At 39.4% G+C, this 71,727-nt stretch overlaps 6 protein-coding genes across 7 annotated transcripts in view; all 6 read left to right on the top strand.

The window, feature by feature from the left end:
* Positions 1 to 3,820, top strand: part of LOC131331403 (pyridoxine/pyridoxamine 5'-phosphate oxidase 1, chloroplastic) — a 15,155-nt gene extending 11,335 nt beyond the window's left edge. For both annotated transcript variants that reach the window (XM_058365324.1, XM_058365325.1), the window contains 4 exons: positions 1,208 to 1,312; positions 1,399 to 1,469; positions 1,587 to 1,682; positions 3,549 to 3,820. In XM_058365324.1, the coding sequence (XP_058221307.1) occupies positions 1,208 to 1,312; positions 1,399 to 1,469; positions 1,587 to 1,682; positions 3,549 to 3,615 (339 nt within the window). In that variant the 3' untranslated portion in view covers positions 3,616 to 3,820. The remainder of the gene's footprint in view (positions 1 to 1,207; positions 1,313 to 1,398; positions 1,470 to 1,586; positions 1,683 to 3,548) is intronic.
* A 5,289-nt stretch (positions 3,821 to 9,109) lies between these two features.
* On the top strand, positions 9,110 to 10,723 carry LOC131328387 (uncharacterized). Its single transcript, XM_058361335.1, has one exon. It carries the CDS (start codon positions 9,110 to 9,112, stop codon positions 10,721 to 10,723), a length of 1,614 nt encoding a protein of 537 aa, XP_058217318.1.
* A 15-nt stretch (positions 10,724 to 10,738) lies between these two features.
* On the top strand, positions 10,739 to 11,862 carry LOC131328386 (uncharacterized). The gene is made up of 3 exons (XM_058361334.1): positions 10,739 to 10,756; positions 10,854 to 11,804; positions 11,854 to 11,862. The coding sequence occupies exons 1-3, from the start codon at positions 10,739 to 10,741 to the stop codon at positions 11,860 to 11,862; spliced, it is 978 nt and encodes a 325-aa protein (XP_058217317.1).
* Positions 11,863 to 33,466: 21,604 nt separating this feature from the next.
* LOC131331402 (protein FLX-like 4) lies at positions 33,467 to 37,572 on the top strand. The gene is made up of 3 exons (XM_058365323.1): positions 33,467 to 34,724; positions 36,881 to 37,020; positions 37,105 to 37,572. Exons 1-3 carry the CDS (start codon positions 34,111 to 34,113, stop codon positions 37,341 to 37,343), a joined length of 993 nt encoding a protein of 330 aa, XP_058221306.1. The 5' UTR covers positions 33,467 to 34,110; the 3' UTR covers positions 37,344 to 37,572.
* A 5,938-nt stretch (positions 37,573 to 43,510) lies between these two features.
* On the top strand, positions 43,511 to 52,448 carry LOC131331401 (GEM-like protein 1). Its single transcript, XM_058365322.1, has 4 exons — positions 43,511 to 44,128; positions 44,280 to 44,381; positions 48,147 to 48,418; positions 51,972 to 52,448. Exons 1-4 carry the CDS (start codon positions 43,816 to 43,818, stop codon positions 52,137 to 52,139), a joined length of 855 nt encoding a protein of 284 aa, XP_058221305.1. The 5' UTR covers positions 43,511 to 43,815; the 3' UTR covers positions 52,140 to 52,448.
* Positions 52,449 to 68,314: 15,866 nt separating this feature from the next.
* LOC131331400 (zinc-finger homeodomain protein 2) lies at positions 68,315 to 70,124 on the top strand. The gene has a single exon (XM_058365321.1). It carries the CDS (start codon positions 68,902 to 68,904, stop codon positions 69,649 to 69,651), a length of 750 nt encoding a protein of 249 aa, XP_058221304.1. The 5' UTR covers positions 68,315 to 68,901; the 3' UTR covers positions 69,652 to 70,124.
* Positions 70,125 to 71,727: the final 1,603 nt, after the last annotated feature.

Here is a 71,727-nt window from a genome sequence, read left to right as displayed (position 1 = left end):
GAAGGAGTCACCTCCTCATTAATAATCCTACCTCATTACCAATCTCAATCCTAATCCCACCTCATTACGAATCCTCTCAAAATGAAACCTGCAATCAAACATGCCCAAAAGTAACAGACACAGAAAAGTGGTGCTTTGTTTGCATATCCATTTAATTTTTGTTAGATATTATGAAAAGGAGCCTTGCAGTAGCCATTGGCTGATCAAATTAGAAATGCTGCCCTAGCTGGGGCATTGAACAAATCAAATATTCTTCGACTACCTGCTTGAAAAAGTTCAAATAGAACCTAAACTCGATATTAGAACCATGATTCCATTATCCACGACATCTTCACGGAGAGTTTAAAATGAAAAGACTATTTGGTCTAGTCAATGTTGGAAACACCATGGACGAGTATGAACGTTTGATTTTTTTTTTCTTTTTAAAAAAATGCTCCCAATGATAACAATACATAAAAGTGCATACCTCTTCTGAAGTTGCAAGAAGTATGGAGTCAATGTTTTAGAAGCTACAGATCAAATTGGCTCTTCAGTCCTGAATGAATGGAATGGGCTTCGTCATCGAGTTTGATAGCATAATTATACTCCAAAGGAACATTTTTCCTGTTTATTTGCCATACCATTTGTAGTTATCAGTCCTTGAGTGATAGAAGAACTACTTATCTTCTCTTAGATAGTTGATTGGTTGGCATCTATGGTCAATCAGTAGGCCTTCCCTCCAGACAACTTGAATGATAGAACTATTTATCTTCTCTTAGATAATCAATCGGTTGGCATCTATGGTCAACCAATAGGCGTTCCCTCCAGACAACTTGCCTCAGTGAAGGATCATTGTCCCCATAAACTAAGGTTGGAACCACTTGAAGAAAGCAAGTATAGTGTTACGCATCTTCTTTTTTTTTTTTTTCTGGAATAAGAAAGTCCACAAGTACATGGACATTCAGAAGAGAGGGACTATCTCCACTAGGACCAAGATAGACCTTTGACTTGTTCAGTCTCGTCTCACTTTCACGCCTCATGGATGAGTATGAACCCTGAAGGAATCATAGAGAAGTGGCTCCGTCCAGTAACAACCACCTTACCATGGATGATTTTGAACCTTTCATTTTCAAAATGCTTTATTATTTGACAATTTACTGATGATGATAATGCATAAAAGTGCATACCTCTTCTGATGACAATTGAAGGATAATATGGTGATTTCTAGGTAAGAGTGGAAGGACTTGTGGAGAAAGTTTCTGAAGAAGAATCTGACCAGTACTTCCACAGTCGTCCTCGTGGAAGTCAAATTGGAGCAATAGTTAGCAAGCAGGTTTCTTTTCGCCCCCACTTCCTCTTTCAAAGAACAGTAAATAAAGTCTGCGAAATCTACTAAATTTCTCTGATCACTCTATCCAGAGCACTGTAATTCCCAGACGCAATATTCTCCACCAAGAGTACAAAGAATTGGAGGCCAAATTCTCTGACAGGTCCCAATCATATGTTTATTTTTTTTTCTTTCTTGTGAATATTATGCCATTTTTCTCATTTTGAACTGTCTCCCAGCACTATGTCAACAATTTCAATACTATAACTTGAATCTGCAGAAATTTGATCCCAAAACCCAAACACTGGGGAGGATACAGGCTTAAGCCAGAGCATTTTGAATTTTGGCAAGGACAGCAATCACGCTTACATGACAGGTACTTTTTCCCTTCTCCCATACTACCATTTTATATGTGTGATCTATAGACCGATATGTAACCATAGGATCCAAGAAGAATTCAGTATGGATGCATTATCAGTTGGGTGAAATCATCCCTTTGGTTTTTGCGTACCAACAGGTTTTGTTATGGTTTGATAGTGGCCCAACATAAGCCCAAGTCCCTTATCAAAGCTAGAACCCAACATTATGCATAGAACGTACAGATGTGGATCATTGGTGAGATCCTAGCATGGACGATTGAGTTGGCCCCAAGGCATCTGGGTTCTGAAATTTTGTTCCCTTCTGATGTCCTTAATGATTTGAAATGGTGCAGTGGATCCAGATTGGGATCAAAATTGTGAGACTAATTCCAAATGCCAATTGGAGTGTTGGAAGAATACCCAATGTTTCAAATACTCGAGAGTGACTTGAATACCTATAGGAAATAATTTTTGCAGAAATAATACAGGCACATACATAAAATCTGTACAGCACGTACAAACGCCTTTTTGGGCCTGTGTTGGGTCATAAAAAAATGATCGGAGTCGCTCATTTTGTTTGAAATATTTTTTTTTTGGTTCTTGCAAAAAAATGAACTCAATCCGGTATCGGTAAGGGCATTTACAAAAACATCTAACTTTGCTTTAGAATTTAGGCTTGAATTCTGTGACAAAGTTGGATGTTTTGTAAACGCTCTTACCGATACCAGATTGAGCATATTTTTTGCAAGGACCATAAACAAAGTACTTTAAACAAAATGAGCGGCTCCGATCATTTTTTTGAGAACTAAAACAGGCCAAAATAGGCATTTGTACGCGCTGGTACAGATTTAAAATCTGTACTAGTAGCACCACTCGGAAAAGAAACTAAACTCGAGCCTTCAATAGAAGCGCCTCGCTGATAAGATTACTCAAAAGAGCTTCCTTGTTGTGTGTAATAGAATTCTGGTGTGTAAATGTTTCACATTAGAAAATCTGGTCTCTTTTGAAGATTTCCAAGTGTTCAATATTTCGGTTCGTAGTCATTTGTGAAAAGTCTAAATTTAGGGGTGAGCTTGGTCCAGATTGGTTCAGTTTTATAGTAAACTAAGAACCAAACCAATACCTACAGATTATGAATTTGGAGAACCAAACCAACCCACAAAAAGCATAGAACCAAACCATTTAAATATGGTTTGGTTTCGGTTTCGGTTTTAAACCATGGTTTGTTTTGAACTAAGCTATGATCTTCAAAATATATTTTAAGTACTTAAAATTATGAAAATAAAATTAAAAGAAAACTTATAAAAAATTTAGAAATTTAGGAATTGGGTCGTGGAAATTGACTGAACTGGTGATCCCATGTGCTTTCTTTGTATAATAAATAAATAATCATAGGAAATTAGGAATAATTTTGATATATAGAAGTTTAGTCTAAATTATCTTGGCAGGGAAGAAAAACTAAATGTTGCGGTGAATTTAATAGGATCAATAAATTAGGAAAGTAGTTGACTAAAGGCTCCCATATTCATTTGGTGAATCGTAATTATTATATGGTTCGGATCGGTTTGGAACCAAAACCGTAAATGTGAATTCACAAACCAAACCATATAACGCGGTTTTTAATTTTTTTAAACCATGATCAAACCATACTACTAAAAAACCGAATCAAACCTTTTGGTTTGCATGGATTTGGACTAGATTTGTAGTTTGATGGATTTTTTGCTCACCCCTAAGTCCAATGGCAAGACAGTACAAGTTAGACAATTACAAGATCTATTTTGTAATAAAATGGATTTGTACCTGGGAAAGGACCTCAAGTAACGTTTGTTTCTTCATATGACTGGATTTCCCTTGTAATGTCTCTTTACTTCCCCGTTTGACAGGATACGATACTCTCCTGAAGTGATTGATGGAAAGAGAGTATGGAAAATTGACCGATTGGCCCCATGACTAGTATTAGCAAATTCGTCATTGTAAGGCTCATCATCGGTATCTATTATGTAAGTAGTGAGACTCATGCATTGCATTCTTTTATGATTGAGTGACATGATTAGAGGGTTACATATCTTTTTTACCTTATTTTGCAGACGAATCAACTTATTGTCTACACAGAATCTGTAACTTGCAATAATAAGCCAAATGTTTGAGTATGAAATCTCCCTATTGAACAAGGAAACGGTGAAATGACAGAGTGGTGTTATCTTGATCAGTGTTTTGGTCAATTAACATCTCAACATGGTGGGTAGCCCCAACATGCGTGGCTGTAGCAGCTTCTTCTTTTTGCCTATAGAAGGTCATAATGCAGATTGTAGAACATTAGTGGAAGAAACATGCCTATAGATTTTGCATTTTCGAAACTTTCATAACATTGGGGTTCGACCAAAAGTTAATCTGCATGGCCGACGGAAATTAAAAGCATTTCAAGAATGCGTGGACTACCAAAAAAAAAAAAAAAAACTGTACAAATTGATGATTAACTGTTTTTCCATTCTGCTCGTCGACAAGGGAAGGGCCCTGAACATGGTGTTTGCAATTTTGGAAGTCTCTTTTAGCCGGTGTTTGAATTGTGGATTTGTGCTTCTGGTAGTGAATGTGAATGCTTCCTGTAGCTCCTGGGGCGGTCCCGGCAACTGCTTAGGGATCCTATTTTTTTGCCCAAAATTTGTACTAACATAAATGAAAATTAGTTAAGATTTATTTTTCTTACTTTAATCTTGTCTCAATACAAGTTCTCTACCCTTCATATGCTAGGTTGCGAGCTCAATTTTAGCGTAGTGCTTTTACATTTCACATTTAAATGGTTCAAACAATAATTTCTCTAGCTTCAGAATTTCGAACCCAGGCTCTGAAAGCAAATCAAACTATTTTAATTACATGGACTAAGGTTCAACAAATTCGTCGTCCTACATTGGATGAACAAATAAATTTTATTAATCTTTGAAATTGTTATAAAGATTAATAGGAACAAGGAATGATGACATCAAATTCCTAATTCGAGACTCATCAAAGTTATAACGTTAGAGAATAATTCTATGTTCATCTAAGACTCAAACCCAAGTTTAGCAAGAAACCAAATAAGGGTGCACCCATTGGGGCAAAGCCTACTCCTGATGGTCTTCAAGCCCAGATAAAAGAGACAAAGCCCATACAAATAAGAACAGACACCTATGAGGCCTAAAGCCCAGTGGGACAAGCCCAGCCCGATAAAGCCCAACACCCAAACACAAACCCTTGCTACAAGCACAACCATGTCTAGGGCTGCTAAACGAACCAAACAACTCGAGCTCAGCTCGAATTTTGGTTTGTTCAAACTTGTTTATAAAAAATATAAGTCAAGCTCAATCATGTTTTTTTGTTTGTTTATGAATTCAAGCCAAACTTGAGGATACGGGTGTTTAGCTCGATAGGCTCATGAACAATGAGTCATCCTGTAAATAATAAACATATAAGGTTACATTATATTTATTCCAAAATATGATATATGAATTACCTTCAATATAGATATTTCACAAGTTTTATATAGTACTATTGCATAAAAAGGAAACCTCATAGGTGAGATATAGAAATATATGGCTACATTAAATCATATATAATTCTTTCATGGAGCAATTCAAAGGATTTCTTGAATAAATTTGGGGCTGCTATCAGCCCCGTTCCGCTTTCTTTTTAAACTTTTTAAAAAAAAAAAAAAGTAATTTCAAACTCAAATATAACGAAAATGAAAAATAATATTTCCACCATTTAAAATATCTCAATGAGATCTATCAAACAAGATCCATATTGGTAGGAAAATTATTTTTCGTAAACACATGATTTTTGAGCTTAAAATTATATTCCTTTTCTAAAAGTTACTTTTTTCAGAAACCGGAACGGGGCCTCACATTCTTCATCTTCCCTTCTTCCATTTAAACTCTACGTAGCTTGCTTTTTCTAGATAATTGTTCTTTCTGAAAGCTCGAAAATTCATGAGCCTAAGCTCATGCTTGGAAGCTCGAGATTGGCTTACATATTTCACAAACCAAGTCAAGCTTCTCACGAACACAAAACATCATGCAAGCCAAACTTGAACAATTAGTCCCAAAGAGTTCTCAAGCTCAAGCCAAGCTTGAACACTTGTAACAAGAAGTCAAGCCAAGCCTGAACAATGTTGTGTTTAGCTTGTTTGGCTCGATTAGCACCTCTAACCGTGCCGCCGTCAAACACCAACATCCACCACAACTCAGCCGGCCACCCACCACCACCAGAAACCCATCTAACATAGCCGCACCACCACGGAACGACAGACACCACCACATCCACCACCGGACACACCAACGTTTAACCCGGATGAGCAGCCAACGAAAGCCGGCCGCGAACTCCACGAAACCGTTAGGCCAAAGATTGAATCAACGCAGGAGAATAAGACGGTGGGAGACACACGAAACCTCGCCGCCGCCGCCGCCTGCCGGGAACAACCTAGCTGTTAAGCGAAACCAGCTACGCTCAAGAGAGAAGCCGGCGGTTGATTGAGAGCGAAACACGGCAGACAAAGCCTGAGAAGGCGAACACGGTAGAGAGGACGACGGTAAGAAGTCAGCTGGAAGCTAAGGAGAGGGCAGCACCACCAGATCATGATGAAGGGCATAACAACTGGAGGAGGATATTATGATGATGATAATGATGTTAGTTAGTTTTACTTTACCGAATTGGATAGTCACATAAATAAATAAACCACAACCAATTACTACATGAATACAATTGATCCTCATAGTCACATTGGCAGCTTCAGAAATTTTTATCATGACTTTCTTTTTTTTTTTGAAGAGAGTCATGGTTGTCATTTATTTATTTATTTTTGTTGTATAGTATATGAATGTAAGAAAATTTTCATAAAATATCAACTTTACATTGTATAAGAAATTAAGTCAACAACAATCTAAATAACAGATACTACCTCCACTATTTTAGCATGTAATTAAATATCTATCATAATAATAGATACTTTCCAATTTCATTTGGGTGTTCATCCAAATGTAATATATCTTCTCCAATTTGTACTACATTTTTCTCTTCATTAGGAATCTTGTTCAAATCAAAATAATTGTTTCTTTTTTATTGGGTGAACTCACTGTGCAAAAATTCTTCATCCATTGCCTATAATTTGAAACACTATTGCCAAATAGAAAAAAAAAAATTCTCAAATAAAATGTACATGAAAAACGGCGAAAAATTCATTCCAGGCAATTGGAAAAGAAACGTGACGACAAATTGGAAAAGGAAAGATGAAGTGGATATTAGTCCCAAATAAACGAAATTACTTCTATGGCCTAGATCAGACCAATATGGCATGAATTGGCATTGGACATATAAGCATAAGGGGTATGCCATAGAAATACTACTCATTGATCAATGTTTCCTTATTCGTTTGTGCGTATTTCATATTTATTGCATCTTATCTTGTGTCTCAGGAGCATTGATTAGCATTTTCGAGCATAAATCATTAGAACCTTAGTTTGGATGGTAGGAATCTCGAGGAGGAATGAGAATGTGACACCATACTTTCATGATTCCAACATTTGGAAGGAATATAAATAGGAATGTGATGCCACACTCTCAGGATTCCCATGTTTGGGAGAAATATGAATAGGATTGTGATTCACGATGACACATCCGACGTAAATCACATTACCAGATTGAATGGAAATTTGATCCCACCATGGGAATCTTAGATTCCTGGCCCAATCAATAAAAAAATAAACTATTGACTTTGATAAATTTCCAAAATAATAGATTCTTGCATAAGATTACTGAATTAATCCAAACACTTGAATGAAATTACTTTTTTTTTTTTTCATTCGTTAAACCTAATACGGAGTATTGACTTTGGTCAAATGAAATTACTTCAAACTTAGCCTAAGGGTACAAAGTTCGGGGATAAAAAATACCCCTTCGGTCTTCCAACATTTGGACCAAAATACAAAACGGAATCACTCTATCTGTTTTTCACTTTTTTTCTCTACATATCTCATTTGCACAGTAGTTTGATTAACAATAAGCCAAATACATATAGAGCTCGGGCAGTTTAGTTCGTGTGGTTACTGTATCAAAGATGCTGCACTATGAATTGGCTTAATTGCAAAAAGACCCCCTAAACTATCACTTTTTTGCAACTTCACCCCCTTAAGTTTAAATTCGTGCAACTTCACCCCCTCCCCCATTTTCCGTCCAGAAAATGGATGGAACAAAAGTAAAAAGACCAGCATACCCCCCTTTTTTTTTTAAACAATATACTAGAACACTAGTAAAACGACCAACATTTCCCATCTCATCTCCATCTCTCATCTGGAAAAAAAAACGACATTTCCCATCTCTCCCTCTCTCTATCTCGCTGTCGCCCTCTTCCAACCAATCTCTTCCGACCAAAACACCAGAACCCATCCAACCCATCTCCCACCTCACATCCAAACGACATGAATAGCAAAAACCAGCAAACAAAAAAAACCCCTGGGTTCTAGGGTTCATTACGAATCGACAAACTTCGTTCATCATTTTGAAGTCATTTTCTCAAGTACAAGTTCTACATGTTTGTAAGTTCTTTATAGCCTTCTTTATATGATTTCGTACGAGGTTTTTACGACTAAAAAATCTGGGAAATCTGGGGGTTTGGGGGTTTTCGTATTTTTTAAATTGTTTATCCTAAAAATCCGAACCCATGGCTTAAAAATTACGGGGGTTTAGGGATCTTTGAATTATGTTACATTTTTTCAAGTCCTAGATCCGAGATTAGGGTTTTAAAATTTGAAAATTTGGGGTTTTCGTTTTTTTTAAATTGTTTACCCTAAAAATCCGACATTAGGGCTTAAAAATTAGGGGGTTTTAGGGATCTTCAAATTATGTAATTTTTTTGCAAGTCCAAGATTAGGTTTTAAAATTTGGGGATTTTTTAACTTTTTATATATTTAACCCTAAAGTATGAGATGGGGATTATAAAATTGAGATTATGGCTTAAAGAAATTGGGTATTACATTGGGGTTAAAAAATTAGACTGAAACCCTAAAAAGTTGGGAAATTTTGATTTATTTAATTAACCTAGGGTATAAAATACTTGTTGATTGATTTGGTTGTGCATTAATTAAGTTAGGGTATAAAATTATGGCAGTAAAATATTGGGGATTAGGGATTACGACTGGTGCTTAAAAAATTATGGTTTAGGCCTTAGAATATTATTGTTAATATAGTAAAGAAAGGCTTCATAAAGTTCAGGGAATAAATAATTCTTGTCTTTGGATTAGGGATTACGGCTGGTGCTTAAAAAATTATGGTTTAGGCCTTAGAATATTATTGTTAATATAGTAAAGTAAGGCTTCATAAAGTTTAGGGAATAAAAAAATCTTGTCTTTTAATAGTAGAGTAAAATATTGTTCTTCTCCCGTTATTAATATAAGTTATTTGTCGCACAGAAATCATGGTGGACCTCAGGTGTACATTGCTCATGCGTGTAGGTGGTAGACTTGTCAGGGGTTTGCAGTCAGAATACTTGAATGGGGTTATTGCCGAAACAAAGGTAGACCCAGATTCCTTCAGCTTTTATGAGTTGATCGATATAATTAGGCAAATGGGGTACGGACTAACAGATAGTAATGGAGTAACGGAACAAGTAACTGTGTATTATAAACTTCCAATGCATAACATGAATGATGGATTAGTTAACTTGACATCTTATTATGACATCCTTGAAATGTTTGCAGTGCATTCTTCTGGTAAGAAGTATATGGTTATTGATCTATATGTTGATTGTCCCAATGTGGTAGAGTCTGACGAGGATCGTGAGCCAAAGGTGGAGGTGATAGGTAGAGATAGAAATACTAATGCAGACCCTAGCTCCATAACTGAATTAGGAGGTGGTTTAGAAATAGGAAATGGTCAGGGGGGTGGTGAATTACAAGGAATTGAACACGTAGAAGAACCAGTTGTTGATGAAGAGGGGGAGGGAGTAGGTAATGAATGTGTGACTGCAGATGAAGACGGAGAAAGAGTAGGTGCTCAAATGGATGAGGATAGTGAGTCAGACTGTGAGTGGCAGCCTAATGATGATAGTGAAACTTCTTGTGACTCTTTTAGTGGGGTAGAGGAGTCTTCGGATGAAGAGGAAGAGGAGAACATAGCCTTGGTTGGTCTAGGTACCTATAACCTTCAAACAGAATGTGGTGAGAGGGATTCTGATAGTGATGAAAACGAGTTGGTTGAGGAAGGTGAAGATGGAAAGCTTGCTTTTTGTGAGTTTAAAGACTCTTGCATGAAGAACCCCCAATTAATAGAAGGGATGAAGTTTCCTAATGTGAGGGTGTTTAGGAAATTGTTGAGGGAATATCATATAAAGGAGGGGTACAAATTTAAATTCGTGAAGAATGAATCTACGAGGGTGACTGTCAAATGTGCATTTGATTGTGGATTTAGACTTCATGCCTCTCCCATGTATGATGAGAAATCATTCCAGATAAAAAATATTTGGCAACAACATACTTGTACTATAAACTACACAAATAATAATGCAACTTCTTCTTGGCTTTCCAATAAGTACTTAGCCAAACTAAATGATGCACCGGAGACTAAGGTCAAATCAATGAAGAATATTGTGAGGAGGGAGTGGCTCATTAATGTTTCAGAGTATAAGGTGTATAGGGCAAAGAGAAAGACACTTGAAAAGATTCGGGGAGATCATACTGAACAATACAAAAGGTTGTGGGACTGTTGTGAGATGGTGAGAAGGCGAAACCCAGGTCGCATGGCTAAAATTAAGGTGGACAGACCTTGTGATGGACAAGTTCCATGTTTTCAGAGGATGTTCATAAGTTATGATGCGCAGGTGAAGGGTTTCCTAGCAGGTTGCAGACCAATCATTGGATTGGATGCTTGTTTTCTGAAAAGTCCATTTGGGGGTCAACTTATGCATGCAGTGGCAAGAGATGGCAACAATCAGAGCTTCCCTTTGGCCTTTGCTGTTGTGGAGTCAGAAACCAAAGATGCTTGGAATTGGTTCAAGGGATTATTGGAGGACTTAATTGGGAATCCAGAGTAATTGGGCTGGTGCTTCATGTCTGACAGGCAAAAGGTATTATTAATTGCTTTGTTGAATTCCATATTTACCTATACTTGTTGGTTTACGTAAATGTTTGTCATCTAAATTAACTTCATGATTTTCTTATTAGGGGTTGACTCAAACATTTGCAGCAAAGTACCCTACTGTAGAACATAGGTACTGCATTAGGCACATGTATTCAAACTTCAACAAGTTGTACAAGGGGAAGGAGTGGAAAGACCTCATGTGGCAGGCTGCATCAGTTTACACAATCCAAGAGTTTGAGGCGAAGATGAGAGAAATTAAAGAGATTGATGAGACTGCCTATGAGTGGTTGATGAAGGAAGAGCCAAGAACATGGGCTAGGTGCATGTACAGTGGAAGGGCTAAGTGCAATAGAATGGATAATAACACAAGTGAAGCTTTCAATCGAGCTATCAAAGATGCAAGAGACCAACCAATCCTTACCATGGCAGCAACTATTAGGAGATACTTAATGACAAGGTTACAACATAGACGTGACCTGTGCAAGGGGTGGAATGGTAAGCTATGTCCGAGGATTGCGAAGAAGGTCAAAAAAACATGTGATAACATGGGGGATTGTGAGGTAATTTATAGTGGGGGCACAACTTTTGAAATCTTGACTGTACTTAGGGGTTTTGTTGTGGACATAGGAGAGAGAACATGCACTTGTGGCAAGTGGGATGTGTGTGGGATACCATGTTCACATGGAATGGCTGCAATTATAACCGACAAAAGTAAGCCTGAAGACTTTGTTCATGAATGCTTCCATGTGGCAACTTTTGCGAAAACATACGAGCCCATGATTAAACCAATTCCAGATGCTTCTATGTGGGTTCATACGGACTTTAGTCCTCTCATTCCTCCTCCTTTTAGGGCAAGAAGTGGGAGACCAACAAAGGAAAGGAGAAGAGGGCATGATGAGGAACCAAAAAAGAGAGGAGGAGTGAGGAGGCAATACACAACCATTAAATGTAGAATATGCAAGCAGCCTGGACACAATGCAAGGACATGTGCTCAAAAGTCAATAGACACTACAGTAGAACAACAAGTTGAAAAGGTAAGGACTTTACTTTTTTTAAAAACCTTTAACTACTTGTTCTTTGAAGCATATGTGAAATGATATTTTTTTCCTTATAGGATTTGGAAGTGGCAATGCAAGTGGCAATGGAAGTGGTTAGTGGTAGAGGGAGTGGATGTGGACGTAAGTCAACAAACACTACAGTAGAACAACAAGTTCAACAAGTAAGGAGTTTACTTTTTTAAAAACCATTAAGTACTTTATTCTTTCAAGCATGTGTGAAATGATAAATCTTTCTTCCATACAAGATATGAAAGTGGCAATGGAAGTGGTTGGTGGTAAAGGGAGTGGACGTGGACGTGGTCGAGGAGGAAGAGGAGGGAAGAGTGGTAGAGGAGGGAAGAGTGGTAGAGATGGAAAATGTGTTGCACCATACACAAGTAAAACAAGGGGTGATAAAACAAAAGTGGTGGGAGGCACAGGAAGAGGTGGTGACCCAACCTCAAAGCATGTCAATCCCAATGTTTGAGGTAGAGGAAGAGGAAGAGGTGGAAACATTCCTACACTTCCTGGTATAGTCATTAGAGAGGGAGATGCAAACAATCAGGACAATGGTGGAGGGCAAAGACCTGCAACCAATGAGAAGGGTAAAGAAGCGGTTGTTGGTAAAACAAAAGGGAAACAACCAATCGTACGGTTTGGAGGTACAGGTCAGAGTCAACCAGTCACAGCAAGTATAGCCCGAATGATTGGTTCGCCATTACCACAGGTATGAATGGGTGGAATAGTTTAGACATTTGTCCACAGTATTATGAATCAAATTTTCAAAAGGTAATGAATGTGTGAAAATGTAGGGATGGAGGAGATCGACAAGGATAGGGGATGCTATTTTTTGGAGTCAACCAGCAGGGTCTTTTGCAGCATCTTGTGGCAGTGGTAGTACCACTGGTAGTGCAACAATGCCAACCACTAGCCCCAATCAGTTATCCCAAGGAGAATCATCTACCCCAGGCAGAACACAGAAGTCTAACACGTGAAAACCAACTGTAGTAGTATTTGTTAACCTTATTGACAAATAGTAGTATTTGTTAACCTTAATTAATGGGTAATGTGTATTGCCTATGTGTGGGTATCTTTTGTTCACAATATGTTATGTTTTGGAATGAATGAGAAAGTGTCGTTCATTATTTTTGGCTGGCCTTATGCCCATTTTGGACTCAATGTGTAATCTGGAAATACTTTTGTGTAATATGCATGCTTTGAAGCTTAAAAATAGCAGTTTATTTTTTTGTAGCTTTAGAAGCTAGATTAATTATGTCTCTGCGGGCCTGTTCGGACGGGGTATTGTAAAAGAGTGTTGTTCAGGTTCAGTGTAGGATTCGGGATGTTATTTGGTCTCTGTTATTGTTCTGCAGGTTCAAAATGCAGGTTTTGGTTTTCTAAATCTGAGGCACATTTGTGTCCAAAGTAGATACACCTGGTGGGGGTGTGTGAGCAAAAACTGGTGCAAAAAATGCAAGTTTTTGGAAATTCTTGATGTATGTAGCTGTTTTGGTTTGTGTAGCTGCTGCATTGTTTTGTGCAGTATTGCTGCGTTTTGTGGTTCTGATGCATTGTTTGCTTGGCTTCTTGACTGTTAATGCAAGTCATTTGCAGTTCCAAAATCTGAGCAGTCCCATTTTTTTTGTTTTTTTGTTTTTGGCTAAGATGATACGTACACACATCTCAAGGCTAGCACTAAACTTGGTAGGACACTTGTGAGGGTCAACGGGTTAACGACCATTTGGCAACAAAGGTCCATCCAAGTGGTGCATTGTGTGCCAATGGAACAAATATCTCTGCCCCAAATAAGTTTTTTAACTCCGCCTGTGCAATTCTTAGTACACAGCCCGTCCCAAGCCCGGAGAAAAAGAGGAGGGTTGATTAGGTAAAAAACTTGTTGATTTTCACCATATTTTATATTTTTCATTAGGCTTCGTTGGGCAATTGAATCCAGAAATGTGTATGTGAAAATATCTATTAAGAGATCTACCCAGTCGGTACCCGTAGTACCAAAATATTGCTACCCGAAGCCACAGACCAGAAGCTGTGCAATTTTGCAAATTTAGGGTCGCTACCCGTAGCATAAAAAATGCCTTACCCGTATCCACAGATCCGAATCTGTGCAAATTTGAACAATTTGGACATGTACCCGTAGCCTTAAAAATTCTCTACCCGTAGCTGCTGAGAAATTTTTAATTTTTTTGTTTAAAAAAAACCCCCACGATGAAACCCACTATATAAACCCCAAACCCCTTATTTGTACTTTCCTTTCTCACCCAAAACGATCTCCTTTCAGTCTTTCATCCTCCAAATCCTCCAAATCAAGAACTTCCAACCATTGATTGTTCGGATTCGAGCTTGGTAAACTTCAAATCACTCCGAAATTCTCTGTCTCTCTCCCAACCAGGTAGGTGTTCGAACCCCTTTCTCTCTCTCCATGGGCAAGAAACGTGGGTATCACAAGAGTTACCCAAGCGATGGCAGCCGGCCAACGATTCTCAAGCCATCAACGGGTGAGATTGTGGAGCGGGAGGAACGGGTGGCCGAGCAAAGGAAGAAGCAGAAACTGGATGAAGCCGAAAGGGCTAAGCACGATTGGGTGAAATCAGTGAAGAAGAAAGGGGTGACTTGTTGGAGGTGGGTTCGGAAGGCCAATTTCACTGGCGACCCATTCATTGAGGTAATTAAAGCTCAAGGCCTTCTCTCTTTCTTCAAACCTATAGCTGGCTTTCGTGATGGTGTAGTCCGAAATTTTTACTCAAATATGGAGGTCAATAGAACAACAAGGCAGATTACCTCTGCTATTGGTTCAAAAAAATTGGTTGTGAACCTTGTTTCAATAGCCACTTATCTGGACAAGTACCAACGCCCACCCGCCGAAGTTGTCACATTTCCAAGTCCGGCATGGTCTCACCCTCCTGATGAAATTAGGGATGCCCTTACTAATAAGCCCAATTCCTACAAAAATGACAAGTTTGTCTCGGGAAAATTGAGACTTACATTTCGCTTAATTAACAAGCTCGTGCACTACAACCTCAACCCTCACAGCTCGGAATCAACTCCCTCGCTCAATGATGGAACTTTATTGTTTGTCTTTAGCCGGTCACAGGAGAAAGTAGATTGGGCTGCTCGGATTTGGGATGCCATGGCAGATTTTAAGGACAAGGGACTGTCAAATGCTAATATTCCGTTCCCAGCTATGATAACTAAGATGTGTGAGGAAGCCGGAGTGAAAGGGGAAAAGGGGGACAATCTGGGTCATCACGGGTGTTATAAAGCCATTGCCAAGGTCACAGAGAGAAAAAGTTCCAAAATGTCACATCTTTCTCAGGAAGCTGGACCATCTCGACCCAAGGCAAGGAAGGGCATTGCGCGGAAAGAGGAATGGAATGAAATAATAGCAACCAATTGTGAGGCGATTCATGCAGCCCAAATTAGGATTGAGACAGCTCTTCGGCGGGGGAAAAGGAAAATGGAGAAAAACATGAGGTATCTCAAGTACTGTGCTGAAAAGATTGGGGTGTTCACCAACGAGCCATATGTCCCCACCGTGGAGGATGAGCAGCCAACCACTTCGGAGGAGGATGAAGAAGATGAAGAGAGTGAGTGAGTAAATGAGGGGGAGGTGGTAGTCGTAGTAATAATATTAGGACTCAACTTAATAGTTTGTATTTCTTTCTTTGTAGCTCTGTCGTTTGTGTGTTTGTTGAGCCGGCATGTGGCCAGGACTATGGTTTTTGGTAGGGATGGTGATAGATAAGGGTAGTTCAAACCAAGCTTTGTCGTTACTTGTTTTCATGGGTTCTCTTGTTCTAGAGCTATATTTCAGTTTGTGAATGGATAAAAACTCTGAACTCTTATTTTCGATCAAAACTTGTAGTTGTTAATTTCCTTTTTCTTCAGCAGATTTTTTTCCTTCAAAACTTCAGGGCATTGTGGTTCACAACTATAGTTCTTGGATAGTTTTTGAAGCTTCAAAGGCTATACTTAAAGAACATATTACACTGCATTTATGGACTCTTTATTACAATGGCTATAATGCTAGTAATCTCATGCATTTTATAACATAGCTTCAGGGCAAATACAAAGTTTTTTTACCGTGGGTGTGCTTTACACTTGACAGTAGCACACAAACCACAAACACAATGACTACTACTAGTACTACAAGTGTTGTCATTTTTGTTGTCTTCCTTGGCCCAATCTGTGCTGCTAACTTCACATTAATCTCAGTCAACTCTATTATCTTCACGAACAATGCATCATTTTCTTCTTCCAATTTTTGTTTTCTTCTTCCCAACTCTTTATTCATCATCTTCAACTCTTCAATTTGTCTCTCTAGTTCTTCCTTCTTCCCTTGCATGATCTTAGCATATTCCAACCCTCTTTCGCATGTTGGTGGATCTACCCATATGAAGAAATTGCAGCCATCGCTTTTCTAAATAATTGGAAGGAACTTATCGGTACATATACAAAACAATAGCATTTAGAATTTTTATTAGGAAGAATTGCAAACAATATACAAAACAATTACATTTAGAATCAAGCTGGATGATATGGATGATATCTTCGTTAGACTTTGTCATTTGTCTTGGATGTTTTGCATCGTAATCTGTTGTCATAATACCAGTAGCTTTGTCACCATTTTTTGTAGCCTTAGGCATATCTCATCATCATCGTTATCGTTATTAACTTAACTGTTGATTGATTCATGTACCACATTATGTTGCATAGCATTATATTTACAGCGACTCCCATGGAATTGGTCATTTAGCCATTAAAAGGCCCCAGTACAGCATGCTAATTACTTAAGTATTTTTTTTTCCATCAGCTAGTATAGCTTGCCAATGTACAAAGTTAAAGCAATGTTTTTTCCTATTCTACAATGCAAAACAATAGTATTTAGGCTTTTTATTAGAAAATGAAAAATTATACAGACAAGAAAACATTTAACTAATTTAATTACCTTGTACTTTAGACAACCAAGAAACCTTCTACCTGGATTTTTCACAGTTAATGAGGGTTTCATCACTGCTTTCCGTCCACAATCGCATCTTTCATCTCCATTGTGCTACAAGTAGTTGTTGGTGTAATTAGAGCTGCTACTCATTTTTGGGTTGGGGATTTAAAAGGGGATTATTTGTGTTTTACAGGAGATAATCTGTTTTTTTTTTTTGTATTCTGGTTTTGGGCCTTGAAGAGGAAATGGAGGATGGGAGAGGAAATGGAGGAGGGTGAGGAGGAGGACAAATTAATTAGTTCCAATAGAAGAGGAGGGGTAATCGGGTGGTGTACCTGGAGGGAGGAGGAGAACGAGGTTGTTAAGATCTCCTCGAGGTAGTGAGTGGAGGTCGTGTTGGTGGTGTGAGAGGTGAGAGGGGGTGATGGGTAGGGTTGGAGAAGGAGTACAAATGGGTTTTAGGTTTAGGGTTTTTTGTGTTACAGATGATGGAGGTGCGGAGGAGAGAGAGAGAGAGAGAGAGAGAGAGAGAGAGAGAGAGAGAGAGAGAGAGAGAGAGAAAGAGAGAGTTATCTAGTGTAGAGGTGTTTAAAAAGGGTGTTAAGAAGGGCATTTTTGTACATTGATTTCCTTTTCCATCCATTTTTGAAATTTTCTATCTAAATTTATAACAGAATTGGACGGAAAATGGGGGAGGGGGTGAAGTTGCTCAAAATTGGTAGTTAAGGGGGTGAAGTTGCTCAAATTTAAACTTGAGGGGGTGAAGTTGCCAAAAAGTGATAGTTTAGGGGGTCTTTTTGCAATTAAGCCCTATGAATTTTTTTGTTGAAACAAGAAAGTACTATTTAGTTACCCTCTAAATGGTTTACCTTCGCAGAAAATTTCAAACTGAACGTGTTTCTACTTCAGAGACTTGAAACTGATCATCTTTATTGAAAGGCGCATTTAGAGAATGCAACTAAATATATGACATGGTGCTCCACCTGTTACCCAAATCTGGCAGCAGCTTTGGCTTTACTAATTCTGACACATCATCAAGGCCAATAAATGTGCATTGGATAATGAGATCGATGGATGTAACCTAATGATTTGAATTTGATATTAAGCCAATATGACATCATAACCGGTCCAATCATAGCCATAAATGACTTTGACAAATCTGGCAGCAGCTTTGGCTTTACTAATTCTGACACATCATCAAGGCCAATAAATATGCATTGGATAATGAGATCGATGGATGTAACCTAATGATTTGAATTTGATATTAAGCCAATATGACATCATAACCGGTGCAATGCACTTGCTCTAAGTCTCTACCTAAAGACAGAGTATCAAGACTAATCGAGTCGGTCCAAGTAGGGCTGCAAACAAACCGAAGGGCTGCAAATGAATCGAGCCGCTCGCGAGCGGCTCGCAGCTCGGCTCGGAAGTTAAATGAACAAGCTCGAGCCTATTTTTTCAGCTCGTTTTGTAAACGAGCCGAGCTCGAGCTAGGATCAGCTCGGCTCGCGAGCCAGGGTATATACACTTAAGTTTAGGATTTTTATTATTATTTCATAATTTTTTCTTTTCGTTTTTAGTTTCCAGTCAACTAAGGGAGGCGAGAGCACACGCACACCAATACACCCCCGCTCCATAAGAAAATGAAAGATATATACCTTCAATCAAAATATTTTTGGTTGTATTAGGCCAATGTGAGGATATATATATATTTTTCGTTTGTCCGTTGAGGCTCGTGAACAAGCTCGAGCTCGAGTCAAGCCAAGGCCCGCTCGGCTCGAGCTCGACTCGTTAAGTTTTCATTGAGCTCGAGCTCGAGCTCGTGTTCGTTAAAAACTTAATAAACAAGCTTGAACACAGTAAAATTTGGCTCGGCTCGGCTTGTTTGAAGCCCTTGGTCCAAATACTAAGCCCCTCTATAAATGGAACTTATGATACTGTAGCTAATGTGAAGTTTTCTGCAATTCCATGGATTCCACACCTTCTCAAATGAGGAGAAAATTCAAATCACAGAGTGGTGGTTGAACAGAAAGGATATTGCCATCTTGATGTCATTGCTCATCTAGAATAGGAGAGTTTTCAGTGCCGAGCGGGTATATCCCACGTAGTACTCACTTGGCGCATTCGAGCTATCTGATACACTTTTGGACGGTTCAAATTGAAATTCTCTCTCCTCTCTCACCCCAACACTTTCTCTCTCCAAATCTAAGCCGTTCAAAAATGAAATAGACTGCTCAAATGCGCGAGCAGGCACCACATGGTACCCGCTCGGCACTGAATTTTTTTTCCTAGAATAGCCTTTGAAGCTAGGTGATAGTGTGATACTAGTCACTAGAGATAGGGTCACAGGAGCTATAAGCACCTGAGACAATTTGTAGGGGGCCAAAATATCCGAAGGATAGATTAACGCGTCACCGAGCGTCGCGTGCCTCCGCCGAACGAGGATGCGTTCAAGTTCCCCTTCCACTTTCCTGAAGCTCGGGATTTCCTCTTGTTCGGACATGTTGTTCTTCGGAAATAATCTCCGAAGCTCAGGAAGTTATTATGTGTCAAATGAGGGTTCACCGAGTACAGATGATTATGGAACTTTCCTGGAATATCTTGTGATACGTGAGCTGTCGTATCAGATATTCGAAGTGACGGCTCTGAACGATGTGACCTTTCTAACATCGGCCCATGTGGCTCTGTAAGACTTGGGAAAGGGTGTTCATTAAATGATCCGGCTGGAGGGCGCCATCCGAGCAGAATGCGACACGTGGAAAGTAGAGCAAACTTGCTCAGCACATTACCCCTTTGCCTATAAATAGAGAAGCGATACCACTGAGAGGGGGATCCCTAATCTGGTCTTGAACAGCACTTCTCTCTTTCCAACATATTGTTCTTACTAAACTTTTCCCTCTCTCCACCTACTGATTTATTCATTGGAGCTTCTTCCCGGAGGAACAGCCCCCTCCGGTTCTGCAGGTACATCAAGGCCGGCGTTAGCATTCACGGTCCCACATTCGGAGGTAGCCGCACCAGAAGGATCACGAAGAAATCACGCCCCCACAATTGGCGACTCTGCTGGGGATTAGAAAACAACTTTCGGGGTGTTCTTGGTGTTCTTCGCGTTCAAAATCAGTTGAGGGCCTGTGTTCATCTCAGATCCTGTTTGTTCTTCGTATTTACACGGAACAAATGGCTCAACATCTCTCACCTCCGAGCCCAGAGAACTTTACCCTTGGGTTGGAGGGCTACGGATCTATCAACCTTGAGCCCCGTCAAACGGCTAGGGCGGTTCCACACGTAGCCCGCCAACTTTCTTTTCCACCGACCGAGTTGGATATCGCCTTGGCCGAACAAAAACGTCAGGCAGCGGTTATTACCATGCTGCAACAACGGCTAGAAGAGCGAGACGGAGGGGTGACTGCAACCCCTGCGCACGAGCATCGAGCCGAGCCTAGCCGACCGAAGAGATCCCACAAACGAAGTAGACCGTCTCGCCCAGCCCAAACGGCCGAAGTCGCCGTTACCGAACGACGAACTGTCTTTGAGCGCCTTGATCAGGGGGTTTCACGACCTCGGTTGACGAGCATCATTCGTGCCGAGAGTACTCGATCCTCGGCAACGGGCTCCACAGCGGGAACCAATAGGGGAGGCGAGTCTCTCCGAACACAACACCGTTCCGAACGACGAATGAGTCAGAAAAGTGGGAAGAGGCCCGTGGACTTAAATGATCCACCTCGGCGACCCCACACCAGTAGCAACCGGGAATATTCATTTCAATCGCGACATGATTCCGAACGTCACGATGGGCGACACTCCGCCAACTCTGGCAGTCGACACCGAACAGAAAGCAGAGGAAACCGTTCGGAGCACGATAATACGATTATCCTGTACGATCAATTCACAGGCTTGCCAACCGTGTATCAACCCATCGACCCGGCTCTTCAGCCTCGGAACGCTCCATCGACGAGCTTGAGGGAGGCACCTGCGCCCTTAATGTTAGCTGCTCGACCACCAAGGGAAAAAGAGGAGCACCGTCGGCACCATCGGCGGGAAAAAAGAAAGACTCCAGAGCGGCGTACTGATGTTCCTCCCCCTGTTGTCCCGCAGGTCACAGCCGAAGACAATTCGAAGCTCGGGAAGGCAAAGGCTTCCCCCTTCGTGGATGCTATTCAACAAGAGCGGCCGCCAGACAGATTTGTCATGCTGAAGCTGAAGCGTTATGAGGCAAAAGAAGACGCAGTCGCGTTCGTTTGTCGTTTCAGGCAAACCATGAGCCTCCATAACTTTTCTGACGCCCTTATGTGTAAAATCTTCCCGCTCACTCTCAGTGAACCGATCATGTTATGGTACAATCAGTTGAAGCCCAAATCCATTTCTTGCTTCAACGAGCTAGAATTGGAGTTTAGCAAACGCTTCGTTACCAGCAACATTCAACCGAGGACATTATCGATGCTGGTGAACATGCGAAGAGCGGCGGGAGAAACACTGCGACTTTATACCGAGCGTTACTGGGAAGTCTATAACCTTATTCCTGACTGCGATCAAGGTGTAGCAGCCGAGTCTTTCATGAATGGGTTGGATCCAACCTCGGCAATGTTTCGTGACCTCTCACGAAATCCACCTAAGACGATGGGAGAGCTCATGACAATAATCGAGAAGGATTGCGTTCACGAAGAAGCAATGGCCGAGCGACACACGTCAAAGACTGAACCTGCCAAGACGATAGGACCAAAGAAGCAGGTATCGAACGTTCGCCAAGGGCAAGGAAGCCAGGGTAGCTCGGGCCAGGCATCGAATAAGTCGAACAACAAGGGCCGACCCCCGCAGCACCCTCAGCCACAATCCTGGACACAAACGAAAAGAGAACCCCGACCGGACGAGTATGTCGCCGAGCGTACAGTATTCACTGAACCTATCTATAAACTTCTTGACATCATTGGCAAATTGCCGCTCTTTGTTTGGCCAACGGTACTCTTAGGCACAGTCGGAAGCGGACCAGGGATATGCACATATCATAAGGAACGTGGCCACTACACCACGCAATGCCTACCTTTCAAAAGGTATCTAGAAGAGCTAGCAGCCGCCGGTCAACTCAATCAGTGGATTGACGTTCGGCAAAATCCACTTCCTCCACCTCCCCCTCTTGTTGGCAATCTCGTAAGCGTAATACAAGGGCTAGTTTCCGAAGGAAGGGCGGCCGAGCTTCGTTCAGAAATTAACAGGGCTGTCACCTCTCTGTCAGTCTGCAACGTGGGCGCTTCGGAAAAGCGAAAGTGGGAAGATCCGAGCTTCGGCGGCACCATAACTTTTTCTTCCCACGACTTAAAAGGAGTGCAACTTCCACATGCAGATGCCCTCGTTGTCACTGTTGTTATTGAAAAATCAACCGTACAACGGGTATTGATAGATCAGGGAAGCTCGGCCGATGTCATGTTTTTCTCCACTTATCAGAGCCTCGGACTATCTCCTGCTCAACTTCGGACGGCGTCAACTCCCCTTGTCAGTTTTACGGGAGCCCCGGTGTGGCCAGTCGGCCTGATTACCCTCCCTGTACGAGCTGGATCACGCGTCCTGGAGATCGAATTTGTGGTGGTCGCTTCGCCAAGTCCGTACAACGTCATTCTTGGCCGAACCTGGCTACATGAAATGCAAGCGGTTGCTTCAACCTACCACCAGGTGGTAAAATTCGTCGGATGGAACGGACGACAGGAAAGCCTTCGAGGCGATCAAATCCAATCCAAGAAATGCTACATCAGCACTGTAACGAACAAACAGAGCTGCATGGAAGTACAATGCGTGGCTGCCGCTCCTACCCCAGTGATTGAGGATGTTGGTATACCTGCCGAACAAAGGTCAACCGAGGAGCTAATACGTTTTTCCATTCCTGGGGAAGGCGGAAGATATTTTTTGATCGGGAGTTCATTAAGCATGGACGAACGTGAGGAGATGTATCAATTCTTGATGAGAAACATAGAGGTCTTTGCTTGGACTCCACAAGACATGCCGGGCGTGGACCCTTCGTTCGCTATGCACTCATTGAATGTAGATCCGAATAGGCGACCGGTTGTGCAAAAAGTCCGACGCTCGTCGGCCGCACATACCGAAGCTGTGATAGCAGAGGTGAATCAACTGTTGGAAGTTGGCGTCATTCGGGAAGTGCTATACCCCACCTGGCTTGTCAACCCAGTGGTTGTCCCGAAGAAAAATGGGAAACTAAGGGTTTGTGTCGATTACACGAACCTCAATGAAGCCTGCCCTATGGATCGATTTCCACTTCCTCGGATTGAGCAGATGGTAGATGCAACGGCAGGATGTGAGCGCTTGAGCTTCATGGACGCGTATCGGGGCTACCATCAAATAGCTTTGGATCCGGAAGATCAGGAAAAAACGGCTTTCATCTCGCCTCGGGGAACCTTCTGCTACAAGGTTGTCCCGTTCGGCCTGAAGAATGCAGGCGCCACCTTCCAACGCTCCATCACGAAGATGTTTCCTGGCATGCTCGGCGTAAAAGTAGAAGCTTATATTGACGATTTGGTTTGCAGAAGCATATTCGCTCGGGATCACCTTCGAGATCTGGGAGAGGTCTTTGCTGTCCTAAAACATAGGAAGCTACGTCTCAATGCCGAGAAGTGTGCGTTCGGAGTTAGCTCGGGGAAATTCCTAGGGTAAACGGTGAGTCGCCGAGGAATCGAAGCTGACCCTACCCAAATTTTGGTTGTGCAGAGGCTCCGAGCTCCGACGACAATTAAAGAGGTACAGCGGCTCACGGGGATGGTTGCTGCCTTGAACCGTTTCATTCGAAGTTCGAGCGATCTCTGCCGCCCATTCTTCCGAGCAATCACAACAAGCCGACGCAGATTTGTATGGACAGAGGAGTGCGAGCAGGCTCTGCAGTCTTTAAAGCAATACCTATCTCACGCTCCTTTGCTCGTCAAACCCCTACCCGATGAAGATCTATATCTTTACCTTGCTGTTTTCGACCATGCAACTAGCGCGGTTCTTGTTCGGAGAGAGGGGATGGACCATCAACCGATCTTCTATTTCAGTAAAACGATGACGGATTCTCAGACGAGGTATCTGCCTATGGAAAAGATGCTAAAACGAGCCTCTTGCCCTACTTTCAATCCCATAGGATTGTGGTCCTCATTGAGTTTCCTCTCAAAGCTGTTCTTCGGAAAACGGACACGTCAAACCGGATTTTGAAGTTCTCTCAAGACTTGGCCAACTTCGACATCCAATTCGAGCCTCGGACAGCTATCAAAGGGCAAGTCCTGGCCGACTTCTTTGCCGAACTCACTCCCGGCTTACAAGATGAGGCCAATGCCCTGGCAACTGCCGCTGAAGAAGCTCGGATTCAAGAAGAAGAGGTTTTGGAAGGGCCGTCCAGCTGTCGTACCGAACCATTACGTGCTCGGTATTCCCTCGGGCGTAAGAAACCCAAACGACAATGGAAGCTCTTCTCCGGCGACGCTTGGCGACTGACCGTCGATGGAGCTTTTAATGTTCATGGAGCTGGTGCAGGCATCGTCCTTGTGTCACCCAGCGGGACTGTTCATGAAAGCGTGGTTTCGATTGGGTACACGGCGACGAACAACGAGGCGGAATATGAAGCTCTAATTGCAGGTCTCCAACTTGCTCTTCGGCTGGATGCAGATTCAGTTCATGTCTTTTGTGACTCTCAGCTCATTGTGGGGCATTTAAACGATGATTATCAAGCTAAGGATCAATGTATGAATGCTTACGTGAGCCACGTCTTAGCTTTGTTCGGAAGATTTGGACGCGTAGAAGTGGAGTGGATCGCTCAGGAGCATAACGCCCATGCTGACGCCCTTGCAAGTCTTGCTTCAGTCTACAAGACCTCGGGCAGTCGCACCATCACCTTTGACGAGGTCCCCAAACCAAGCTTCGAAAAGCCGTGTGAACAGGTTATGGCCATCACCCTCGGCCCAAGCCAGCTGGATTCTGTGGTTGCTTACCTAAAGAAGCAAGTGCTACCGACAAACAAGCGCGAAGCGTACAAAATCCGTTGCCGAGCCGCCAATTTTTTCCTGGGACCGAACGACAATCTCTACCGACGAACTTTCACTGGCCCCGATCTGCGTGTCGTCCACGACGACCTTGTGCCAGCCGTTCTGGAGGAACTTCATTCGGGTAGCTGTGGGGCTCACTCAGGAGGACGGTCCCTGGCACTGTGTGCCCTGACACAAGGCTATTGGTGGCCGAAGATGGTCAAACAATCCGAAGAATACGTGAAGCTCTGTGTTCAGTGCCAAAAGCAAGCATCTCTCATCCACCAACCTGCATTTCCCCTTAAAATGATCACCAGTCCGTGGCCGTTCGTGGTTTGGGCTTTTGATATAGTTGGCAAGATGCCGAAGGCGCCTGGAGGATTTGAGTACATGCTCACTGCCACAGATTTGTTCACCAAGTGGGTAGAAGCTTCCCCCATGATCAAGACCACCGACGGGGACGTGGAACGCTTTATTTGGAAGCACATCATCTCCAGGTTCGGCGTACCGTACGCCATCCTTTCTGATAATGGCTCCCAATTTGTTGCCTCCGCTCTCAAAGCTTTTTATGCGAAACGTCACATTACCATCCAAAATTCCTCGGTGGCATATCCTCAAGGTAATGGACAAGCCGAAGCATCGAACAAGACAATCACTCGGGGGCTGAAGCGCCGTCTGGATCGGAAGCTCGGTAAGTGGGTGGAAGAGCTTCCACACGTCTTGTGGGCCTATCGAACCACACCTCGGCGGTCCACCGGCCGTACTCCGTTTGCTATGGCCTACGGTATGGAGGCTGTCCTCCCTTTATCTACTATGATCCCTACAGCCCGGACGGCAAATTTTAACCCTGTAGACAACAATGCTCTTGTGGGTACCGAGTTAGATTTAGCCGAAGAACTACGTGACAATGCTAACCTTCGGCACGCCGCGTACCAACAAGAAGTTGCAAGGGGCTACAACTGCAATGTTCGTGCTCGACCATTCAACGTCGGGGACTTAGTCATTCGGATGGTTACCGAAGCGACAAGGTTGACCAAGCTGAAGGATCCCTATGAAGGCCCTTACCGAGTGATGGAAAAGATCGGGCATGGTGTCTACAAGCTCGCTGAGATGGATGGAACGCCAATCGCCAATCCATGGAATGCTCAAAAACTAAGAAAATTCCATGGCTAGTGTTGGCATTCCCCATTTGACCTCTTCTGCTTTATTTTTATTCTTGTACATGGGGTATTTCATCTAGCCCCGGTAACATCTTTTGTTCGGGTGAAATTCTCGAAGCCCATGATAATTTGTGTGTTCGGGTGAAATTCTCGAAGCCCATGCTAATTCGATTGTTCGATTTAAATTCTCGAAGCCCATGATAATTTATTTGTTCGGGTGAAATTCTCGAAGCCATTTGTTTGTTCGGGGGAAATTCTCGCAACCCATGATCACTTTTTCGGTTCAGTTTTCCCATCCTACTGCCTTATTTTATTCCTCCAATAATACAATAGGGCAAGGGGCTACTATATGGGTAAACCTGAGTTCATCTCTTAGTGACTTCAAAATCACATAAACAGTCGTTCCGAATGAAAAGACTTAGAAAATTTCTGAGTTATGATGTACATACCGAATAAAAAGACTTGGCAAATATTTATATACTTGGAAACAACATCCATACCGAACGAATAGACGATTGTCATTCATAAAGAAATTCTCCAACATGTTTTAGTTACATCCAATGGTTGGCAGGGTTCCCATTGTTCGGAGCCAACCATATTCAAAAATATTCCAAAAAAAAAAAAAAAACAAAAACTAAACTAGAACAAATTTAATCTGCTGCAGCGTCGGCAGGGGCTGGTAGGGTTGGAGCGTCGGCAGGGGCAAGTAGGGTGGTCGAGTCGGCAGCGTCAGCTGTTGTCTCTTCTGCTGCAACTTCGGCAAGGGCGAAGGGCTGTATTTCCACCAGACTCCTCCTCTCGTCGTCAGCCTCAGCGCCTGCGTCGTCAAGACCCCTATTGTAGCCGAGCATAAAGCTCTTTTTGTGCTGGCCCTCCTTGATCTCATCCTGCACTTCAAGGATTTGATCGGTCACATCTTCTTCGGCCTGGGCATATCCTTTCTCGTACTGCCCCAGCATCTCTTTCTCCATCTCCTTCTTCATTTCTTCTCTTCCCAAGGCTCTCCCCTCAGCCAGCCCCTCATCTTTGCCTTCGGCTCTGGTTTGCTCGGCAGACTCCTGCAACCCCTTGATGAGGTCGTCTTGATTAGCAACCTGGACCTCGAGGCTTTGCCTCACGAGCTCGGATTGCTCCAAGCCCTTCTTGTACTCCTCGGCCAGGGCCTTGTTGTATTCCACCGACTACTTTTGCAGTTTTGACTTCTTGTCATACTCGGTGAGATGAAGTTGGGCACTCATTATGGACTGGGTGGCCTGTAAACAAAGCAAAATGAAAGTCATTCCGACGAAATAAGGCATATGTGCAAAAAAAAAAAAAAACCATTGCAAGTATGAAAGAATTTACTTACCCTTCCAACGTGATAGTAGTATTCACTCAGGGCTGCTTTCAGAGAAGGGGGACTCTGTACATCCCTCGGCAAAGCTAGCCCCGAGTGGAGAGTGAAAGCCAGAGAGGGGTCCTCCCTCAGGCTGTCCGATTTGAGAACATGTTTCTTGCCAGGTGTGATGAAGTTTGGCACCCATGGGGTGTCAAGGTCCAAGGCAGTCACCCTCCCTTCTCCTTTTGCGGGGGCTTCCTTCGGGTGCTCCACTTCTTGGCCCTTTCCCTTCGAGGCCGCCCTCATCTTCTTGCTCGCAGGTGGTTCCTTCGGGGAAAGAGGGGCGCTCAGTGGTCGTTTTTTGGAGGGTGGGGGAGGTGGGGCTTTCTTGCTCGGCGCCGAGCCCGAAGCGGCTGCGGTTCCAGCCTTCAGTAGTTGGGCCTTCTCCCTCTCTTTTTCTTCTAGCTTCTTCTGGAGAACTTCCTTGATATTTCTCGGAGGCATAACTTCTTGTTCAAGGAAAGGTTCTTCTTCGGTCGGAAGTCGGATTGACCCTTGGAGTGGTTTGTCGGCGCTCGGTTGGAGTTCTTGGGGGATGTCCTCGGACTGCTCAGGCTGGTCAGTTACCTTTCGTCGGATCCGACCGCCGTATGTAGCTTTATATTTGAGGATTGTTGGGGCGTCTCTCTCCTCCGCTGGGATAGTGAGCAGGGAGTCGGCAAGACCGCAACCTTTGGCCACCCTTAACAGTACCTTGTTAAGCTTGGTGGTATCTGCCGAAGAAAATCATGAAATCGTCAGTTAAAATTGACAAGTGAAATCAGAGCAACAGAAGGGATAAACATCTGAAATAACGGACAAGTGCTCTTACTCGGCGTTCCCCTTCGTGTGGCTATTTCGAATTGGCCATACTCTTGTTCGGGGAACTGGAAGTTGCCCCGAACCTCGACGTAATCGGAGGCCCACTTCTCCGAGTCGTACATGCCCTCGGGAATGATCTTTTGCATCTTCCTCCGGGAGCAGAGGTAGTACCGAGAGTACCTAACGTTTCTCGACACCATATAATTTTCAAAAAAGTGAAAGGCTTCTAGTCGAAACATCTTCACCTCGGCAAGGACGATTACCGAGTGAATGATGCGGTAGGAGTTGACGCTCAGCTGGCACGGAGTGAGATTGAAACGATGAAGTATCTCTCTCAAAACTCTGTGCATCGGGAACCGAAGGCCCCCTTCTGTGATTGCCATCAAGGGGACGGTGACGTGTTCGTCACTGTATCTTATTCGGTTCCCTCGGACGGGTGTAATGATAACGTCGTCGGGGATATCGTAAACGGCTCGGAAGGTGTCCAGGCTCTTCTTATCTTGGAAGCATTCCAAGTAAGGGCAGGGGTCCTTCCCCGTTCGGTCAGGAATCACATCGGGATCCATTGGGACGATCTTCCTCTTCGCCTTCGGCGGATGCGACGTGGATTCGCCGACAAATCCTGCTCCTTCACCTGTTCGGCTTGACGAAACGAGTGGAGTCCCTGGTCCCGACTCGGCTTCGTTGGCTCCTTCGGCCTCTTCTTCCTCTTCCATTTCGTCATGAGGACTTTCGGATGACGACTCGCCTATATCTATAATATCGGGGTCCGGCCCCACTGTTCGGAGAGGAGCCACCATGGCGGGGTAGTCGATTCCTTCTACACCCTCGGGGATCCTTCCGCTTGACCCCGTTCGGTAGTTCCGGGCGAAATCTCTTATAGCTTCGGCTAACCCTGGATCGGATCTACCAAAATTCGAATCTTCGGAATCCACCGACCGATAAGATTCGCCCGAAGAAGTTGACTTTGCAGACTCCATACCTAGAAATAAATAAGTGCATGGGATAAGACCGTTAGCGATTTGCATGGCCAGGAATCTAAGTGCCTACGTTCGGTGTTCTGTGTCGATTAGGGGAGGTCCCAACTCTGCTCGGTATCCCTTCGGAAGAAATTCCGAAGGAAGGACTTATACTGCTCGGGGAAACGATGGGGAAACCTACGCGTTTCCAATGGGGAAACAGAGATTGAGAAGCTTAACAGGGCTTGCAAAGCTTCTTAAAGACTACCCCTTTGGAAAAACCTCACATCTGAAGGTGTTCGCGTGTTCGGAAGAACACGATTTGAAGGTGTTCACATGTTCGAAAGAACACATGAACACCTGGGTTATCAGGCGGTCGTTTCAGTCCAAACAAAAAAGAAAAAGCCAACAAAAGGGGCAAAAGCACTCAAAAAACACACAAATCATACCAACGGATGAAAGAACCTGAGAAATACCTTAGAAATCAAGAGAAATCTGTGATCAAAACCTTCAAATCTGCAGATTTCTGGCGGTTTTTTGTCTGAAACGGTGTTTGAACAGAGACACAATCGAGAATGAGAGAGAAAGTGATTTTCTCTCTCCTCCCCTTGCCCCTTTTATACTGAGTACAGAATTCAAAGCGGTTTCTCACCCTGACCGTTGGATTTGGGCGGGAGACTGATGTCCCGCTCGATGAATGACACGTGGCGGGTCTGAAGCGTGCCGTATCACTACCCAGTGAAATCGTGACACCTGGCATCATTTCAAATCGACGGTTACAGAAGCATTTAATGAAAGGCTGCGCGCACATCTCGAAGCGTTTCAAATAGTTTCTGTCCGTTCAACTTTGACGGTTCGTCTAGTCGTTCATTCTTCGGAGCTACATTCTTGTTCGGCTTAACTTCTGTTCAACTCCTCCTTTTCATCCGAGCAAGAAAAGCAAGAGTTGAGGGGCTATTGTAGGGGGCCGAAATATCCGAAGGATAGATTAACGCGTCACCGAGCGTCGCGTGCCTCCGCCGAACGAGGATGCGTTCAAGTTCCCCTTCCACTTTCCTGACGCTCGGGATTTCCTCTTGTTCGGACACGTTGTTCTTCGGAAATAATCTCCGAAGCTCGGGAAGTTATTATGTGTCAGATGAGGGTTCACCGAGTATAGATGATTATGGAACTTTCCTGGAATATCTTGTGATACGTGAGCTGTCGTATCAGATATTCGAAGTGACGGCTCTGAACGATGTGACCTTTCTGACATCGGCCCATATGGCTCTGTAAGACTTGGGAAAGGGTGTTCATTAAATGATCCGGCTGGAGGGCGCCATCCGAGCAGAATGCGACACGTGGAAAGTAGAGCCAACTTGCTCAGCACATTACCCCTTTGCCTATAAATAGAGAAGCGATACCACTGAGAGGGGGATCCCTAATCTGGTCTTGAACAGCACTTCTCTCTTTCCAACATATTGTTCTTACTAAACTTTTCCCTGTCTCCACCTACTGATTTATTCATCGGAGCTTCTTCCTGGAGGAACAGCCCCCTCCGGTTCTGCAGGTACATCAAGGCCGGCGTTAGCATTCACGGTCCCACATTCGGAGGTAGCCGCACCAAAAGGATCACGAAGAAATCACGCCCCCACACAATTGGATGACAGAATAAATGTTGATGACATAAGTGGAGGTAACTAATAAAAGTTACAGAAGAGGGGAAAACTTTCCCAAACTCAAATACAGCTCTGCAAAAAGTCAAGTTAGTTGGATATTGATAATCGCATGATCCATGCACATTTGTTTTGACATTAAAGTTCATTTTCAAAGACATACTCGTTTTCTATTTTGTTGAAGACAAATTTGATTAAAAAATATACAGTTACAATGTTTGTTTAATTTAAACTTTCGCAAGGATATTTTACTTGACGAGTCTTATAATATGAACACTTTGGATTACATGTTTGTGGTTCGAAAAGGTGCTATTATAGTGGTACAACAAAGCTTTTGTACTTTATGGGCACTACAACTTCCCCATCTATGTATTGTAAATCAGAAACTGAAAAAGGAATCAGACAGATGGATCACCATTCCGGTAAATCGGACTTGAACGTGAAGTCATAAGTTTTAGGTCGATAATACATGATGTTAGTGGTAAATTGTGTACATACATAATTTCAATGCAATTTTCCACCCGGAATAAGTATCAATGGAGATATACCTACCATATTTCTGGACAAAGGTATTTTCAAAGTTGAATTTTTTTAGCAACCATGTTATTCCTTTTTGTTTTAATTTTCTATGAGATCTTCTTGTTGCCAAAAAAAGAAAAGAAAAGAAAAGAAATTGAATTCTCTCAAGTTTGAATACTTTAAAAGTATATAAGCCCAGTTTATATTAATTAAAAAAATCACTCAACATCCGGTCTATTTTGGCCTAATAAGCCAAATTAAATGACGCATTTTTTTGTCCTTATTCAAAAAAAAAATCGCATTTGTTAATTTTTTGTCTTTTATTTTTTATTTTTATGGATTATTGCTTTGTTATGATGGGAGAAATCTAAAAAATAAAAAATTATGACCAAAACCCAATATTTTTGAATAAAGACAAAAAATTGGCTTATTTTTGTCTTTATTCAAAATAATTCGGGTTCGATCATAGTTTTTTACTTTTTAGATTTTTCTCGTCAAAATTAACAAATGCAATTTTTTTTAATAAAGACAAAAATACTCCATCCATCCCAATTTGTTTGTCCTATCTCAAAAATCCAACTTTTTTAGGAAATTCAATAATTACACTTGAAAAGATACAACTTTTCACATTTACCCTTCAACTTCTGTTTAAAAGTTACTTTATTCCTCTAAAGGAGGGGAAAAAATGAAAAATTGATTCAATTAGAAGTTAAATGGAAAAATATTCTGGGATACGTAAAAGCCTAAAAGTAGACAAACACATCGGAACGGAGGGAGGCAGTTGGCTTATTAGGCCAAAATAGGCCTAACATTCACACTCTTTTAGAAAAATCAATTTATTTAAAAATAAAAATAAAACATTCACTCTCTTTTGGAAAAATTATTTAAGGTCAAAATCGACCCCTTTTTTTATTTTTATTTTTTGAAAGGAACAGACCCTTTAAATGCTAGGCGTTCGTTCTTTCGTGTGCCAAGGGGGAAAAACATAGAGAGCTCTTTCATGTGCCCTAAATAGACAAATTTCCGAAACGGGTCAAATTTGCTTCTAACTTCATCACCAGTGATCATCGATTCCCGCAAAGACTTCCATTCCGGTTGCTTCAGAGTTTGATACAAGCATATACCAGATTACAATTACGAAAGGCATGCCATCTCTCATATCTCGATCTCCAATTTGTTTAATTGTATAATTAATGGCTTGATATTGGAGAAAATGTTTTTTTTTTTTTTTTGGGTACAGGATGTAGTTTATGGTTGACTTTTGGTATTCTGCAGTTTATTTTGTGAATTTGTGCCCTTGTTTGTGTCTATTTACGTACTTATATACAGAGATTGTGTGTAATTTGTGTATCTGTTGGTATGTAGAGTGAACTTAGAAGTTACATGGAGAACTTGAGCCCTAGACTATCCTCTTCCGCTCCGTGCCTGAAGTCAGAATTGTTTGGTATATGGATATGGGAATGGCATGGAAAAGGGAAATGTGAAACGGGGTTTGAATTTTTTTCATAATACCTATAAGAGTTATTTCGGATATTGTTGGGAAATAATTTTGGTAGCATGAAAAATGTGGGGGTGTTGGTCCAGTTTCTTCTCCGGACCACCTTCAAGTGAATTAGCTCCAATGTGAGCTTGTTTCTCCTACTTGATCAAAGCCTGCAAAAGCAACCACCAATAGTCCCTAACCGGCCGGAGGGGACTCCGATGTCTAAGTCAGTCTCAAATCGACGGAGAAGAAGTACAGAGCATTAAGTAAACTAGTAACCACATACCTGTGTAGGGTTTATCATGTACCTTTTGTAGAGAGAAGTTAGTTGTGTGAAGCGGGAGCGGAAGCGGTGGCGGGAGCGGGGGAATATAGAAACTCGCAAGGTTGGGAGAGTGTACATATATTAGAAAAATAATGCAACATAGAGTATTCACATTAAAAGTTCAATCATTTTAGGAAGTAAAAATATGGGCCAAGTCTACCATAACTGTAAAATGGGCTAGTGTTACAATATATGGGTTTTGTTTCAAGATAACATGACTTGGGTTAGATATACAAGTTCATCAAAAACCAATAATAGCGCCAAGTGATAAATCCCTTTTTTTCAATACAATAATCATACAAAAGCTTCCATCTTCGTAGGGAGCAGGCTCCCATACTGCTTTAGGAGCTCCCTGCCGTTAAGAGAAAGACTGTACTTGGTTTCAAGTAAGCTCGTGCTGAGCTCATGACGTCCCCCGTAACTGTTTTTCCAAATGACGTCATGTGTGACGATTTTTGACAAGTGAGTGGATGCCACATGGCTGAGCCGTGCCACTCTGTGCCATCATGGCTCCATCTTGCCCCACTTGTGCGCCGGACTGAACCCGGCCCCACATCTCATCATTTTGCCCGCCATTTCATGCGCCACATGTATCCGGTCGGGCTCTTTGACCTGCGCCGGTGGGCAGGCCCACAGAAGTCCATCTTTGGGCTTCTAGGCTTCTCTTCACAGGGCTCAATCCACTAGGCTTGGGCCGAACAATGTTGAATATTCGACCCTTGCAAAAAAAAATTGCAGAAATTGTGAGAAGCATGTTTCTAGGGACTTCCGAAACATTTTTCAAGAGATTTTGACATGTATCTTTCAATCATTCTAGAGTTTTTGATACGTCTTAGGAACATTTTCCAGAAGTTATTTGATGGGGCTTCTCATTGTTGATTGCCACCAAGGCACCACTTCAATTCTAGTTCATCACATTATCTTATTCTAGCCCTGGATGTAGTGGGCTTTGAATACTGGCAACCAGCGAGGGTTCCTATTCTAGCACACTTTCTCCTATTACTATATTTGTGATGGGAGTATTTTATTTTCATAGTTCCAATGCTCATAAGTAGACATACATGTGACCATGGCAGCCTACTTCTGCTATAATTACTTGGAATGCTCTAATTTGAGTGACTTACCGGACAAAATGGCTGGAAGAGGTCAAATACCATTGCAATATGAAGGACGATCTGTCCAAGCTCCAGGAATGATGCGGCATGGTCCATTCCCAGGGTCAAGTCCTGCTGGTCACCGCGCCATGGAGCCACTTCCTCCTCCTGAGCGTATGGAGGCCAAAATTGCTGTCCAGGTGGCAGAAATAGAGCGACTTGCTGGGGATAACCATAGACTGGCTGCCACTCATGGGGCCTTGAGGCAGGATCTTGCTGCTGCTCAGCAGGAAATACAACGACTTAGAGCACACATAAAAAGCGTCCAAACAGAGGGCGATATACAGATTCGTGTGTTGCTGGAGAAGATTGCAAAAATGGAATTTGATATCAGAGCTGGGGAGAGTGTTAAGAAGGAGCTACAGCAGGCACACATGGAGGCTCAGGGTTTGGTGGCAGCTAGGCAAGAGCTGACTGCCCAAATTCGACAGGCCACTGCGGAATTGGACCAAGCCCGTGCTGATCTTAAAAAGCTACCAGAGATGCATGCTGAACTTGATTCTTTAAGGCAAGAACATCAGAGATTACGGTGAGTGAATAACTAACGTTTTCTGCTTGCACTTCTTCTCCCTAATTGTTAGGATAGTGCTGATAAGGAAAGTTGGGTATGGATACATGGACAGACCATGAACATTAAAAGATATTACATGTATTGACATAACATTGTGCAAATTATTAAAAGCTGAATCAATGGTGTTTAAAGTACTACGGTTTACCATCTGCGATCCATGTAAAAGGATGAAATTTTAGTTTAGTATTGCATGTGATCTTTGTTTGCAAACAGCGTAAAAATGTTTGGAGGACCCATGCCCTTAACGGTTGTCATATGCGGTGCACAACGGGCACACTTATGCAAACAACGAAAAAATAGGAAGTCCATGCAACCCTGGATGTGATCCTAAGTTTGGATACTGTAGCAATGTTCAACGTTCTGATTTCCCCTGTACTGTAATCTTTATAATCACAAGATACCAACAACCTGCTTCAACCCAACCTACCATGCCACCAATGAAAAGTTAGCGTTCACCTAAAACTGTTGGACCAGTGAGTTATGCAGACACCAATATCATCCTCACTCATTCTACGGGTGCATTTCACAGTCCTTCCAATGTATCTGTCACTACTCAAAGATTTAGAAATTGTTGTGCTTTTCTTTAATCTAGCACTAGAGGCTGGGTACACACATATAATATAGCACTAGAGGCTGGGCAGTGAGCACACGCAATGCTTGTGCAAGTCAAGTCATACTACAATATGAAGATACCTTCCCCCCTTCATTCATAATCTTTGTTAGTGTTTGTCAAAAGTTTACAAGTCAATGACTAATTGTTCAATCGTAAATATAAAGTTTCAAAAAAAATGGCAGTGCGGAGGTTTGGAAATGCCATCGTGCATTTAACACAAGACAAACGTAGGATGGAGTTAGATAGAATAGAATTGTAGAAATGAAGAAAGACATGCATATGTAAGTAACAAAAAAAATTTCAATTACTGGATGCCAATTCATGAGCACTGGATTATGAATTGTAAATTCTACATATAAAAACATGATTTTTGAAGAGAAGTCGAATAAAAAAATAGGAAACGAATTCCTTTTGAAGCTAATGCACTAGGGTGATATTTTTCACTCTTTCAACACCCGATGTTAGTTTACCATGCGATGGTAAGTAATTTAATATGAAACTACTGAGTCTTTTTTCTATAACCACTTTTTTTAAGCAAACATTAACTTTTCTCATCTTTAATTATGCTTTGAATTCTAGGTAATGTTAAGAAATTTGAAGGGCTTAAACAAAAGAAAATAGGATTGGAAGGAATTACATGTGAAGTTAAAAAGAAAACAGAAAATACCTAAAACATATAAAGAAAGAAGAGAAAAGGGAATGACCTCGTGGAAGACTTATGTGGCACACTGGACAATTTCGTCTTCTTATTGGAATTTGGAAGTCACATTTCTTTCCTTCTTTGTCTTTCTTCTCGTCTCGCTTTAAATGTTGTATTCAGTATTCACAGACTAAGCCATTAACTCACAAAAGAGGAGAAAATGTTAGGAAAGTAAAGTCGCACAATACTTGACTTGTCACCATCAATGCAAAATGTTGACTCTTAAAGGAACTCTCTACTATAACAGGATGAAGAAGGCCGAAGCGTAAAAGAACACAAATACAGAGAAACGCAAGACTACCACAGAATAACAAACAAAACTTACAGAGTAGGAATGATCTCTGACAAATATGGAAGGAAAAGTGTCTTATGGGTTTGGGGAAGAAGTGGGGCGTGGGGCGGTTGATTGGGGTAATATTTTTACCTACCTACCCTAACAGTTGGTTGATTACACATTTAAAATAAGTGTGCAAACTTTGTTTTAAGGGACAATTGTGGAAATTACTTTTGTGATACAGCTTCCCAAAAGTGTTCACACCAAAGATTGGTAGGCCCTTTCTATATTAGAATAGATGCTGCGAAACTAACCAGAGTGGTTGGGAAGGCGTTTGCTAAGATAAATTTGTTTCTCCAAATTATCAAAAGCCATGCCAGTGGGAACTTTTTATGATTCTGAATGTCATCCAGATGACTGAAAGCTTTTAGTTTTATCTGTCTAGATCCTTACTGTACTTTCTGGTTAACGAAGAAGCTATAATGCATGAGACTGAAACTATTTTCAATTTACATTTGGGCACGAAGGACAACTTTCGAGTATGAGAAAGGCTTGAACATAGACAAAGTTCAGCAAATGCAAGCCATGGAGAAAAACCTGGTCGGCATGGCACGAGAAGTGGAAAAGTTGCGTGCTGAGGTGTTAAATGCAGAGAAGAGAGCACATGGTAAGTATTTCTTTTCTTGGAGTGCTTAAATATTTTTCCCTCTTTGTTTTTGGCAAAACTAACGATGGTGTGCTGGAAATGCAGTGCCAATCCCTTATGGTGGCCCCTATGTGCATCTAGATTCTATATATCCACCTATGCATGGTGGGGGTGCTTATGCTGAGACTTATGGAGGACTCCATGGTCAGAAGGGTCTTGGAGCTGGAGTGGAGGGAATTAGTCCATACGGAGGTGGTGTAGGTGTTGGCGGTGCACCTCTGCCTACTAGTGGTGGAGCTCCCATGTGGGGAGGAGCATATGACGCCCCGCTCCCTCGGAGGTGATATTGCATGAACCACCATTGGAGACTTATGAATTTTCTTCCTTTTTTCCCAGCTATCCTGGTTATGTATGCAAAGTTAGCTGGTTGTGATTATGAATCTTAAAATAGGAAACCATACTCTTATTTCAACAGCTGTTCTTCTTTACTTGTCAACTTTCGGACTTCCATATCTGGTATCATGTGAACAGCTAGAGGATGCTTTCATTGGATATACTTTTATTACTGTGTCATTAGATAGTTTGAATTCTGTTCCTGCGATCTTCATGCATGATAAGAAAAGAAACAGATGATTAGGTGGAGCCTGGCCGGGGAGATAGTTTGCACTTTATTGTATTCTATTCTATGAACGTACTCTTTGTGTTTCATTTGTTTGCCATCAAAGAAAGCAATTCTCCATTTCCACTCCCTAATGGACACAACTCTGGGCACACCTGTCTAATAAGAGGTGGGTCTCACAATGATGTCCAGAGTTGTTTGCGAGGTGCTTTGGTCAATTAGAAATTCTTGACGACAAGGATTTTGAGGAAGGGTTCTTCTTTAAATTTGGGAGGGCGTGTTTTAAAATTTGGCTTGGAATTAACTTATTTTCAGACTCAGTTTCCTTATTGTTGGAGTGTTGCAGGTGTTGGGCTGGAGTGCCCCATGGATTTCCTTACATAATGTCACTCCCTGCGATCTTTCTAAAAACAGACTTGTGGGTGCGATGTCGAATGTCATAAAAGATTTAATTGAAGTTCTCTTTAACACCAATTGGTTTTAGGAGAGATGGTGAAAAACGGTCCGACAATTAGTATCAAAGCTGGTCGCTCAAATTGATTTTGAAATCTTTTTTACGAGCGGATCCTTATCATTATTTTTGATTTGTTAGTATGGATTTACCAAGAGAAAGCAATTTTATTATCAAACATCCAATTTTCGATAGCTCCAAATATGTAGCATGTGCTTCATCTATGTTTTTCAATGCGAATTGTGTTAAATCTGATAGCGAGTACAAGTAATATTTTTTGTGAGGTTGAGACTAACCAAACTAGTGATAGAGAGGATAAATATGATATGGAAGCTATGGCTTTGTTTACGAAAAATTCTAAACATTCTTTTAAGAAAAAGATAATTTAGGATTAGCCACCAAGCTAAAATAGTGTGAGAAAGATAGAATCGATACCTTGTATGAACTTGACGTGCTTAAACGCAAAAGCATGAATCTTGAAAATGATATGCCCTAAAAGTCTTTTTTGAGACTAACAAGCTTCTTAAATCAAAAGTAGCAAAAATGCAAGTTAAACTTGACAAGGCCAATGCTTATTTTTAAGAAATTAAATGCAGGTTCACAAGTTTGAGATGAAGTTTTGTCATCTCAAAAGGTGACATTGGATAGAAGTGAACTTAGATATGAAGAAGTAAGAAGTTCTTCAAAATCAAAGGCAGAAGGCAAGATTGCATATCTGTAAAGACTAATTAAAAACAAAATGCCTTGCCAAATGATATAGCCACGACAAGTATATATATTAAGGGAATCGACGACACCAATATGTTCCAACAATGTACCCACTCCTATCAATGTGAGGAATCAAAGAGATGTCAATGGTAAATCCACCACCAAGCTAGCGTGGTAAGATAAGAGCTTCAAGGTTTCAACCTACTTGTCATAAATGTAAAGTGATTGGCCACATAAGACCATATTGCAAGAAATTACATGCTCCTTGTATTTCAAATGCACTTGAAAAAATGAATTTGCGTAATCATGCCCAATTTATACTAACTTGTCATTTTTGTCACGTTAGGCCAAATTGTTTTAAACTTCATGGGTACTCTATTGCTCCTCCCAATTGTCATCGTATTAATAACATTGAGGGCAGGTACAATTATTTTGGTTATGACTGTGATAGAACCCAAAAATCTAGGTGTAGGGTGATTTCTCATGCATGGAAAGAATATAAATGTGATGCCTAAACACGCGCCTAAAGTTGTTGAAAATTTTAAAAAGGTTAAGATTAGACCTATTTGGATGAGGAGAATGGACTTGTGTAGATTTGCATTCCAATTCTCGTGATGACAATGGATCGTTCGGGAACCGAGCTTCCTCCCTAGGTCTCCTCAAACCATACCAAACTCGTGAATTCAAATTTTGGCTTATTTTTATTAAAAAAAAAAAGAGTTTCGGTAATCCTTTTTTACTTTTTCGATTGTTCTAGTTGAGATAAATTAATATAATCTACGTAAGTTTATTTTGAAACTAACAAATACAAAAAAAAATGTAAATAAAGACAAAAAAAAGTAAGTCAAGTGACTTATTTTTGTCAAATCATCTGTCATAATTTTCAAACACGCATTGCAGTGTGGCCGGACTTCTAGTTCCCGCAAATAGACAACAAAAATCCATCACTACATTTCTTCTGTGCAAACCCTTGGGACCCGGGGGCTCTGCTGCCTCCCTGGCGCAGCAGCCCCTGCCCATTAGTAAAACGTTGCCGTTTTATTAGTGAAAAAAAATCTAAAGTTTCAACTTGCAATCCTATGGAGCAGAAATATAATTATGAGAGTTATAGAGACAAAATTTAATTACGTTTCTTTAGAATAATATGATCAAAATAATAACATCTTTGTACCGGTTCAAACGGAGTTATAATTGAAGCACTTAATTTTTTAATCATTTTTTTAGTATATAACCGTCTCAAAAATCAAGTGCTCAAATTTTCACTCCGTTCGAATCAGCGCAAGTTATTATGATCATATTATTCTAAAGGGTTGTAATTCATTTTTATCTCTAGGGCTTTCGTATTAAGTATATGCTCTTTATTTAGGACCTTGTAGAGCAGAAATGTGATTATAAGAGCTCTCTAAATAAAAATTAATTATAACAATTTAGAATAATATGATAAAAGAACAAAATTATTCTAAAAGAACAAAATTATTGCACCGGTTCAAATTATTATAACCCTTTAGAATAAAATTATTATAATCCTTTAGAATAATTTTTTTAGACGGTTATATATTAAAAAATATGATTAAAAAATTAAGTGCTCCAATTATCATTTCGTTTAAACCGGTATAAAAATGTTATTATTTTGATCATATTATCTAAAGAGACGTAATTAAATTTTATCTTTAAAGCTCTCATAATCATGTTTCTGCTCCATAAGATTGCAAGTTGAAACTTTAGATTTTTTTTCACTAATGAAACGGCAACGTTTTACTAATGGGTAGGGGCTGCTGCGCCCCTGTGCAGCAGAGCCCCCGGTCCAAACCCTTGACCTCGAGGATTAAAAAGAAAAATCCTTTGACCTCAAATTTTTTTTTTAACCAGAAAGTAAACTCGATTTATATAAAAGCAAAACACAGGAATAAGAGAGGACGATAGTCCCAAAATACAGAAATTAACAAAAGAAAATAAAATACAACAAACCAAAAAAAATAGCATGGAACCACGATGTCGGAGTTGGACCCGTCAAACGCAAAGAGGGGTTGGAGAGACCGAAGTTGAGAGACCAGATATGAACACAGAGCAAGCCTTCCTAGATGACCCGCCGTACCAACTCGAACTCGTCTTGCCGCAGACTGAAAGCAGAAGCCGCTGCAGACGCCGTCTTTGTCGCTGGTACACTGATTCCAAGAAAACCAGATCTAGAATCCAAACCTGACTCTTAAGTCCAACAATAGAAGGGAGAGTGAAAAATCTCAACTCTCAAAAGAGAGAGTCTCAACCATCTCACAATTATAGGCCCAGCAAGAAGAGAGAAGGAGAGGAGAGAGGCTGGAGATAAGGGATTGAAAGGAGAGGAGGAAGGAAGAGGGTGGGGAGGCGGGGAAGTGGGGGTGGGGAGGAACCCACCCCAGACTCTCTCTCTCTACACTTGCTTTCTTTCTATGCTTTTGATGGTTTGAAAATTTTGACCTCATGTTTGGACTTTGGAGGATTTTCTTAATTTTCTGCGTAAAACGTGGAACTTTTCTGACTTTACTAGACTAGGCACTGTACCAAAAATACACTTTCAGAAAGAGTGACGTTATTAATAAAGGGAGTGACAAAATTATTTTTCATTTTTTTATTGATAAGTCTATGGACTGTATTTTATATCAGAGTCATAAACAAAATGCATAATTAATTCATTTCTATAAAATATCTGATGAGATTTTACTATAGTTTGTGATATTTTGCCCATTACATCACTTGGTGACTTGGTCTAAGAGATTAATGTATAGGGATTAACTTCAAGAGTGAGTGAAATTAGCAAGCTAGCTAGAACTATTAATTTGGGCAATAGAATGAAAGAAAACAAGATAATATCCCGATTTTCAACCACATTATCTGGTCCAATTTTAGTTCTTTTTTTTTTTTGGCGTTTGCAAAATTATTATAAAAAATTTTAAAAAGAGGAGAAATGGACGGCTAAATCTCTTACTACAAAGCTACTTGTAACCAAATCCACCAATTGTTCTTCTTCTTCTTTTTGTCAAACGATAAAAGAAATCATTTTACATCAAATATATGAAGTACTGAGTGCAAATCCGGGATACTACATTATTTGTAAGGGTTCACGAGATAAACAAGCCAACAACTCAACCAATACAATACAAGAAATAAGTCCATTATAAGGTAGAAATAAAGAAATAAAGGAAAAGTTCTTTAAGGGAATAACACTCACACAGATGATGAGACTTGAACTTCTGACCTTCTAATGAGATGCAAGAATCCTGGCCAACTGAACTAGCCCTAAATGGTTAAATCTTGTTGTTCAATCACTCTAATTTTTTGTTTAGAATTCTACAGCGTTGGTAAAAAAAGTTACTATAGTTGGTGTTCTAGTTTCTTTCTAAACCTTCTTTTTCAAAAAGAAGGTAATTTCAAATTTAAAAATAATGAAAATTAAAAATAATTTTTTAATTTTTTTTCACTGTTTAAAAGAATTTCAATGAAATCTATAAAATAAGATCCATATTGATAGAAAAATTATTTGTGTAAATACATAATTTTTGAATTTAAAATTACATTATTTTTGAAAAAGAAGATTTAAGTAAGAAACTTGAACGGGCCTGCTAGTACTTTACAATTATCAGTAATATCTAGTGTTTAAGTCATCTTTATCAATCCAACAATGCTATTCACACAACGATTCAAACACAACACTAAACACAACCTCTCACATATATATGGAGCCCACACATAATAGTGTGTGTGAAGCTCACATGTATGTAAGAGGTTGTGTTTGGATTATTGTGTAAGTATTATTTTTGGTATCAATTTGATGTGAGCTCACAAAAAAACAAAAAGTTTAGGTACACAATAATTTAAACACAACACCATTCACAACCCCTCACTTACATGTAGGGACCACACGCTTTGTATGTAGCATTATTAAGGTGGTGTTAGGTGTTCCAGAATCCAAAATAAGTACTTCTTTTTTAAGAAGACAATTTCAAGCTAAAAAATGATGTGTTTATACAAATAATTTTTCTAGCAATGTGAATCTTGTTTGATAGATCTCATATAGATCTTTGGAACGATGCAAAAAAAAAAATTAAAAAATTATTTTTTATTTTAAAAATGTGAAATAAGTTCTAGTTTTGTGCCTCGCTTTTTTAAGGTATATTTGTTAGTTTTGCCCAAGTATTATGGAAAAAAACCACTTTTTTAGCACAAAAAATGCAAAAAATTGATTTTTTGGCTTAAAATTGGATATTTTTTAAAATATTTGATTGAAAGTAAAATCTTTTTACTTTTATGATTTCTCTCGTCGAGTCGAGATGAATCAAAAATTTACAAAAATTTAGCTTAAAACTAACAAATACAATTATCTTTTGAATAATGAAAAAAACTTTCAAAAAATATTAGAGTACTAAAAGTTAAGTGGAACGAAGTAAAAAATAAATAAATAGAGACCTGGATGGGAAAGAAATTGAATCAGAGATGGTGCTGTGTAGTGGTGTGCGGAGTACAGTGTGATGCGCATCTCTGAGCCATCGAATTGTGTATCGTACGGTTCAGATCTCATTTTGGCAATGAACGACTCTTAATCGTTAATTGTAGAGATAAGATTCAAATTGTTAGATGCACAATCCGACGGTTTAGAAATACGCAACACGATAATGTGTACGTTACTACACAGCACCAACCTGAAGTTGGGAGCCGCTCCGCATATATGAGGAATATTGTAAGATTTTTTTTATAACGTTCGAACACGTAATGGTTGCGGATCAGGCAAAACGCGTCGTCGACGAATAAAGAGATTTGGTTTGTTTCGACTCCACATTTCTTTTCTTAATTGCTAAGGACGAATTAATTAACCCCCGAAACTGTTACATACGGAGTATGAATTCAAAATTTTGAAGAATCCCAATCCCAATCCTCCACAGCAATCAAATCAGAACCTTCTAGATCTCACATCACCCCCGCCTCTCTCTCTCTCTCTCTCTCATATTCGATTCCAAACTCTCTCTCTCTCTCTCTCTCTCTCATATTCCAAAGCTCAATCACCATGAACCAGAATAAAGCCCCAGCCGATCAACCAAACTATCCACCGCCACAATCCGACCACCACCACTCCGACTACGCCCCCTACCCGAAGCTCGACCCCAACGACGTCGCTCCCCCCGCCGAGAACTGGACCTCCGTCCCGGTTGACTCCCAACCCCCTCCCCCTCCTCCTCATCCGCCAGTCGCCGAACATCCGAGGGCTTCGTCTCCTCCCCAGGGGCCCGCTCCGATCTCCGGCGAATCAGCCACCTCCATGCCGCCGGAGTCCAACCCTTACGTTTCTCCCTCGCCAGCGCCGACGTCTTCCGTCAAGAGTAAGTGTTAGGTCCGCTTTCGTCTCTTGCGTTCTTGCGTCTCTTGCGAGTGTTTTATTTTTTAGCTCTAGTGGTTTATAGTTATAAGTAGTAGTAAAGTGATTAGGAATGTGAGTAGTATTTGATTTGGTTGCGTTGCTTGGTGATTCAGATAAGGTGGATTCGGTGAAGGATGTGTTGGGGAAGTGGGGGAAGAAGGCGGCCGAAGCGACGAAAAAGGCCGAGGATCTTGCTGGGAATATGTGGCAGCACTGTAAGTCTCCTTCGCTCTATACATTTAAGATATACATGCACGGTCTCATCAATGCACGGTTTAACAATTAAATACGAAAATTGTACTAAAAGAGAAAGTTTGAATGCGAGGAAAATTGTGCGGGGAAGTTCGAAAGATTTTTTCTTTGGTATGTGGAAAACAAACAGAGGGAGAGAATATTAGTGGGCGATGTGGATTTTTGTGGGATTTTCCAATTTTACTAGGAAAAAAGGGAAACGTGCTGTGTGTCATGCAGGTGCTTAGGATATAGTATAGATTGGGGGACACGATCCCTTATTACTGTGATACTGTCTAAGATGAGCTTCACTGGACTTACGAGTGTTTCCAGAGTGATTTTTCCTAGTCCTGTCAATTTTTTGGGTGGTTACAGTATTGACTGTTGTGGAAAATATTTAGAGTAGCATAAGAAGACAGTTCACTCTGTGGTGACTTGGGAGACTAGCAATAATCCAAGTTGAAATTTATAAGGAGGCTGTTTACTGTCAATAACTAGAGGTAGGACTTGAAGTCTATTTCAAATAAATGTCCTTGCCTTGCATCTTTTATTGTCAATGTCAAGAGGTTTGACTGGAAATCTATTGGAAGATTATGTCCTTGCACTTGCATCTTTATAGGAAAACAAACTTGCTTCTGCGTATTGTACTCCTGGTTGTATGTTAGGTAGTGCCGGATCTAGAAATTCGTTATAGGAGGGGCACCAATTACCTATTGCCTGGCTTCTTTTTTTCTTCACACCCGATCCTAATGAGATAATACTGGACTTGAACATTGATCAATGATCAATGATCACTTAGAACAAAAACTTAAAGGCAGAAAAAATATACAATTCATTGGTAACAAGTCCCTGTACACTTTTAAATCTTTTAGAATTTACCACATACACTTCAACTAATGACCCATAGTTATCACATTAAATTGATATATCATTTGAAGAAATCAAAAGCATAGAGTCAAAAGTCTAACCAAAAAAACCCCCAATTGTACTATATGCTTCATTGATGAATTTGATGTAAAAGACAATTTGTGTTGCACTGATTTTTTCAATCTTATAAGAGAGGTGTTTTGAGGAAACGGATTCATATAGCCGACCCCAAGTGATTGGGACGTAAGGCTCGGTTTGGTTTGGTTTGGTTATAAGAGAGGTTTTGAATTCACAACATCAAGGGGCACAAGTATGATTTTGTAGGCACGTTCAACATAGAGTAGTACAGTGGAAATTGTCAAAAACAATTTGGTATAAATGATATGTCTTTCAGTTTGCTAATACATCATTGATACTAGCTTAGAGTTTGTTGTGCTAGGGTTTTGTTGCACAAAATGAAGAAAGCAAAGCTAAAGCAGTAGGTTTAAAATATAAGCCTTGTGTTGAAATCTTATCTGTTGATCACACTTTAATTAGTTAGCATCTATGATGCACCGACACGGACACCGAAACCGACACCGGGACATGGGAATTCTAAAAAAATGGGGACACGGACACAGCGGGGGACACGCCACGTGTATATTTATTTATTTTTTATATATAAATAAATAAATAATAATAGTTTAACACCCAAAAATTAAAAAAAATTATAATTTGGCCCCAATTTTTTTTAAAAAATTACAGTTTAACCCCCAATTTTTTCAAAAATTACAGTTTGGCCCCTCCGTGTCCCCATCGGTGCCCCTGCTGTGTCCCCAGCGGTGTCCCGCCGTGTCCCCAGCCATGTCCCCCTCAAAATTTAATATTAAAATATGGGACACGCCACGTGTCCCGTCCAAGGTGTCCCGCCGTGTCCTCGCATCCTGACACTGCGATTCTTCGACCTCTAGAGGTGTCGGTACTTCATAGGTTAGCATTGTTAGATAGCTTGATACACATTGTGGCCCGTTTCCTATTAACTTAAGCTTTTGGGACAATTGGTTATTAGCATGGTATTAGAGCTCGGGTTGGGAGAGGTATTACGTTCAAGTCTTTGCATTATGCTTATCTTGGTTGTGTTATGTTTCTTCCCTTTGCATTCTTTCGCAACATCTCCACGTGCAAGAAAAGGTTACACAAGAGGGAGGGTGTTGGATAGTTTGATATACATTGTGGGGCCCATTACCTATCGACTTAAGCTTTTTGAACAATTGGGAACTTAACAAGCATCTGTAGAGGCAATATGCAGTACAAGTTACCATGAAAATTCTGAGATTCTAAGGTTATGATCGATGGTTGTGGAGGATTGTTTTGAATAAGAAATATGGTTGATTTTGTCAGAAAAGAAAGTAGGTTTCGGGTTTGCGGGACGAAATCCGACAGCCAATTGCTGGCTCTGCGCTGGACCTTGAGTCGAATTGATCGTGTCAATGATAGACATGTAGATCCCGAATTGCTGCGACTATTTTAAACTGGATTAGGTTGGGATTAAACATATTGATGCAGTAGTTGTTGCTTTTTTGTAAAAGTTTTTGATGTTAGAAGTACCCTTGTGGTGTTATAGCATTATAAATTCAAGTAGAGAGGCACAATATTCTTATGTGATATTTTTACATGAATTAGACGTGTAGTGCAGTGTTCTAAAAGTCGGTCTAGGCGGGGATCCAACACCTAGATTATATCAGCCTAGGCGCGGATTAGTCGGCCGCTAGGCAGCCCTCTTCCGCCCGACTAGACCCATATTCAACCCCGTGCACCATTGACCCATATTCAACCAGCCCACATTCAACCCACGACCCATTTCAACTTGTCCAAATCCGCACAAAACCACCAATTTGCCACCTTTGCTTGAAGCTCACTGCTGTCTTTATGAGATGTTAATAAGACAAAATTAAGGAGGCTTCTCATTCGATCCCGATTATGTATTGGTATATATTTTGTACTATGCAATATTTGGAGCGAGGAGGTAATGACTAATGATGGCGATAAACGATGTATGCAATGAGGGGGTTATGTAGCTGACTCCAATGGATTGGAACCAAAGACTTGGTTTGTTTTATCATCATTTGGAGCTTAGATGAAATGATTCATGTGTTTGCATATATGTGAAAGTAAAATTCATACCAACTGCCATCATTGACAATGGTGAAGCAATTACACTAGCATGATTGATCAAGGCTGTGAATAGTAGGTGCCAATTTACTTCTCAGTTTCTTATCCTTCGATTACTGGATCCCTCCGTTTTGATGCACCTTGGTGTACCTCTCAGGTTGTACTTTATCCCCTGCGCTCACAAGCCAAACCCTACGTGTCTGGTCTTGGTCTGTAACTCTTAAAAGATGCCGGTTGTGATTGCCTACGGAAAATCAAGGAAGAGGAACATATAAGCATAATATTCTGCGCAGTACAGAGATTTGCAATGAAATAGTCCAGTGAAAAATCCATTATAAGAAGGGATCTTTTCATCCTCCTGGCTCCAGTCCACTTTGACTTGCTGTTCATTGTTGCTTATGCATGATGTTAAAGCATAGGACAGCTTTAGAATCATGTACTAGCTGTTCATTCTAGTATATGTTCATCTTCTTTTTTCCCCCTTATGCATGTGGAAGTTAAGAACACAGTTTTTTACTTTTTTTTTCATATTTCATCACTCTTAAGCTGTTTTTTGTTAGCGTTTTTATCTATCTTTCCAGTTGTAGTGCTGTTATTACGTAGACTTAATAAACTTTTAAGTATTTGGATAATTTGTCGTAGTTGTCGTTTATTTGGCCTTTGTACATGCACTGTCTGTCTTGTTGATAAGTCCACTGTGGGGCTAATTTACTGACTCGTACTTCAACCAGTGAAAACAGGGCCCAGTTTTGCTGATGCAGCTGTTGGAAGAATTGCCCAGGGAACAAAAGTTCTTGCAGAAGGTGGTTATGAGAAGGTCTTCCGACAAACATTTGAGACTGTTCCAGAGGAGAAACTCGTGAATCCATATGCATGCTACCTATCCACCTCTGCAGGTCCAGTTATGGGAATCTTATATTTGTCTACGGCGAAGCTAGCATTTTGTAGCGACAATCCTCTTTCCTACAAAGTTGGTGACGAGACTCAATGGAGCTTCTATAAGGTATACTGGTTTGCATTGCTCTGATTGCATAACTTGAAGATTTTTTTGAATACATGAAAGAATTATGTCTAGAGATATAAGCATAGAGTTAAGGCAAAAGTTTCTGCTTGCCGCATGTAAATGTGGGCCACGTAGCACAACCCTGTTACCTGGCCCCCGTGCAGGGTCGGCCCCAATGTTTGGGTTGCCCAAGCCTGACCGTAAATTTGGTTGCCCACATACTATTAAGTCATAAAAAATAAAATAACATAAGTAAGAAAATTAACATTACATTGTGTTTTTAGCTTGAATTATATCAAAAAATTAGAATCAAAATGTAATTTTGTTTATATTGCTTTAGGTTTACCACGATCCGATTCAAAGGAAATAATTTTTCCTTGCATTTCTTGAAGTAAAATCTTCAATTAAGTCATCGTAGTTTAACTTGTCCATGTACTCACTTTCAATAGAGATTATAGCTAATACACTTAATCTCTCATTGTGACATAATAGCTCGAAGATAATTTTTTATGCAACATCAAACAAGAAAAACTACTCTCCGCCTAAGCAACTATTTTTACAAATCCTTTTTAGCAAAAAAGCTTATTATATAAGGTTAAAATTAAACGAGTACTGATATTTACCAATATAGATTTTTTAACGTCTATATTAGTTATTTGAATAAAAAAAATACATAAGTAAAATAGTTTGTCCAAAAAAAAATAAATAAATAAATAAATAAAAATATATATATATATATGTGTGTGTGTGTGTGTGTGTGTGTGTGTTACAAAAAAGTTTATTTAGCAAATAAATCATTTAACTTTTAATAATAGTAGAGGTCACATGAAAAAATATAAAAGAAAATGGAGCAATAGCAGGAGGCTTAAGCATATTAAAAAGGAAAAAAAAAAGATGTCCTGTAGAGACAAAGAAGTCTTGGGCAGGAAGAAAATGGAAAAAGGCAACCCCATACTTGGACTTGAACCTGGCCGAGTTCCATGGGCACACACAACCTTTCTGCTGGGCTAAAGAGCTTTTCTGTTTATATAGCGCTAACTTAAATATTTATTAAAGTACTCAATGGTTTTTTTTTTGGTTGCCCCGTGATGGGGGGTTGCCCAAGCCCGAGGGCTTGTTGGACTTACCCCGGGGCCGGCTCTGTCCCCGTGCAGGGCAAGATGCTTTCATGAATCCAATTGATTAGAAATTGTTTTAGTAGGTGGAGTAGATTAGAACGTTTCTTTTTAGACTACTTGGTGCTTCTGATTTTGGTGGTTAATCAATTGTTTTGTGCTGAACAAGGGATAATTGATCTGCTTGTGTTTTTACCATCAAAGTGTGACCAGCTTATTGGTTGAAGTAAAAGAGAAACATGTCATTTGCAGTATGTTAAAATCTATTGCTACCACTTTCCCAAAGCATTTAGGTTGCCTTAAGCTGTTATTTCTGGTTCACACAAAGATGCTTCTTCTTGTTGATTAAATTTGGCAAAAGATGGCGATTGATGTGCCTCTGCAGGACACCCAAGATCTGGTATAAACCATGCGGTAACTTTCCAGTTGAGCTAGGATTAGCTATGGGGCATTGGGGAGTGATTCCATTTGAATTTGGTGAGCTTTGTCGTTAAGTGGCCAAGGAAGGTTGATTGGTTATTATCACTGTATGATGATCTCGTATTATATACCCTACCACTTTGCTGTTAGTTGTGGTGCAAAGTTTTGAAAGGTAAGAGCTATTTTCATTGGAGGATGAAAAAAGATTTGGCAATTTGCCTCTAGTATGTCGTATGAGATTGTATAGCTGGATGAAAGGGATATATGATCTGAGTTTGAAGTAGGTTGCGGCTAATGGTGTTAAGGCATATGTAGTTGAATTATATAAGGCATATGTAGTTGAATTATATGGAGTGGTACTGGATCAAAAATCAAGAACTAAGCTAATAAAGAGCTATATAGCTTTGTCTTGGGACGGAGTAGAAATGGAAACTCTGCTAGTGGTAATACATTGTCATGTCAAGGCTTGCGAGTGACAACTGACAACATTGCAGAAATTTGTTTTTAGATTAGATAGACATTTCCAAACTATGGTGTCACTTTACTGTAAGGGGGTTGGCTTGATAGGCCTGCTTCATGTTTGTCAAATTGAGTTTTTGCACTAGGAGATTGGAAGTAACTTGATAACTTGGGAGTTCAAAGAAACAAACAAGCATAAGGGTGGGTCCAACTGGTCAATATTTCCTCATTAACTTTGTTGATATGGTAATTTTTCCCTTTCGGTCTCCCTCTGCAATACATTAATTAACCTAGTTAGTACTCCCTCTGTTCCAATTTGTTTGTCCAATTTGGAGAACACAACTTTTTTGGGACAAGTAAAAGTCGAAAAGTGGACAAACAAATTTGGACAGAGGGAGTAGAAGGTTGGCCTATAGTGGTTTGTGTAAGTGAGAAATTATACTCCCTCCATCTCAAAATGGATGACAATTTTTGAAACTCGTGTCATTTGCTTATATCTTTCAATCTATAATGTTTTTCATGAGTCTGAAAACTTTGTATAATAGAACTAATCGAAAACTATCAAACAAGATCCATATTGCATATTTTTTGAGATCTATATTAAAAGATATAGGCTTTGTTCGGTTAACAACTTAGTTTTAGTTTTAGTTTACTTTTCAATCATTACCCTATTTATTTCTCTAATCATTATCCTATTTCTTCAATTATTACTTTCTCATTTCTCTCTATCTCTCTCCAATCATTACCCCTATCTTCAATCATTACTCTATTTTTCTCTCCACTTATTACCAAAACTAAATTAAACTAAACTCCTAACCAAACACAACCATAAGGAATTGAAATTGACACGGATATCAAAAATTGACATCCAATTTGGGACGGAGGGAGTATCCAGTACCAGTTGAATGATATCATTATACTCCCTCCGTCCCAAATTGTTTGTCCGGTCCGCAAAACGAGGACTAAAAAATAATGCACTTTTTTTAAGAAAAAATTCAAACTTTTTTCATAAACTAAAAGAACTCATCGATATTTTGTGAATTGTTGAAAAAAATTTGATTTTTTCTTACAAAAATTGTATTATTTTTGCGGACCAGACAAACATTATGGGACGGAGGGAGTATGATGTTTTACCTACACGATATGATAGTATATCAATGAAAATTCGTTAATTAGGCAAATTCCAAGATGTTGATGTTCAAGCATAGGCATATTTCACTCTTATTACCTTTGGGCCTATTGACTTTTTAAGATTAGACAGCCACTGTAGGATAAGTATTAACTATGCCTGGTCATACGGTCATTCTCATATAATCTTGCGTTCTGATTGTAAATTTGTTGCACACTTGTCAGCAACCCTTTTGGTGTAGTACATTGGGAAATGCTAGTGATCTAAAATATTCCGTATTCTAGTAAGTGATCATAAAGTTATCATGTTAATGACTCCAGGCTTTGTCTTACAAGTAATTGACACTCTTGTCTTACATCTAATGCTAACCTTTGCTTTGGTATTACTGACATATTATTGTGCACAATTTTTTCTCCTCACGTATAAATAGGTGGTTATCCCGTTACATCAGCTTAAAGCAGTTAATCCTTCGACAAGCAAAGTCAACCCTTCTGAGAAATACATTCAGATCATCTCTGTTGACAATCACGAGTTCTGGTTCTTGGGCTTTGTAAACTACGACAGTGCTGTCAAAAAACTCAAAAGCGTGCTGGAGTAACACAGCTCATGATCTATTTGGAGCATATTTCCCTCCCTGTGACAGAAGGTACATCACTTTAAGATCGCCGTTGATGTAGATAGAATATTGGTGAGGAAATTTGACGTCTGGGAGAGTAATTTTTAAATTGTATGATGCTCTTGTATGTGTTTGTACTCTTATGTCATATTTGTGAGAACTTTTGGGGACATGGCATGTTTGATATAATTTTTTTGGTTGATTTGTACTTTCACATTCGAATTTAGATGGCATGATGTAATTTCATTATATTTTGGTTTGAGGAGTTATATTTTGGTTTGAGGACCAAAACAAGTGGTGCTGATTCTGGTAATGGTTGGTTTTTTTTTTTTTCAGATCAGCTGTTAATGGTATCTTTTCTTTTGATGTTTATTTGTCCAGGATCCATGGTACTTTCATTTTACGTGTGTAGATGACTTATTACTTGGTTGGGTTGATTAGTGTTTGTAATTTTTATGCACTAGTACTACACTCTTTTTTCTGCTTTAGATCTGTAGATATTCATAAGCTTTATTACAGAACTGGGCTGCATCGTCTGGCATATTGCATGTTCTCTCTGTCACACGTGTTTGCATAGACTGGCATATTGCAATGAAAAATGGGTTCTAAAGTTCCTGGATTTGGTTGAGAAGCATAAAAACTAGACAATGCAAATGCCTTGGGTGGTTAAAGTTTGACATAGGATCACAGAAGGATATGGAATAGTGATAACTAAGCATGTTAGGTGACCTGGAACCTGAAACCTGCTCATTTGAGTTCAAAGGCTCCTGGAATATGCAGAAGGCTGCCTCATCAGCCGAAAACAAAGGTAATTTTGAGCATTTGATTTTGGACCCGCTATCTCATTTCACTCTGTAATTTGCTATTACCGGGTAACTTCATTCATAACTGTACAGACTCTAGAGCATGTTAGAGCAAGTTTGTTCTTGTGTCAAATGCCATGGTTAGATTTTGGCATCAAGAATGACGAATTTCTCCATTTCATCTCATATTCAATGCTAAATTTAACAATGTCATTGTTGGTAACAAATCGGTGATTGTGAAACTTGTCACATCACCTTCAAACTAGAAAATGTCATTGCAAAGTGGGAAGAGATTGCGGTTATATTCAAATAACATTGCATTGGTTGAACAACCTTGCCATTTTTTTGACAAAATGACTATACAGCTGAAAATGGATCTTTTTTTAAACATCGGTAACAATGGATTTGACATTGTCATATTTCGACTCTAAAGAGTGGACTTGTTCTTAAAAGCTAAAACACCTCTTTTAGTCTAGTGTGTGTGCACAACAGCACAAGAACTCCAGTACACGCTAGGCCATCTCAAATCCAAAGCAAGCAATGGTACATTTGCGATTCCGTGTCTTTATTGATAACGAAAACATGCTAAAACACGTCCTTGTGTTACTCCTCGTTCAAAGAAGAAAAAAAGAAAGAGTTTGGAGAACTAATACTCTACTAAACTAATACGTAGTACTAACACAAATGAGAACTTGTTCCTCCTCCATTACGGGACGGGGGGGGGGGGGGGAGGGGGAAGAAAGAGTTTGGTGAAAAACTTGCGACTGTTCCAGGCCCTTGACCACGCTGTAGTTGCACTCTATTATTAGCTGTAGCGGAGTCGATTGAAATTCACAAGTAGCACTTTTCGATAGGAGTCGTCGTTGATTTGTGTTGTCTGCAAAGATGTGAAGAGGAAGCGTGTATATTCGTATAATTACATTTTGTCTTGGTTTTTTTTTTTTTTTTAATGTATATAAAGGAGAATATTCGGACCAACTCTCTTGTGGTCTTCAAATAAAAGCCATTTAGACATTACCATTATGATCTAAATTGTTTATGTTTTAAAAATCGATTTTTACCTTATCATTATCCGTATAAAATATGAAGTTATCTAGGTGCCTAACTGAATTACCTTAGAGTGAAATAAAAAATTAACTTCAAACTAAACGGGGGGTGGGGGTGACACCCACTCCACACTCCAGGTAGCTCTGCCCAAGATTCTCAATACCGATTTTCCTTTTAGTACGGTATGTACCGGTACCGATGATATATCGGGTACCGTTTCGGATTTATGGCTATTATTGGTATTTACCCACATATAATATATATATTCATTCATTAAAAAGAAAAATTAATTTAGCACTAGTCCATTATTGACCGGTACCGTCCGGTATGAACTGGTACGGCCGGTATTTGAGCCGGAATGATCGGACAACATTGCTATTTTTGCAAAAAAATTATCTTTAGACAATTATTACTATTTTTAATTTGATATTATTTGTAAATGACTCTTGTTAGAAGGGCCTACGAAAACAAGAGATGGGTCCGAAAATTTAGTGTTAATTATTAGGGAAATTGGAAGGCACCTTTCATCGTTGTTTTAATACTCATTTTCTCATATCCTTTTCAAATTAGTTGTTCTTGGCTATGGAAATAAATAATAATAATAAAAAAAACTCGACAAAGGATATGTAATTAAAATGGAATGTCGAAACAACTTAGGTTAAACCACATCGGGAAAATGTGAAATGCGGGTTGGGATAACCTCATTGACGCATTTCAAATATTCAGTAGAGAATGTTGAATAGTATTTGATTATAACGACATCGGAAATTCAGGTCCAACATATATGAATTTCGACTTGTTAGTCATAATATTAACTCGTGAAAATTCTCTGTGTAAGTTGGCATTGATGTATTCTTCGACGCCCTATTTCATTCCCCTTGTGATTGAATACTCAATTTAGCGGCGTTAGGTATTTTGAAATTGTTATGACTTGGTAAAGGAGAAGGATGGTGATTATGACAGTCTTGCGTGAAAATGCAAAATGTAGACTGATCACAATGATGAGCCATTTTATGTTGCATTTTCACTTCAAATCAGAATTGAGTCGATTGTAGATTTAGAACTTACAAGATTAATTATCAAATGCAGAACTAGGAAATGTGGAAAGCAAGTGTTGGCAAGACCCTATATATGTTTCCAATCTACATTGCTTAGTTCACAAAGAATGTGAATATTGCCTTCTTATATGAAATATATAATGTGAATTGTACAGTGGCAGGTGTTTGCAATGCCTTATTTATGTCACCACCATCTCTTGGTTTTCAGATTATAAATTTCACTCTTGACGATAAAAGATAAGTGGGCAAAAAACCCCAATGTTTATTTTAATCAAAAAATTACGTGGTTTTTTTTTTTTCCTGATAAAAAAAAAAGTATGGAAAAATAGACATCTATGCGTTCCTATCGATAGTACATATTACATGTGTTGGCAAATCTCTATCCTCGTAGTTCGTACTCTCGAATCTAGTCATACAAATGCATATTTATTTGATTCCTGCACTATCGCGAATTATGCTAATCCCTTATAAAATCTTTTCGGAAGCTAACACTTTCTAGTGGCTCGAACTTGGATAGTACCGTGAATGCTAAATTTGTGACCATCATAGCAAGCAATTGTTTGAATGCACTTTTGGACTGCTGATTCGTTGTTGTCCGATTAAGCCCCGGGGTGTCAATATTCTCGTATCTTTGCGTGGATTATTATGGTGATGTTGACGCAGCTTGATTTTGTCGACATTGGTGATAGGCAATCTGAGGGTCATTGTTTTTTAAGGACGAAAACATATTTTTATGTGGGACATCTATTGAGGCTTCTAATGATCTGGAGTGGTGCGACAAAAGGGTATCAACAATTAGATGCACAAATTCGAGAGTCCATCGTATAGTGACAACAAGGAAGAATTGCAAGCCTGCAGTCAATGTTGGTGCATTTTTTTAACACAAATTTAATATTTTATGGTTTTTGTATACAATTATACGATTATTTATTCCTAGGTGAAAATACATGTATAAATTATTATTTTTTAAAATTTCATACAAGTGTAATCCTGAAAATTTTCCCTTTGTAAACAAAGCTAAAGTTGCAGAATGATAAATTCAAAAAAAAAAAAAAAAAAAAAAAAGGCTGCAACTTAAAGCAAGGATACGGGAAATGGCAGGTGCCCTTTCTCCTCTCGTGTTGTCAGCATCCTTGTCTCCTTGCCCTTTCTCTGTTGATTTAGAATATTCGTGTCAATTTAGATTGATTTTTGAAAATAAATTTTGTTACTTTTTAGCGGGAAGTTGTTTGAAATTAAAACAAAGTTCCTTGCACAATGACCTCATAATAGTTGATAGCACTTAAAAATTTTCGAACTTGAGATCTTTTAGACAGTCTACAACATAACAAATGTTAAATTTTAACACATTTGCTGATTTTGCAAGGGGGGAGAGAGAGAGAGAGCGCGCCGTATATACGTATAGAACATGGGTGTATTTGATCTAATAAAAAAGACAAGGGTAGTAAAGCGAACTTATAGGTTTCGTTAATGATGTTTGTTGTGCACTTTAATTAAAGGTCAGGGGGTACTGTAGCCACGCATCGACTAAGTTTCGATACCAGTAGGTTTCGTTAACGATGTTTGTTGGTATTTTTGAAATGGGGGTGACACGTGCCAGTGGTGCCACCTCCCTCCACTAGCTACCTCCGCCACTGGTTAGGGGTACTGTACCCACACGTACATCGACTAAACGCCAAGGAATATATGTACAGTTTGCCCTTGAATTTAAAAAGATGTCGATTGCGGGAGTTATGAATATCAGGGAAATAAAACGGTTTCATAAAAATTATGTCCTCTGAGCTTTAGCTCAAAAAAGGAAAGAATAAAAGATCCCTAAAATTAAAACAACGAAAAAAAAAACTCCTATTCTGCCCATTCTTTTCATTTTATGACGTGAAATTTTTTATAAGATGTTTGATATTCAACTCGAACTACAATGTTTTTTTCAATCCACAAACAACAAAATTTTTATTTTAATAGACTCCTCCACTCGCTTGTGCAAATTCGGAGATTTTATTTTTTTATCTGAATCGTCAATCTCAGCAATCAATAGTCTGAATTTTAAAAATTAATATTTTTCCAAAGAAATTTTTTTTTATAAAAAAAACAGACCCTTCCTCTTCTAGATGGATGAGATGTTGCCCAGCACAGGGTCCTCAATTCCTCGCTTGTGTGTGTGTCGAGGTTAGCCAAATGAGTGTAAATTCTGTCTAGATGAGTCCGAAAAGGGAGATTTTCCGTCACCTCCGTGGGCTTTCTTCGCGCATTTTTTTGGATAATCCAAACTGTGCATCTTGTACGGCCTGTAAAATAATTTATCCATGCAAAAAATCAGTTTGTCTAGACATCAATAGGTATGTCAAAAGTTGAGTTTTTAGATGAAAAAATGAACGGTTAGGACAGTTTAACTTAAAAAATAGTTCACGGATCCAGGCCGTCTATTTTTTCGTCTAGAACTCAACTTTTGACATATCTATCAATGTTCGAATAAGAAATTTTTTTGAGTAAATACATTATTTTACAAGTACTACAAAATTCACAATTTAAATTATTCAAAAAAATGCGCAAAGAAAGCCCACAAGGGTGCCGGTGGAAAACCCCCTCTGTCCGAAGAGAATTTTCTCTAGCCAAATTAGAATTCAACAGGGACACCCTAAGAGAGAGAGAGAGAGAGAGAGAGAGAGAGTCTACGACTACTAGTTTTCCGTGTGGACGCCCTAATTAATTTCCATTAACTATTTGTACAGAGTTACAGTAGGATTGTATTCAAGCACACGAGAATAGGTCTAAGGGTAGCTGCATTGCACGGCCCTATAATATTGACTTAACCATACCCTACAATCTTGTTCTGCCGACATCAAATAATAATAATAATAAAGTCACAGAAGAGACAGAAAGAAAGTTTCTATCCACACAGACAAAAGTGCACATATTGTGCAAAAAAAATTTTGAGGGGCCCATCAAAGATTTCACAAAAATGATTCAAGCCATTCATTAAATGTAAAATTCTTTTTCAAGGGTTCTCGTAAAAAATTAACTCAATCCGATTTATATAAGTTCTCGATCCAATCATCTTACTTTCATTGTGATTCAGAATAATAAAAAGTTAAATGATTGAATCGAGTATCTATAGGTATCAGATATATTGAACTGATTTTTCACAACAACTCTTGCAAAAGTGTTTTACATTTAATAAACGGCTTGGATCGCCACAGGCCCTCAAAAAAATCTGTGAGCAAGACAAACTTTCTGGGGGACAGAAATACATAAACAGATCGACTATCTCTTCAAAAAAAAAAACAGATCGACTATAGTACTGATTACTTTTTTATAACTCACGTGTCTGAGCCAGTTTACGCGCACCTCGACTAATTCTGAGGCTCAATTCTATCATCCACCCACTTGCGCGAAGCCCAATTTAAGGTTGAGCAAAGCTTTGTATGAATTGACCCCAAATAAATTGATAGCACCTGAAAATGGTCAAGATCCTGAGATCTTAAAATGGAGCAAATTAACCACTATGTCAAGGGCCTTGAAAGTACCTGTAATATACATTTCTCTCAAACACTATTTCTGTTATAAAATGAATTCTTTCATATCTTCCTTCACTCTATAATTCTTTTAGCCACTACCTAGGTACTTCTTCGGACCGTTTGGTTAACCAGATATGATTATTAAATTGAACTATTGAAGAGCCTAATATTCAATTTTTATAGTCAACATTTTATGACGGATTGAAGTTATATAGTGAATAAAAAGGTAGCAAAATTAACCACTCCCGAAAAATTATAAACCTCAAAGCCTGTTAATTGGCTCTCACTCACCCAGCTAATAATTAAAGTTTGTCATTGCATCTGAGTCGCAAAATTTGTCGCTTTGTGGTTGATTTATTAGACTCATATCACTTGAACAACGTCGCATGGTACTTTGAAAGTAGTGGTATTTAATAAGTAGTCGTTTTATATAGGCTCCTAATTGTTACATGAACCAAACCAATTGAGTGAATACAGTTGACTCTTCACATGCGTACATAAATTTATGACTCTCCACGTATGTACATGCACCTCCACGGCTAGACTCCTCAATCATATACATGAACCAAGAGAAATTTTTGGTTGCAAATCGGGTACCATGTGGTATCCGTGTAACACATCCGAGCCGTCCAAACAATGCAACCGACGGCTCGGATTGAAACGCTCTTTTTCTTAAATCTGTTCGGTACCTTTCAATCCGAGCCGTCGGTTGTATATTTGGACAGCTCAGATGTGCTGTACGAGTACCACGTAATTAGGGGTGTCAAATGGGCGAGTTTGGGCTAAAATGGGTAAGTAGCAAGTGGGTTGGGTCTTTAATGGGTCATTGACCCATTTAGACCCATTAATTATGAGTCTAATTACCCATCCCTAACCCAACCAATTTATTTAAAAGCAAACCCGACCCGCCCATTAACCCAATTATATACTATATACTAAAATGACTAAAGTACATATGTTCACTGAAAATGATCATAGTACCCCTGTAAATTTAAAGGACTAAAATACCATGTACACTAAAATTACCATACTATCCCTCTACTACAAAATGACCAAATTATCCCTGTACACTTAATTACCATATTTGTTGCTCTTAATTACCGAATCGCAGCATATTCAAGTGGCGTTTTTTTTTTTTTTGTCTTTATTCAAATCACTACGCCAAATATTGCTTTTACCGACGGTATTATTACCGGCGGTAAAAAAACTGCCGTTAAAAGCTATTTTTACCGGCATTAGTAAAACCGCCGGGAATAACTACCTAAAACGGCAGTTTTTTTAAAAATGCCGTTTTTACAAACTTTTACCGGCGGATTTTTAAAATACCGCCGGAAATAATAGAGTATACGGTTTTTTTAATACCGGCGGTTTATTACCGCCGTTTATAATAATACCGACCCGTATAATATAAATATTATTATTTATCCTACATGACGCAATATGCGAGTCAGCCCAGTTGGTAGCACGCGCGCTATAGGATCCGGAGGTTCCGGGTTCGATTCCTGGAAAGCAAAAAAAAATTAACCACCGATTTTATTGCCGGCGGTATTATTACCGGCGGTTCTTTACTGCCGTTTTTAGTATTACCGGCGGTTTTCTAATGCCGCTTTTGTTTTTCCGACAATTGTTTTCCCGGCGGTTTATTTCCGGCGGTTTTTGAACTATTACCGGCGGTTTTGAGTATTACCGGCGGTTTTGGGACTATTAACGGCAGTCTTCTCATGCCGCTAATACTTAAATTTGGCGTAGTGAATATTTTTCGCATTTGTTAGTTTTTTGTCAAATTTTTGAGAATTATTGCTTTGTCACGACGAGAAGAATCTAAAAAGTAAAAAATTACGATCGAAATTCATATTTTTTTGAAAAAAGAAGAAAAAATTGGCGTATTTTTGTTTTCATTCAAAAAATTTAGGTTTCGATCATAATTTTTTACTTTTTAGATTCCTTCTGTCGTGTCGAAGCAATAATCCACAAAAAATTAATGAAAAACAAACAAATGCGAAAAAAATTGAATAAGGATAAAAAAACAAGTCAACTTTCCATTCATGATAAGTTGAATTTTCCATTCGATCAGAATCAAAACTAGCCCGTTGCGAGAAAAATTGAATTTTTTTTGTCTTTGTTCAATTTTTTTTCTTATTTGATAGTTTTGCGTCAAATTTTTGTGACTTAGTGATTGGTCTCGTTGAGAAAAATCGAAAAAGTAAAAAATTATGATCGAAACTCATAAATTTTTTCAAAAAGACAAGAATAAGTAAAGTCACTTAACTTTTTGATCCAAATCCTATGCGGGACTAAACACCACGAGAGAAACTTAATTCATAGTGGAGCCGTGAATACGCGCAATTTCACTAGTGCATTCGCGCAATCAATGGATGAGATGTGTTTTCAATTTTAATTGGTCAAAAATAATTATTATCGTTCACAATTGATTTTTAATATCGTCCAAAATATATTTGGACGCGAGTAATTTAACACAGAAGAATTGAATAAACGCTCCAGAGAGAGAGAGAGAGCTCCTTCCCATGGGAGAATCATACAATGGAGTACGTGCATAAGAAATGGATTCTGCAGACGACTTCTGCCGTTCAGCTTTATTTTTTTTGGTGGGTTATTTTTATGGTTATTTTTATGATTTATTGGGTCATTTAAGTTTATTCAATTAATGTCTAATTAAGACCCAATTAATAATGGGTTAGTTGGGCTTGGACCCATTTTTGCCCATCTAATAAATGGGTTGGATTGAATCTATTTTTTAGTCGATGGGTATGAGTTTGTTAATGAGTCTGGATTCAATTTGTCACCCCTGCACGTAACCTATTTGCACTCAAAATTTTCTCCATGAACCAGGCAATGCATACCCCGAGCAAGAAGTAACTGAGGGCCTGAGGCAGCAGAGAGACAAATAAATATTGGATGAAAAATAAATAAATTTACAGTTGAGGTGGTGTTCCAACTAAAGAAAAAGAAGGTTTTGGAAAAAGGAAGGTAATTTCAAGCCAAAAAATCATGTGTTTACGTAAATAATTTTTCTACCAATATGGATCTTGTTTGATAGATTTCATTGAGATCTTTTATATGGTGCAAGAAAAATCAAAAAATTATTTTTCATTTTCATTATATTTGAGTTTGAAATTTGAAGAAAAAAAACTTTTAAAAAAAGAACCTTAGTTGGAACACCCCCTAAATCGTACGTACAAAAAGTGAGGACAATAGTCAGAAAAAAGAACAAAAAGATTGGACACTCACATGGTATGGGCCTGCGCCTGGGCATGGGCAACTGATATATTACTACTCCCTCCGTATTTTTTTTAATTGTTTCGCTTCATAATTTTAATTTATTAAAAAAATATTATTATTATATTTTTTACATTAATTTTTACCTCAACTATTTCTACTTACCCTTTATAGAGACATCATCATTACACTTTTACTCACTAACTTTTTAAAATGGAATCTACTTTTAGGGGCAAAATGAAAAATGTACAACTTTTACACACTAATTTTACAAAATGGACACTTATTAAGGAACAATTTAAAATAGAATACTAGACTTTAAAAATGGGATGGGAGGAGTATTATTTTTTCGACCTCCAGGTCAAAATTGATTACTCCGTATTTTTTAGTTTAACGTTCTGTTTATTTTAGCAAAATAGTTTTTTGGCAATTTTTTGTTTACTTTCTGGTATTTTGATGCTCCCAAAAATAAAAGCCAACGGAAAATGAATTAATTTGGAAGAAAATCATCCTACTTTTAACGGTGAGAGTATTTTTCTACTATCAACGCCGCTGCCACCATGGTATCCATACACTAGCTATATATAGCCATTACCACACCAGTTTCAAGGTTGCAACCAAACGCGAAAACAAAACGTTTGAGTTACGTGAAACATCTAAATTTGAATATGAAGATACCAATATTTTCATGCAGTTTGTATCGAACCATTGCATCCTCTTCTAAAGAACAGCAACTAATCTCAAAGCTCAAGAAAGCAACAATTTGACATTTACAATATGTTACATTAATTGAGAAATTAAAGGACCCACACATAATTTGACATTTTCAATATGTGATTTGGATACTTCAAGTGGTTCATATGGTCATAGGCTGATTAGTTGATACTGCTACAAAAATAAATGCCTAAACATAACTTTAGATATAGATATATACAAAATAATTTCACACATCGAAGAATTATTCCAGAAACATCTTTTGCAGACATCTACCTCCCAAATATTGTCTTTTGCTTGACTTCGTAAGCATTGTGTGCTTACTGTGGTTGAGCCCCCTCGATGTATCCTTTCGAGCTTTCATAATAATAGTTTGCCGAGCAAAAAAAAAAAAATTGGTCGAATTGGGTTCGTCTCAAAAGAAATTTATGTCAAAATTGCGACAAACTATCAAAATTTTGAACTTGAAATTTCAAAATATATACGATTAATTGAGAGCTATCGATTCCAATTAAATGAGGATATGACGGGCCTCATTTTTCTTGAGTTGATCTATCACACGAGATGATCTCATTTGAGAATCTTCATTTCTTATAGTCGGTGTTCCATGCAGGTAAATTTTATTCTAAACGTTGTTTATCCAAAAAAATAAAAAATTAGTTTTTAGAAATATTCAACCCGACACTTTTAAAGATTTTTTTTTTTTTTTTGGCTTAAACGTAGAGAATTTATACAAATTTGAAAAGGAACGTCATGAGCTCCGGCAACGTTCTTCGCTTTGCATCGAATTAAACCACATGGCATTTCTATCTTGTTCGGAGTTAACCGGCACCCAGCTGCAAAGGTATTCCATTGGGATTTGATCATAGCTAGCTTTTTTATTCAATAAGTCTCCCTAAATTCTTGATTTGGTATTTTGTTCGATACTTTTACTTTTGGTAATTTTTTGTTTTAACTTTAATTTGTCGTAATTTTGGGGATTAAACATTCCTATCAACTAGAGGAATAAAAAAAGCATAAAAACATGGACCTGTTTTTTTCTTTTGGGTGCAATTTCTACGTTTTAAACTTCTCTCGTTGAAATGAATGACTAATCCAAAAAATAATATGTGAATACAAAAATAATTCAGAAAAGAATAATAAAAATACCGGAACAAAATTTAAGAACTGAGACATAAAACTCAACTTACACAAATACTTATACACACACTCACATCTTCCCCTCAATTTTTTTTGTCAAACTACAATTGGCACCCCTACACTTAATACTTATTGTCACTTTACCCATCACAATTGTAATTTCACTGGTCAAGCCCTCAACATATCTTTTGGTCACTTAACCCCTTATTTTCTCAAGTGGAATAGTCTTGTCTCTACAAGTTTCAAAATATTTTCTCAATCGGCCATGTGCCTTTTTTCCGACGAAAAAGTGTCCATATTGTTTTGTAAAACGTTGATTTTTTGTACGTATAATTTTGTAGTGCAATCAACATGTATTTTTTTTAAATAAAAACTTATCATAAAAAATTTAACTATGTACCTTTTTATGTATTGATTCAGGTGTCAAAAACTCAATATACCAACCTACGTAATGTGATTTGAGTGCGAGGACAACCACTTTGTACATGTAATGCCACATATTAGGTCTATGCGCCCATTAATTGGCCGGATGCCTTTTTTTACCTTTTCTTTCCAGAAAATATCCATCCTTTCGGGTGCATAAAAAGGTTACTTCTTAAGTGTGATCATTTTTCATTTTAACAACCTCTTGAGAATATGCAAGAAGGTCATGGAGGCGTGCAAATGTAATATGTTAAGTGCAAAAAAAAAAGTCCATACTTTTTCATTTTCGCAGCTATTTTAAAAGATAGTTCTATGATGGTAAAATTATATAAACATAGTACCACTGAAAAGATATTTATAAATCCATGCTTTTTCATTTTTGCAGCAATATTAAAAGATTATTCTATGATGGTGAAATTATGTAAACCTGGTACAACTCAAAATATATTTTTCCCTTGCAAAAACTAAAGATGGTAAGACAGCCGGATATTGACACTTAATTGAAAGTGTGAGAGTTTGACAAGGGAAAATAAAAGTGCAGGGGGCAAAGTGCCACCAAGCACAAAGTGCAGGGGTGCAAAGTGAACTTTATACTTTTTTCTTCAACATGTACACATCCCATTACTTTTTCTTTTTGCACCAAAGTGATTTTTGTATTGAAAAATGATTTTCGCACACTTCTTTTAGCCATCTACACTATATATATATATATATATATATATATATATATATATATATATATATATATATATATATATATATATTTTTGTCTTTATTCACTTGATTTTATTATCTTACACTTTATTCAATACATTTCTTCATACATGCAAGGGTAATATAGTAAATTCATATGAATAAAAAAAGAAGAAGAAGAGTGTGGATGGCTACAAGAGTAGTGTGGAAATCAATTCTCGTTGTATTAACAGAATAACAGTATCACTTTTTTACAAACACAGCACCGTAAAATATTTAAAGTACATTTACAATAAAAAGAGAGTGCAGAAAATATGGTTCTTTTTGTTTGAAGTTAGTTTTTACGTGGGTCAGACAAGCATATATAGCCTAATGTATCTCTCTCCGGTCTCCACTTATTATTCCAGTCAGAAACAAACGAGAGAGAGAAAAACATTCTCACTTTCAAATTAAAAAAAGTTTTTTTTTTTTATCAACTTGGGGAATCAACTTTTCCCCAAAAAAAAGTTTTTTTTTTTTTTTGGGTTTTGATCTGAAAGAGTAAAAAAAATCTGTGTTCCCAAACATATATACGTATTTCTTTCCATTTATTACTCGCAAAACTCTTGACTATGGTCTCTAATAATTTTTTTTTATCTATCGCTATTCTCATATTAGAGCATCTCCAACAGCCTCTAGAATTTCGCTTATTACCCGAGAAGAAGCCCTAAATCCCACTCCCAGTAGCCTCGCTCCAAGCTCGCGAGTTTGATGGGATGCTACTGTAGCTCGCTTGCTCTGAGTTCCTCTCTCTTTCTCTCTCTCCCTCTCGCTCTCTCTCTGCTACAGTCTTGTCGTCCACGGTCATCGTCGGGCTCCTCATCGTCGTCTACCAGCATCGTTGTCTACGATGTCCGTCGTCATCGTCTACGTCGCCTACCCGTCGCCGTCGGCCGCCGTCTATGATCATCGGAGAACATATCTTCCTCATCGGAGTCATCGCTCCCTGCCTTTGTGGATATGAAGTTCAATTTGTGGGTTTTGAAAGGGAATCGGTTGGTTGGGTTTGATGTTCAATTGGTGGGTTTGAAACGGATTTCAATCCTTGGGATTGATAGGTGTTCATGATTTCGAATTTTGTTGAATATATGTCTATGTATATATGTAGTTTTGTGTATGGATGTATATGTATATAGAATAGAAGAAGTTGATTACCGCATCCAACATTTGGAGTTCTGTTCTGAAAGTGTGAGCTGGAGAAACAGAAAGAAAATTTGTGGGAGAGAGAGAGGGGGTGTTCCAACTAAGGTTCTTTTTTTAAAGTTCTTTTTCTTCAAATTTCAAACTCAAATATAATGAAAATGAAAAATAATTTTTTGATTTTTCTTGCACTATATAAAAGATCTCAATGAAATCTATCAAACAAGATCCATATTGGTAGAAAAATTATTTACGTAAACACATGATTTTTTTGCTTGAAATTACCTTCCTTTTTCCAAAACCTTCTTTTTCTTTAGTTGGAACACCACCAGAATGGGTTTTGGGTCCCTTTTTTTTTTTTATGAAGAGAAGTTTTGCTTAGGCTATTGGGAGCTCCATGGATTTAGTGGCTAGCCATAATGGAAAATTGCATTTTCCCTTGCTTAAATAGCTAGGGACTGCTGGAGATGCTCTAATACTCTCAAAAACTTCCCTAGCCAAACGAAACAGTGTTAATTTAGTCAGTGGTGTTAGGGGCATCTGTGGTGCTGCCTCAACCCATCTTTTCTATCATATATATACGGAGAACTTTTGTGGAACTAGTAATTCAAAAAAAATATGAGCAGGGACAATCCGCAGAGACAAATGCGTTTGGTCCCATTTGGATCCCGAAAAAATCTAGAAAAATATTCATAAATTTTTGAATATTATTTTATGGGGCCCTGTAAAAAATCAGCTCTAGCGGATATCGGTAAGTATTACTTTTGGATAAGTAGGGGCGAAAATGAGCAGTTTCGCCCCTACTTATTCAAAAGTAATACTTATCGATATCCGCTGGAGCTAGGGGTGTTTTTCGGTCGGTTCGGGGTGGATTTGCCGCACCCCGATCAGGTTCGGGGTATATAATCCGGAGACCAATCCCGACCGGTATTAATTTCGGTTCGGTTCGGTTCAGGATGAGTTCGGTTCGGCCGGGGATTTCGGGGCATTCAGTCCGCCCGAAATGGGTCTTAGTTGGGCCATTTGGACCGTTTTTAAAAACTAACAATAGACTACGGGCTATGTTTGGACCATTTTTTCACCCATATTTGGGCTATTTTCACATGTTTCTCAACCATATTTGGGCAATTTTCAACCTTAAATCAATCACCCCCGTTTGGGCCATTTTTCACATTTGGACCATCGTAATTTGTACCTATATTTTTTTTTTCAAACACCAATTGAAAAAAAATAAAAATACAACAAGTATGCTCAAACAATTACAACTTTTACAAGTACTCTTCCACCATCTTCTTTTTTTTTCAATCGATTGGAAATATTTTCTACACTAGTGTATATAACTTGGAGCAGTTAAAGTAATTTAGAACAGAGAGAGTAATCGATTGGAAAATTTTGCAAAAACGTAAATAAATCAAGCAATGAAATTCCAAAAAAAAAAAGTAAAAGCCAAAAGTTAACCATTCAAAACAATAAGAGCCAGAAGATTAAAACAATTTTTATAAATATATATAATATATATGGTTTGGTCGGTTCGGTCCACCCCGAACCGAAAAAAAAACTCCCTTTGACCAACCGAAGATCGAACCGATCGGTCGGTTTTTTTGGTCTTTTTCGGTCCGGTCGGTTTCGTAACAGCCCTAGCTGGAGCTGATTTTTTACAGAGCCTCATAAAATAATATTCAAAAATTTATGGATATTTTTCTAAATTTTTTCGGGATCCAAATGGGGCCAAACGCATTTGTCTCTGCGGATTGTCCCTGCTCATAGCAAGGCTGCTAGTAATTCTACAATTATTAAGTTTTGAACCACACGTACTTACACATAAACTTTACACACGCTTACATTTTTTGGTAGGATTCACACTACACCGCTTACATTTTTTGGTGGGGTTCACACTACACCGAAAGTGTAGTGTGTGTGAGCCTGAATGTGAATGTAAATGGATTTGTGTAAATGTTTGTGGTTGTAGAATGATTGATAATTTTATAGAAATGTGTGGTAGAAAATGACGTTGGCAAACTATGTGGCGGGGAATGGGAGCCGAGCTTGCAGTTCATCTCGGCACCGACGAATTAGATCTAATTTGAGTGCATTAAAATCTGGATCGTCTGTTGCTCGGATTATGATCTGAATTGTCGATTGCCGAGATGAGCAGTCGGATGAACCGTTCGGCACCATTGCCAAGCAACCTGCTTGGCAACATTCCGAGTCTACGTGGCAGTGCCCGACAGCACCAAATAATTTTTCCGCACGGACAGACTTTTTCTGTTGTTCCCTACGTCACTCTGCACTGACCCACCATTTACAGCTTTCATATTTCCTTTCTCATGCTTACTGCAAAGCAATTCACAGTCCCCTCCCCCACTTTTACCATTCCCAGTCCACCAAAACATGCCAAACCTCTCTCTCTCTCTCTCTCTCCTCTCTCTCTCTCTCTCTCTCTCTCGGGACAACAGTGGATGCCGCTAGCTGAGGGAGCAAAGTTTACCGGCCACAACCGGTAAAACAAACCCTTTATTCACCGGAACGAAAAGTGACCCGAGTTTAGGGCACAAGAAGAGAGAGAGAGAATGGAAATGAAAAAAGTAGTACTCCAGTAAAGACCCACTTCCTCTCTGTCTCTCTCCTCAAATTTTTTTTTTTTGCAGGCTTAGGGTAATTCATGTCCACACCCTCCTCTCCCTCTTATCATCAATCAATCCCCCCTTAGGATAAACTTCTTTATTTAATTCCCAACTTACTTTTATATATTAGTTTCCCTTTACCTATATATGTAGATGTGTGTGTTTATATGGAGTAGTTAATTAGAGTATGCATAAATTTCGAGCTTATATCGGCGGCGACGGCGGTGGGTTTCCGATTTGTTGAGAGTTTCTACGGATGTAGATCTTTAGTGTAACGAAGAGGGAAAGAGAAAGTCAGAGAGAGGGGGAAGATGGAATTTGAAGAGAACGAAGAGGAGCAAGAGGAGGAGCAGCCAAATTACGAGACGCCGCCGCCGCCGCAACAGCTGGGAAGAGCTCCGTCTAGGAAAGGCGGCGGCGGAGGAGGAGGAGGAGGAGGGAGCTACAGGTACAGGGAGTGCCAGAAGAACCACGCGGTGGGGATCGGCGGGCACGCGGTGGACGGGTGCGGCGAGTTCATGCCTTCGGGCGACGAGGGCTCCCTCGACGCCCTAATCTGCGCCGCGTGCACCTGCCACCGCAACTTCCACCGCAAGGACCCCGAAGGCGGACAACCCTTCCTCCATCCACACCACCACTCACACGGCAACAACCAGCAGCTGCAACAGCAACAAACGCAATTGTCCCCTTTCTACCGCGCCGGGTCGACCCACCCGGCGGGTTACCTGCACCACGTGGCTCCCACGCCTCCTCCGCAGGCGATGCACCATCGGCCGCTGGCGCTGCCCTCGATATCGAGGGACGAGGAGGACGTGTCGAATCCCAGTAGTAGCGGCGGAGGCGGAGGGGGAGGAGGGGGGAGCTCGAGGAAGCGGTTTCGGACGCGGTTTACGCAGGAGCAGAAGGATAAGATGCTGGAGTTTGCGGGGAGGGTGGGGTGGAGGATCCAGAAGCAGGACGAGGCTGCGGTGGAGCACTTCTGTGGGGAAATTGGGGTGAGGAGACAGGTGCTCAAGGTTTGGATGCACAACAACAAACACACCCTCGGTAAAAAACCCTAATCTTGTTAGTACTAGTAATAATTAATTTCTTTTCTGAATTAAATTCGATCTCCTCACAAAAGACAAGGGAGAGAATGGATTTGATGGTGTTGTGAGGTGACTGGTGAATTGAAATGTGGGTGTTGCGGGGGGGTCGGGAATGGGGATTTAATGGGGATTTGGGCTACTGTTTATTGATTAGGGTTTTTCTTTTCTTTTTTTTTTTCTTTTTTTTTTTTTTCTTTTTTTGATTAGCTAGCTAGCTAGTCTTGTTGTTGCGACTTGTGATCTACTGATCTCTCTCCCTCTCTCTGCTGAATTAATTCCGGTTTGACATATTATTTAGTAATTTATGTTTGTAGTGTTGAATTAAGAATTAATCATGATCATGTGTGTATCAAACTAGTAGGAGACTAGCTAGGAGTGCTAATTAAGCAATTTGTTAATTAATCATGATCATTGAACCGCAAGTAATGTTCTTTGTACACTGAAAACCTAGTTTTAATTGCTTGTACTTTTGCAAAGATCCTCAAGATTTCTCTCTCTCTCTCTCTCTCTGTGGTGTAAGTGATCACTGTAATCTGATGGTAAAGATGGAGAAGGACCAAGTGATTTCCAAACTCACAAAAAGGATAGAGACGTGTTTGGCATGCAAAAAAAAAAGAGCCGCATTCCCAGTTTTCTCTCTCTCTCTAGCCTCTCTAGACTAACCTTTGTCTTCATCCTCTTCATTCCGTCCAAACTTTTTTTACTTGTACCATGAAATAAATTAATTCAGTCGCATTTATTTCTCTTACCCTACATTTTTTCTGTTTAATTACATTCGGGAAATTGAAAGGCGGAATATAACGGATCAGAAAATTTAATAAGAGCAGTACTGGTCCATTTGTGCGCACACACGGTACTATGCCCGTCAGTACCCATCAATACATTGTTTACGTTCATACCTCTCTCACTTTAGGAGGCTGTTTAATTGTTTTTGAACTGATGAATTTCTCATTAATTTCTTCCAATTTTTATTTTTTTTGAACTGATGAATTTGTTCGACTTGAACTTCATCGTCTCTCACTTTAGGAGGCTGTTTAATTGTTTTTTTTTTTTTTTTTCTCTTTCCTTTTATGCAGTAAAGCTTTCATTATCATCGTTATGGTGCTTTCAGCTTTATATATTTGTGGAACAACCGGACAAAAAGCTTCGCGTGTGTGGTCTATTTTTCGTCAGATAATTTCTTGCAGTGCTGCAGTTCACCTACAGTGTTTTTTTTTTTTTTTAGGGCGGTAAATTACAGTGTCTCTTATTCCCACTGAACCGCAAGTCTTTTTCTTTTCCACTAGGAGTACTATTTTTCTTTGATGTAGGAAAACTTATACTGGACAGTCTGTTTAAAAAATTTTCTTTTTTTTATATCGGCATACAAAATTATTAGAAACTCGGCAAAGGGTATGTCGAGAAAGCAAAAAAGAGGGATATAACACCCCATGTTGATACTTTTTGTTGGATGTTTTTGTTTTGGAACAGTCTCTTTAATTAATCGGGAAATGTACTCTCTCTTCTTTCTTTTTTTTTTTTTGATATAGGGGAAACGCATACACACGCCAATTTGGATTACATAATTACTTGAATTACATTAAATTCATGCTAATATTTTGCATAAAATCGCGGAACAATTTGCTCATGTATAAGAAGTTACTGGAGTAGTATAATATGTTCACAGGAGTTTATCACATCAAAGTTGAATTCATAACATTGATACCTAAGGAGTACTTTGTCTTGTTATAACAAATTAATTCTAAGATAATTTTATGTGCTTAGATGCGTTACGAACTTCATAACAAACTTTATGAATTTTTATGGAGAATGCTATAAATTATAGTGATTCAAAGGGGTACATATCGTGCCCAAGCAAATAGAATGGAATATGTAGAATGGAAAGGGAAAAAAAAATGCATCGAATTCATTACTACTCCGTAAATATGAAAATTCCTTTTATATCTCTTCAACTTTGACCAAAAATTCATTTTGGTCATTTACCTTTCAATTTCGGCATAAAAATACTTTGACTTTTCAATGTCATCCTTTAGAAGGAATCTGTTTTCT

Source organism: Rhododendron vialii, chromosome 6a (assembly GCF_030253575.1).
Source record: "Rhododendron vialii isolate Sample 1 chromosome 6a, ASM3025357v1".
Classification (NCBI taxonomy): domain Eukaryota; kingdom Viridiplantae; phylum Streptophyta; class Magnoliopsida; order Ericales; family Ericaceae; genus Rhododendron; species Rhododendron vialii.
This window is presented reverse-complemented; position numbering and strand designations above follow the sequence as displayed.

Bases quoted from the DNA above. Each gene is read 5' to 3' on its own strand.
- LOC131328387 (XM_058361335.1), top strand. From the start codon at position 9,110: ATGGTGGACCTCAGGTGTACATTGCTCATGCGTGTAGGTGGTAGACTT.
- LOC131331402 (XM_058365323.1), top strand. From the start codon at position 34,111: ATGGCAGCCTACTTCTGCTATAATTACTTGGAATGCTCTAATTTGAGT. The intron at 34,725-36,880 runs GTGAGTGAATAA...TTGGGCACGAAG, and splicing joins CAAGAACATCAGAGATTACG to GACAACTTTCGAGTATGAGA. The intron at 37,021-37,104 runs GTAAGTATTTCT...CTGGAAATGCAG, and splicing joins TGCAGAGAAGAGAGCACATG to TGCCAATCCCTTATGGTGGC.
- LOC131331401 (XM_058365322.1), top strand. From the start codon at position 43,816: ATGAACCAGAATAAAGCCCCAGCCGATCAACCAAACTATCCACCGCCA. The intron at 44,382-48,146 runs GTAAGTCTCCTT...TACTTCAACCAG, and splicing joins TGGGAATATGTGGCAGCACT to TGAAAACAGGGCCCAGTTTT. The intron at 48,419-51,971 runs GTATACTGGTTT...ACGTATAAATAG, and splicing joins CTCAATGGAGCTTCTATAAG to GTGGTTATCCCGTTACATCA.
- LOC131331400 (XM_058365321.1), top strand. From the start codon at position 68,902: ATGGAATTTGAAGAGAACGAAGAGGAGCAAGAGGAGGAGCAGCCAAAT.